At 40.0% G+C, this 70326-nt stretch overlaps 4 protein-coding genes across 9 annotated transcripts in view; 1 reads left to right on the top strand and 3 right to left on the bottom strand.

The window, feature by feature from the left end:
• The window catches only part of LARP1B (La ribonucleoprotein 1B), a 25938-nt gene extending 2372 nt beyond the window's left edge, over window positions 1–23566 (bottom strand). The window contains exons 1-17 of one of the 6 annotated variants that reach the window (XR_009274663.1): window positions 23279–23566; window positions 16136–16197; window positions 15372–15431; window positions 13782–13950; window positions 12239–12382; window positions 10042–10188; window positions 9769–9937; window positions 5904–6048; window positions 5523–5697; window positions 4574–4746; window positions 4034–4405; window positions 3041–3161; window positions 2305–2510; window positions 1808–1914; window positions 1190–1347; window positions 755–899; window positions 264–464 (exon numbers count right to left, since the gene is read on the bottom strand). Coding sequence is in view for 5 of the 6 variants with exons in the window: in XM_058803704.1 (XP_058659687.1) it covers window positions 154–263; window positions 755–899; window positions 1190–1347; window positions 1808–1914; window positions 2305–2510; window positions 3041–3161; window positions 4034–4405; window positions 4574–4746; window positions 5523–5697; window positions 5904–6048; window positions 9769–9937; window positions 10042–10188; window positions 12239–12382; window positions 13782–13950; window positions 15372–15431; window positions 16136–16197; window positions 23279–23501 (2686 nt within the window). In the remaining variant the exon portion in view is untranslated. Of the gene's footprint in view, window positions 1–153; window positions 465–754; window positions 900–1189; window positions 1348–1807; window positions 1915–2304; window positions 2511–3040; window positions 3162–4033; window positions 4406–4573; window positions 4979–5522; window positions 5698–5903; window positions 6049–8787; window positions 9035–9768; window positions 9938–10041; window positions 10189–12238; window positions 12383–13781; window positions 13951–15371; window positions 15432–16135; window positions 16198–23278 lie in introns of those variants that run through there. The other 5 variants (XM_058803704.1, XM_058803705.1, XM_058803706.1 and 2 more) reach the window with 5 other exon arrangements.
• A 3998-nt stretch (window positions 23567–27564) lies between these two features.
• Window positions 27565–45236, bottom strand: ABHD18 (abhydrolase domain containing 18). Its single transcript, XM_058803656.1, has 14 exons — window positions 45152–45236; window positions 42994–43143; window positions 42529–42637; window positions 39907–39991; window positions 39326–39426; window positions 37565–37643; window positions 37390–37474; window positions 36897–36924; window positions 34994–35132; window positions 33141–33230; window positions 32751–32852; window positions 31490–31868; window positions 29369–29531; window positions 27565–28726 (listed from the first exon to the last, which is right to left on the bottom strand). Exons 3-14 carry the CDS (start codon window positions 42618–42620, stop codon window positions 28675–28677), a joined length of 1395 nt encoding a protein of 464 aa, XP_058659639.1. The 5' UTR covers window positions 42621–42637; window positions 42994–43143; window positions 45152–45236; the 3' UTR covers window positions 27565–28674.
• A 124-nt stretch (window positions 45237–45360) lies between these two features.
• On the top strand, window positions 45361–56886 carry MFSD8 (major facilitator superfamily domain containing 8). Its single transcript, XM_058803009.1, has 12 exons — window positions 45361–45476; window positions 46491–46576; window positions 47470–47513; window positions 48783–49023; window positions 49693–49806; window positions 50406–50550; window positions 51134–51192; window positions 51787–51895; window positions 52937–53071; window positions 53432–53535; window positions 53624–53883; window positions 54993–56886. Exons 1-12 carry the CDS (start codon window positions 45373–45375, stop codon window positions 55206–55208), a joined length of 1617 nt encoding a protein of 538 aa, XP_058658992.1. The 5' UTR covers window positions 45361–45372; the 3' UTR covers window positions 55209–56886.
• PLK4 (polo like kinase 4) lies at window positions 56546–68708 on the bottom strand. The gene is made up of 16 exons (XM_058803008.1): window positions 68647–68708; window positions 68098–68193; window positions 67886–68000; window positions 65911–66943; window positions 64327–64427; window positions 62743–63134; window positions 62206–62310; window positions 61750–61852; window positions 61161–61310; window positions 60710–60840; window positions 60236–60327; window positions 59871–60009; window positions 58880–59020; window positions 57889–57995; window positions 57294–57502; window positions 56546–57089 (listed from the first exon to the last, which is right to left on the bottom strand). The coding sequence occupies exons 1-15, from the start codon at window positions 68647–68649 to the stop codon at window positions 57403–57405; spliced, it is 2808 nt and encodes a 935-aa protein (XP_058658991.1). The 5' UTR covers window positions 68650–68708; the 3' UTR covers window positions 56546–57089; window positions 57294–57402.
• Between the last annotated feature and the right edge of the window lie 1618 nt (window positions 68709–70326).

Below are 70326 nucleotides of genomic sequence, written 5' to 3'. Positions count from 1 at the left end.
TTCACTGGTAACTATATTTTTAAGAGAACTGAAGATAAAAAGAATATGAATAAAAGCTGTTCTTGGTTAGTTAACAGGTCAGTGCCAAGGAATTGGGATTATCCTCAACTAATGTTACCACATTGTGAGCAGTGACAGGCCTGTGATAATTACCAGCTTCATAGTCCCTCTTTGTTTCTTGTTGGAAATCCTCAAATATTTCTTTCCTGAATTTCTTTTCCAGGCCATAGCTGTAAAATCTGAACAAGCATTCCAAGCCGTACCTGGAACAGAACAGAGAGGTACAAGAATCCACCTTGTCTCTTTGCCTCAGAGTAACAGAGGTGGGGAACTGGGTGCAAGGAAGGGAATTCCATCCAAGAGCTAAAGGGCAGTGACAATTTCCTTTGTGGTCATTTTCCTGGTATTTTTGTGAGGCAAGAACCAGTTTGAACAAGTAAAATGAGGTTTAAGAGTATCTTCACCTACAGAAGGAAGAATGTGAGGAGTGTTAGTACAGAACTGACTCGTCATGGTCAACATGTTACAGGATTTTGTAGAATTCAGAACTGATTACAGATCAGGAAATGCTGCACAGCCAGCTATTCATCTGCACAGCACAATTCTATACTGATTTTTGCTATTAAAATAATTTATACATACTGCTATGTTAAAGAATTACAAAAAGTCAGGTGCAGTACTAAAAAGGTTCACTGCAGATGTATGTAAACTTCACAGTCATTGAAAGGAATGGTAAGGCCTCAGGAAAAAATACCTGTAGTGTTCTTTTGCATCCTCTAGAGCAAGCTGTTTGAATTCTTCATACATCTTCTTGTTGAAGTGATCTCTCAGAAAAAAGGACCAGAAACGAAAAAGTGTGTTCATTTCTTGGGACTGGCCAATTCCCAACCGTTTCCTCTCTGGAAGAAAAAAAAGAAAGGGAAGAACAAAAGCACTATTTTAATTTTTCAACAGAATATTTTAAAGTGTCTTGTCTTTAGTAAAAAAAAAAACACACCAGATTTTCTGGTAACTTCAGATTTGAGGGTGAATTTTTTTGTCAGGGAATGTAAAGTTAAATGGAAAGCAGGGTTCCTAAAACAGAGGCACCAAATAAATTTTGCTTGCCTTTCCCAAGGATGAGGAACAATGGGAAGAAAACTGGTTTTAGACAACACCTGGAAGCTTCTAAAAGTTTTAGGAAGCTTACCTGTTAAACACCTCCGCCGGTATTTGTGGTACACCTGCTGAGTAAAGCCATTTTCCTTTAACAGTTCGTGAGATGGGTGCTGGAATTTGGGAAGAGAATTTGGAGTACAGCCATATCCTGCCAGTGGAGCTCCTTCTGAAGGTGAGGCATTGGAACTGCTGGAGGAAAAACCCAACATATTTGTGGCCTTTTCTGCAGAGTCAGTTCTCACCCACCCTGACCCACACAAGAGCTGCAGTACGGTCACCTGGGGACGGCTGCACTGCACCTGGGTTTGAGTGCCCCTCAAGAAAATCAGATTTTGTGCCAATATGGCAAAAATAAAACAGCTTTGGACAATAATTAAACATTACTCTCCTGCTTGATTTTAAATGACCGCTGAAGTGAACATCAGTGCCTCTAGTAACATTACTGCTGCTGTATCATGGATCAGACAACACTGTGAACACCAATCTGCCTAGCTTGTTTCCAGACAGCTCTGCATTCCATGTTTTTGTCTTTCTTGATCATTCTTTTCTTGCTTCCATTGTATTTATAAATTGCCTTTTATAGCCTGCTTCTCCATTAGCAGTGACAACTACCTGCAAATAAATTTTGAGTAACAGCAACAGCATTTACCTCACGGAGGAAGTTCTTGGCCTGTGGTCTCTGGAATCCATCACCCAACCAACATGGCATTCCAAGGGAGGATTTGTACTGTGGCGAGTTTTTCTTTTTCTTGGAGCCTAAGAAAGTAAATGAAGGATTTATTTCCCTAATTTGACTCCATTCATTGCCTCCCTTTTAAAACAGACATCTAATCGTTTTCTATTCTGTTATCTAACAAGTTACAAAGTCACAAGACCACAGTTTCATAACCTGAAGATTAGTCTTATGTAACTAATCAAAAGTCTGAAGCACTACACTTCTTTCAGTAAGGAGTTTCAAGGAAGAAGACTCAAAAAGCATTTAATAGAAATAAATGAGTGAGTATAATAAATATTTTGGAGTTAAGCAATAGGAGTAGAAGGATTTAACTTTTTGCCTTTTAATTTTTGTTAAACTGTACATACAAACATGAGTTTTATAGGCTTTTGCTGTTTTGGTTTTACTTTTAAATATGTTTTTCCATTTACCTTTACATCAAAGGATCTTGCTTCTTTAACCACAGGGTAGAACCTGGGTGTTTTGTTGGGATCCTGGAGCCTTGGGGTGCGAGGTGTTCGTGGGATGAAGCCGGGGTGGAAACGGGGGGAATCTGGGACTGCTGTTGGCAGTGATCGAGCCATTCCTGCTGTGGGAAGTGCTTCAGCACTTGGGAAATTGCAGGCCAGCTCCTCTGCTAAATATGGAGGCAGGGAGGAGAAAGTGAGGTGGTTTTACTGAGCTCCTTTACAGATGCTATTAGCATGTAACCCAGTAAATGTTAATAGTATCACAGTATCAGAAATACCACCAGAGATAAGATTTGGATGTTGTGACTGCTCAGTAATGGTATGACACAAGTAGTAAATTCTTCTAATCTCATTTCCTTCCATCCCTGTATCCCACAAAAAAAAAAAATACTGGTTTCTATAAAATGTTTCACAGCTTCGGTTTAACTTTACACATTGTAAATTCCAAGTCAAACAAAGAGCACCTGGTGCTGGTAGAGAGTGACAACAAAGCAGAACGAGCACCAGCTTCTTGTCATTCAACTGAAGCCACACTACCCGTGAACAGTTGGCAATTTGAAAAATTAGCAAAGAAAAAGCCCCCTCAGACTGCAGACTGAACCAAAATTAAAATACTGCACAGGCAGAAAGAGCCAAAACTCCTACAGAGTTGTTCTTTATTACAGAGATACTGAAAAACAAATACTTCCATACTTACCTTTCTGTAACCCTGGAGGTCTTGGAGGAACTTCTTGGGTTAGATCAGCAGTTTCTGGTGCAAGACTAACAAATTCATCCTTATTAATGAGGTTCAGCTTCTTAAAGTTCTCAATCTCTTGCTGAATTAGAGAAAGCAAATTGTAAATGCAAAGCAGGGCAATAGATACCATTCTGAGAGACAGATGCATTTCATGAAGAGAAAATAAGCCAGAACTGATACACAAGTACCCACACACCTGTCTCAGGTGGGGCATGCCCATGGTGCGTGTGAAAAATCTCATTAAATCATTGTTAAGTTTGTACCAACAACAAAAAAGGAAAAATTCTCCCTTACAGCTTGCTATTTCTCACTGCCCTCTTCATGTTTGCTGGTTTTCTTGGCGCATTCTAATCTGTATTCTAAATTCTATTTATTCTAAATTCCATCCACTTTATTTCTTGCTCTTATTCTCAACAAGCTATTCCACCTTTCTCATCTTGCTTTTGTGCAGACATGCTCCATTTGTCCATGCAGCTGCTTCCCCCTCTTTGTGCACAGATGAAGCCCCTTTCCCTCACCACTCAGTGTTTAGATAAACTTCATCCTAACTATTGTTCTAACAAACCACAAGGCCAACAGAACCTTAATATAAAACTATTTTAAAATTACTCCTCCTCATCATCTCATCTCTCTCATGTACCCCCCTTCCCCTCTGGGTAAGGGTTTGCAGTTGTTATGAAATAAACTCACAGAACAAGAAAACATTGGAAAACTTGAACCATCTCCAAAATGTTACAAAAAAATATTCATTCAGTGGTTTTGGTCAAGTCTGGTTTTTTTGCAAGTCTGGCAAAACTTAGGTTTGCTTTCAACTGTAAAGACAATTCAGCAGACCTGCAAATTACTGTCACTTTGCTGTAGCATTTTACAACTACACAGCAGAAGGCTGAAATTAATGTGGAAACTGTTTGGACAGGCACGATTTTCTAGTCAAAAATTGAAGAGAATTACCTTCATCATGGCATCATTTTCACTCTGATCCATCCACAAATCCTGTTCATAGTAGTACAAGCCATCATTAATGACTTTAGCAAGTTCTGATGTAATTTTTGCACGGCACGCACGGTTGCCTGCACGGTCTCCACAAGGATGTTTTTTCACAAATGGTGGTGTCTGTGTTACAATTAAAATCTTGTTTACATCCTGATCATCAATTTCATAATCAGAATCACTATCTGACCAATCAGTAAATTTATTTTTCCGACACTGATTTTGTTCCATCTCTTCATCAAACAAAAATTCAAGTTCTTCCTGTTCTTGTTCCTCCTGAGGTGGGGGTGGCTGGTGTTGATCTGGTTTTTGATCAGGTACAGGAACAGTCTCCTAAGTTGGAAAAGGTTTTACATTTGAATTGGATAATGATTTTCCAAACTTTATTGCATTCTCAAGCATCACATATGTTAAGATGTTTAAACCTTGGTTTATAGTGTAACCTCAAAGTTGGTTTTGCATTTGTTTATTTAAACATAACATAAAGGTTTTGGATTTTACCTTCAGCTTGACAGTGGATGCACGATGCCTCTTCTTCACTTCTATCCAAGGTTCAGAGTCCAAATCAGGCAAACTTGTGGACAGTCCTTTAGACATTGTCTGAAAATTACTTGATTCAGCGTTTTCCTTTGCACTCAGAGGGCTCCCCACTCTTGGAGAACTTGGTGCAGACTCTAGCAGTAGAAAACAGTAGTTCAGTTCCTGTTGTGGACTGCTTTGCTTCTATTTTGTTTGTTTTTCAATTGTTTCACTGGTCTTTCTTTTAACCACAGCTACCATTTTCCTACCTCTCTGGATAAACACAAGAATTTTTCATTTTTAAGAGACAGCTTTTCACAGTTCACTCAGCATTTCAGAACAAAATCAATTCTAAGAATTTATTTCCACAGAAAATTTCTTCATAGCCTGTGAGACATTACGTGTTGTTGAGGAGAAAAAAAAGAGCAGCATCATTAGGATCATTAGGATCTTGTTTTCTCTGTGTCTTTCTCTAGCTCTGTGGATGGCTGCCTAACTTCATTCTTCCCATTTAATTTCAGCCAACATTTTAGGAAAAGATTCCCTTGCCAAGGGTTGTCAGCAAACAAATGCATCTCCCTATTAAAAATGTGAATGAGTTTCCCATCCAAAACAAGGATGCCCCAATAAAGAGTGAACTTCCACAAAAATGAAGCAGAGTTTAGGACTAGTTTAAGATTACTATTACTAATTCCACTGTAGCCCACCATTCTATATCCTGGAGAATGGTCACAGCCATAACACACAAGAGACATTTTTATCTACTTCACATCAGCCATGTGACTTGGCAAGTGCAAGGCTGGCAGGCAGAGCAGCTGAATAAACCATTACCAAAAGTACAACTTCTATTATGAAATCAGTATCATGAGGCAAATTTCCTAAGCTAGACAGACAGCCCTAAACTTATGTTTCTGTAAAATAAATCCTTTACCAGTATGAGAGCCAAAAGTTTGGCCTGGTATGAATTCTGGACAATTGATGAGCTGGGAAAAGTCAGTTGGAGGCAGGTTGCATGGAGGAGGACCTGGAATTGGCCACTTTTCTGGATCAACCCTTTTTCTTAGTTTCTGATCCACAGTTTCAACTTCTGTACTGTCCTTTAGGGCCTGTGTGACAAGCATATAATATCATTAAAATTATCAAAAAAGGAAAAAAAAATAAACACCAACTTGGCCACTTATAGCCTCGTTATAGAATCCTTGTCATTACAAAGAAAAATTTTTCTTAACTGCATAGTTCTCAAGCTATGAAGCTCTGAAAGCACAAAATTAACCAAGGAAATTTTCAAACACATGCTTCTGAATGATTTTACCTCCAAAATGAGTGCAGCATTCGTGGTCAGAGCTTGCATCCGACGGAAACTGGCGATCAGTGACACAGGCAGAAATCCTTGTTGGTCCATCTTCCTCCTCAGGAAGAAATCTCTCTCCAAATTTTCTGTGCTGAAATAATACTCACTGCAGAACAAAACACACAAACCTGAGCTTACTCCATGGTTAAAGAAAATCCTAAAGCAGCAACCTAGATTCCTTGTTAAAGGCTTCCATTAAAAAACCAGAGTATTTTGACATCAACAAAATCATTCTTCAGCGGAAGACCCAGAGAGCAGCAAGGTTAAGACAGATTTATGACTCAGTACAGCACAGAGGGATAAAAACCAAAACCTTGTGACATTTGCACAACCAAAAACTACTCTCCAGTTTTCCTTCACCCACCCCCTCTCTCATTACTTACATGGACAGAAGGGAACAACACTGTCTTGGCCCCCATAGAGATGAAGGACAAGAACTGCAGTCCCACACAGCAATACCAGTTCATCCTGAACTGAACAACCTTTTACTGTCCCAGTTTCCAGTGCATTGGAAGGCTTAAGTATCCTATCTGAGTGCTGAGGCACAGATAGATACCCTGAACCATCAAGAATGCTTGTGGGAAGATGAGAAAACAAAATCATGTTGGATTTGGCATGAAACTGTACCAAAAAAAGGCACAAGTTCATGGAGGAAAAAAGCCTTAAAGAATGGATGATGTTGAAGGACAAGGACATTTCTGGAGTCTGGTAATACCACAGAGATGAGGGACAAACAGCAGAAAGACAAATTTTCAACAATGAAGCCGCTCTAGGAAATAATCCGGGTGTCAAAGATGTTTTATACTTAGTGAAGACAAAAAGCAAAGAATTCAAATCATGATCTGTCACACAGAGCAAGGGAATGAGAAAAGGTCCTATGGAAAAGAATGGAAAACCCCCTCAATTGACATGGCAGCTGAAATCTAGGCCTTTCATAGAGCTTACACACCACAGCATGATTTTGCACAGTACATCCAAGGAAGACTAACTCCTCATCACATTCAGGAAAACACAGGTAGGGAAAGACTTAATGGAAAGCAGTTCAAATTGTATGACAAAAATAGAGGGAGCACACAAAAGAAAATGAGAGGGTATTAAAATGCTGAGGAAAAGAGCTGCACATGCAAATGGAAATAAAGATCATTCTACTTTCAAAAAAGAATAAAACAAGTCTCTCCACTGAAGCTGGGATCAAGGCCAAAAAGTCTCCAAGAGCAGGGCACTCTGATGCCATCACTGACCCCAGCAGCACCTTGATACCATTTCTTTCTCTAATTTTTTGTCCTGAAGAAATGTGAAGGAAAAGCTGGCTCTATGAAACACACAGATCACACAGAGAATATTCTGAGCTGGAAGGACCCACAAGGATCCTTGAACCCTGCTCCCAAGTGAAAGGCCCATGCAGGGATGGACCCTGAGACCTTGGCAGTATCAGCACCGTGCTCTGACCAACACTCAGCTCCAAGGCAGAATGAATTTAGTCTCAATGCTGGACAAGACAGGACAAATGGAAACACTGCAATTAAATCAAAGCAAACAGAGAAGAGAACAAGGCTTTTGGAGAATTAAGCTCTAACTCAGAGCCAAGTATGATCAGTGAAGCAACTGGGCACAAAGAGATAGTTTCTTTCAAGAATATCCTGTCTACTGTTCTGAGCTGCAACGATATTTTTCCCCTCCCTAGAAGATAAGCAAGCACAAATGCCATAAACCAACATTTTACTGGTGTTACCTTTACAATCATACAGTAAAGGTAAAATCCTGTAACGATTCACCTAGTTAAAAATTCCACAAGCAGAAATGGACAATGACTGAACTTGACTCAAACTGCCTCACTTGATGTCCATCACTCTAGAAAAAGGAATGTGAAAGACGATTAATGATAAATGAAGACAATGCATAAGTTTGCTCCAAGTAGAGGGACAAACCTAAACACACACACTCCCCTCCCAGCTTTTCTCTTCTGCCTTTTCCTCAGAGTCCCTTTCCTTATTCTTGAATTGATGCTTGAACTTTGATTTGTTTATTTTCTAAAGAAAGAGGACTTTTTAAATGAAGTTCTGCTGCATGCTGCAGAACGAGGAGCTGCTAAGCACTGAAACTTTTCAGGCTGACAACTTCAGCCTCTGGTTAAAAACATAGAAGATATTTTTGGGTGCAATCCAAACTTTACTCTCTTGTACATGTAGTTGGTTCTTGGGACAAGCACAAATTGCTTGATAGCAATGTGTTTCTTCCTGTAATTACACATCAACTCAGTTGGACAGTGTCTAATATTTTTCCTCTATTAAGCAGGTAAACTTTTAAAATTTATTCATCCAATAGGATTCAATCTCACTTCTTTAATATATCCTGATTTATCTTGGACTGCAATAGGATCTCTGAGACATAATGATTTTGTTTATCTTTATTCTGTATATACTTCCTTCTTTGGCATAGTCACTTTCATATTTTGTAACTAAATTATGAAAAGCAGACAAAGCCACCCCAATCTCGAGGCTAATAACAGATAACTGAAGAATAAAGTCTGTTTCCCATCATTATTAATGTGATAAAAGAAGGGAATAAATAAAAAACACTTTTTTTTTTTTAATCTAGGGAGAATAAAGTAGTGAAGTTCTGTTCTAAATCTGCTCAGGAATCTCCCTCTCATGGAAAGCAAACTCCATAACCAAAAGCCTTAGGAGTTCACAGCAGGCAAGCAACCAATGGCCATGCCAAGTCTTCTACCAACACCTGCCAACCTGTCGGTGCCAAAAGGGAATACCAAAATACCCAAAGTCAGGTGTGACCAGTGCTGTAACTGACATTTTTTCTCAGCAGAGGGGACATCATCATGTCCTACCTTAGCAGGTCTGGATTCTACACTGCATGCCCAGAAATCTGGCCAACAGTGGAGTGGCTGTGATCCTCCCCCACTTGTCTGAGCACAGTGAAGGCCGAATATCCTGACATGGGGGTACATGTCCACTGTCAGGTCTCCTAGGGGCCTGGCAGCAAGAGCAAAAAAAGACTGCAATAGAAGTTTTGAAGTTGATAGCCACATGTCAGATACTTTCTGCCCTTTAAAGAGGCTTTTTCTCTTCCTTTTTGCGTCAACTGTAACAAAAGAAGCGAGAATAAAATGAGCAAGTTGCTGCACAGAACACGAGGGCAATCAAAAACCACCACAGAGGCATCCTGAGAAACGCAAGTACAGAGGATGAAATATCTGCCAGTGGTGGAAAGTGTCTCTTTAAAATGAACTAGTGCTTTCCAGGCCCTTTTAGACTTGTCTCCTGGTGATAATCAGTCTTCCAGATGGTTTCTCATTGCCTAATGGTATACACGAGAAAGTAAACATTTCAGATTATTGAAAAATCAAGTTTCATTGCAAAACTACTCTCTCTCTCTCTCGATTACATGTTTCAGGTGAAACACACTGAAAACATCAAACTAACGAGACTTCTCAAAGTGAAATTGAGAGCAAATAGGGGGAAACATCACCCAAGAAGAGCTTTACAGGCAAACAGACCAACAGTACTCAAAAGCACAAGCTCAGAGACATCCATATCTCAATTACATGACAACATAAAGAGGGCTGTGTACCATAAATCAAGCAGTTATACGAGTTAGAGCCAGACTACAGCACAAGATGTAGAAACAGCTTCCTTAAAACTCCTCCCCATTACTCAAGATTTTCCACCCACCAGTCAATAAATTCGAGTTGACACTAGTAATGGTGTCAAAGTTAACCCAAAGTGCCTTAATCTTCAATTTGACATGGATAGAAAGGATTCAACACCATTTGAAATGAAAATATTTATACATTAAGCAATCTACTTACATTTGGTGTTTGATATATTCCTTGAGAAGTGCTTCATCCACAGAATACATCTGCACTCCTGTTCCATCACCATAGTAATAAATCACACCAGGGTTAAGCTCAGGCTGAAACACTTGGTCAATTCCTTCACCATACAGCTCTTGATAACCAAGTGAATAGTCAAAGTTCACTTCAACACAAAAGAGAACACAAAATAACAAGATCAGAAAACTAAAACAACATTAAAACCATAGCTTTGATAGCTTTTGCCAGGTATCTGTTGGATAAGCATACTGCTGGGGTTTCCTCTGCCTCGTCCTCTTCCTCTGCTCCTGCCCCTTCCTCTGCCTCTGGAGAAGCCTCGGCCGCCACCACCGCCATCGCTCCTCACGCTGCACACCTCGTCATGGTCCTCCCTCTTGTCCCTGTCGCGGCGCCAGCCTTCAGGAGAACAACAAAACACCAAATAAATACCTGCAGTCACAAAGAAACAGCCGGGTGGCTCCAAGGCCATGCCAGCCATGGTCCTTCATGGCACCAGAGTTCTCAGCCTGAGCCTCAGCCACGCTGAGGTTTCAGAAATTCTGAAACCTCAGAAGCTGCAGGAGAGGAGCAGGAAAGGTGTGCCAGCCCTGCCAGAGGGCTCAGGAGGTCTCAGCAGCAAGGAGGTAATGGATGGACAGGCAGTCAATCCCAAATGCTTCTGAAGCAGCTGGGTGCCAGGGTACCAGTTGTTTTTTGGGGGTTTGGACTGAAGGCACTTGAGACAATATTTCGTGTTCAGACTTATTATTTCTTATCAGTAAAACAGTCTGAAAACCATGAGTTCAGCAGCTTTTCATTAGAAGGCACAAAACAGCCAACAATCTCTTGTTACAAGGTCTTTTAAGACCAAACTATCCAATGAATAACTGACACCTGGATTATTTTCCCTTTTAACCCAATAACTGATCCCAAAGAGCTGCAATGGGGACTTTTCTGCCCAATTACAAAATGCCACCCAAACCCATGAAGAAGAAGCAAGAAGCAGCATGAAGAAGAAACCCAGGACAACACCCTGTGCCCTCCATCTTGCTTCCATCCACAACACACTAAAAGTCCCAAAACCTCAATTTCTCACTAAGTGATACACCTACACTGCTCTCTATAATCTGTTTCACACTTCTGTGGATTCTAGTCTAACTTGAAGTCTAGGAAACTTTCTCCATGAGTGAGGGTCAAAGTCAGTGCTCCCCTGGGGGTCAGGGCACTCCAGAGCAGACAGAGAAATATTCCCTGGGTTTTCACAGGTGGACACCCTGGTGCCAGCTCAGAGGTCACGGCGCCCATGAGCAGCTCAGGGATGGAAGGAATTATCACAAAAGCTCAGTCTCCTCCTATGGACAACTCCCACCACTACTGGAGCGAGATGGGAATCTCAGAATTGCAGAATGGTTGGGTTGGAAGGACTCTTAAAGACCAAATAGTTCCAGCCACCCCTGCCATGGGCAGGGACTACTTCCACTGGACCAGATTGCTCAGAGTTTCATTCAGCCTTTCCTTGAGCACTTCCAGGGATGGGGCATCCACAGTTTTTCAGGTAACCCTACTGGATCAAACTGAGAGCTGCTAAATTTAACAAAGGACTGGCTAAAGATATGTACTAAAAATTGTATTAAAAATCTTGCTTTAGTGAGCCCTACACATGTGTGCTCATACACTCAAGCCCTGTCAAATAAGGCTCTGAATTTACAGTAATTATATTACAGAGAATATAATCTATATGTGTGTGGCTTTCAGTCATTTGACCATCCTAATAAAAAACTGCTGAAGGAAGTAGTGATAACTGATAAAAATCCTCCCCCCACCTCTATCCATCCTTCAGACATCCAGATCTAACTCTTACATCCACGTTCCTAAAATGACTTCATAAATTCCTTATCAGTAACATCCAGTAATTATTATAATGAGCAAACATTCAAACTGGCAATGTATACTGCAATTTTCAAACTTAAACCAACAAACTTCCACTCAGCCTAAGATTTCTGCCACCTCACCAGCTGTGTTCCCAGCACCTGAGGACCAGAAGCAGCAGCAGTTGTGGTGTTAGTGCAGCTTTTTGTATAGCTGTGCTGAGAAATAGGTCAGGGAGCTGAGGGAATCGGTCCAGCTCAAAGGAAAAAACAACATCAGCAGAACTGCCAAAGCAGAGTTCAAAGTGTAGCTCCACAAGCAGCTGCTCTGGTAGCAACAAGCTGTGGGAATAGCAGCAGAGCAGGACTCAGCAGACGCCTTCTGAGGCTTTTTTCCAAACTTTCTGCATTGTGAAATTGTGGGATGAGATGGTGTAGGGCGCCATGAAGAGGAATATAATATAATAATTCTATTCCTGCTGGTCCCTGGCAAACATAAACATCAGGTTTTACCTAAGTTTTGACACAAACTGCCAGCTCATTGATATTACACTTTATTTGCCACCACCAGCAAGACCCAGAGAGTGAGAAGCACTTACTTCTTGCCTCATTCCTTCTGTTGTTATGAGGTATTAACTTGTTTGCTTCCAGCACAAATCTGGAGCTCGTTCGAGAGCCCGCTCTGTCTTGACTGTCTGACCTCACGTCGTCCAAGTGCAGGGGCACCCATTTCTGCTTGTTACCTTGAAAAGTTAATATATTACTCTTTATTATACTAATACTTGAGGTTTCAGCTCCTGAAAAGACTCCATAGAATTTTCCTTGCAAAACTAGCAACAGTTAAATTTCAAATTATAAAAAGCGGGAGAAACTTAACATGGAAATTTTAATTTCTTACAAATACTAAATCAAAGCAGTAAACAAGAATTTCTGAAACTGAAATGAAACCTTACCTAAACCTCAAATATAAGAAATAAAGGCAAACACTTTATTTAATGGCTTTTCACATGCTCTATGATCAAGGATTTACAGCTATGTCAGTGTTAAATACAGACAGTAAATTCCTTGCTATATAATTTCACAACTTGTATATGAAACTTTGAGATTAAAATAAAACATATAAAATTAACCACCACAATAAAGATTTCAATTACAAATCATACAAATTTTCCTAAGAATTTAGCTGTGGTACTGTACTTGCACCTCAAGATATTCAAAGTTCATTCATATGCATCAAAGCTTTATTTTGTTTCATTAGCAAAGCTTTATTTTGTTGTATTTGCAGGCTGGCCTAAAGTATCCATTAACAATTTATTTAACTAAAATATTGATTGGTATTGTGGGGCCCATTCTTTTGTGGCTAAGAAATATAAGCAAGTACATAAAAAATGTCTTCTCTGCACTGGGTGGGGGGAAAGGAAAACATGTTTTACCTGTGGAATGCTTTGCTTTAGATTTCCACTTAGACTGAAAAAATTTAAAGCAGTATAGGTTTTTAAAATATATATCTATGTATATAGGAAGATTAATAAATCTGAACAGCAAAGGTCTTTAGGATCTGGAAAAACACCAGCAGGGAAGCAAGAAAAAAACAACTGATATTGATACACTTTCTGCTGTTTCTCCAGCCTATTCCAATCTCCTGACCAAAGGAGGTTTGCTTCCCATTCTGAGTGTAACAGATTGGATCAAAAGGAAGCAAATAATGTGGTTTTGTTTTCAAATGATCATGCTAATAGTAGAGCATGAAAATGGAAGTGCTGGTGTATATGCAGTAACACACACACATATATATATATTTTTTTTTTTAAGTTAATTTAACACAGTGCTACCTATCGAGGGGAACAAAGATATCAGAGACAGAAATGGCTTGTACAGCCATGATAAAATCTTCCAGAAATCCTCAGAGCTCCACGGACCATCAGCAGAGCATGAGCTGCTTTTTCCCCAGAAATCTGACTGACCAGAAGGCTCCAAACCCTGAGGGAGGCAGCCTGGCTGAGGCTTCCATGCAGACACCAATATATTCTGTATTCACCCAGCAAATGCACATCATGAGAAGTTTTATTGAGTCACTCAACTGGAATCAATGCAGCTGTATCAACAGTGCCTTACTGCATTATACACAGTGCCTAAACTCACCTTTTTTCCTTTGGTTATTAGTTTGAGCTTCATCTTCACTAGTGTTATCTGCTGGACCATCTGGCTTTGCCTCAGGATTGTCCTTGATTCCATTATTGCTTTTTTGATCAGATTTCTCCTCCTTTTCTCTTCTATTTGTTGGCTTCTTACTATGACTTCCAGTCTTACACTGTAAGAGACACAGGTAATTATTTCTGGCAGTACAGCTGCTGATAGCAGGAACTGCACATTTCCTTCAGCTATTAAAATTCTTTTTTATTCCTGTTCTCAGCCTCTTCAGCAGGGTGAACTTTAAGAATTGCCTTTCTTTGTAAAGTCCCTTTATAAACAGCTTTATTTTCTGCTAACATGGCAACAGCATAAAATGAATTTTTAGATTAAGAAAGTCTTTGGGGATTACAAAAGGGGAACAGACCTTTTAGCAGGGCCTGTAGCAATAGGACAAGGGGGAATGGCTTTAAAATAAAAGAGTTTCAGACAAGGTATAGGAAGAAATTTATCACTACGAGAGTGGTGAAACAGTGGCACAGGTTGCCCAGAGAGGCTGGATGTCCCTGGAACATCCTGGGAAACATTCAAGGCCATGCTGGAGGAAGCTCACTTGATCAAGTGGAAGATGTTCTTTCCACTTGGGTTGAGGGAGCTGGATTAAAGACCTTTAAAGGTCCCTTCCAACCCAAATAATTCTGTGATCAGATATAAATTTTTACCTGCACCATGAGACGTTTTGCAGACATTTCTGCTAAAGAGAAAGAATTTTCCTATGTTGTGGAGACAGCTTTGAACTTGCTGGAATACATACAGTAGATACTGCAGTAGGGTGCTCTAATTAATTTGAGCACAAAGCCTTCCCCTAGACAAATAAACTAAATTTAACTACAAACTGAATGTTATTTTGTTTTAGAGACACTACATGAATTTGGACCCTTTCAGCTATAAAATGCATGTGGTTGAAGCCAGATGTTGTGGTTTTCCTGCCCAAGAACACAGTAAAAGCACCACAGGGATGCTGCTGCAGAGCTACAGCACCGTGAAATGGCACCTCACCACTTGAAATAATCTGTGCTCTCTTCTTCTTTTAAATAGCATCAGAGAGGTCTAAAATACATTATGCACTTATCATTTGAGATAAAGAGAAAGGAGGATAATTTGACAGAATAGATGTTAGCTTAAAACCCAGAAGGGGAAAAATATATCAGAGGAATAAGGTAACTAAGAATAACTAAATTGTGTTCAGACAATGGGCACTAAGCACTCTGAGCCACAAGAAAGGGCAGCGTGTTCACAACTCCAAAGGCCTTTTCATCTGTGCAGAAACAGATGAAAACATCAGAGAAGGTAAATGAAACTTCTTTAACAGTGGAGTTAAAAAATAAGGCACTATTTAATGCACATGTCTGTGGCACACCACTAACAAATTCCAGTACCAGTGCAGACAGTTAGCACACACCAGTATCCTGAATTACTGACAAAACTTCTACTGAAACCCTACAACACCCAAAGCACATTCTGGGATATATAGCATGAAACAGATAAGCCAATATGGTTAAAAAAAAAATAATAATTCTGAGGATTCCAAAGGACACTTACTTCATTGTTTGCTATCTCGCTCGGGGTCGGCCAGCTTGTGATATCGCCCAAATCATCAGCCTGAAAAAGTGACAAACAGTTTATATTCCTTAAAGGCACAGGCATTTTTAACACAGGAAAGATGTCAGTCATGGCTCAGAGAGCCAGACTAACCCCTGGAGCAGAGCTGTCAAAAGTAGCTATTTTTAAAAAAGCAAGTAATACAACAGAAAAAAAGCACACAACTTTTGAAAGAGTTTGAGCTCACATCAGACAATTGTCAGATTAAATGTTGTCCTACACATGTGTGATTAAAAGGTGTCTACTGCTGAAGGCTTTCAGCTTTTGGAAAAACTTGACAGCTATTTACCAGCCTAAAAGGGGTGGCTGTACAAAATTTTAGGAACTTAATGTTTCAATGAAAGGACTTGCTGTCTCCTGTAATGGTAACTTTATGCACATAAAGGACACTCATCACATGAGATGCAAAGAGGATTTCCAAAACCAATCTAGCATCTCTTCTACTCAAGTGATGCACGGTTTTTTGCAGCCCCTTGACATATTTATGGAATCCCAGTGATTATTTAAACAATAATGCCTTTCTTTATCCTTCATCCATACACCAATTTAGCAATGCTCCTAATGTTAATTTCCCTTTTTTTTTATTTCTCTCTGTTTTCTATTACCAAGGCATAACATAACACTTCTGGTTGGAACTCCAAAATATCTTCTACCCTTTTATTAGAGCAGTATCAGCTATTTATCATACAAGCAAAAATACAGACCTTGCTGCTTTTTCTTGACCTGGGTTTTCCCGCTTTTATCACTTTAGTGGAATTTTGTAGTTCTGAAAAGGAAGAAAAACATTTTCAGGTGAAGAATTAGGCTGCACTTCTAAAGAATAAGGCAGGTGTGTGTTAACAACTCTGCCATGCTCTATCATACTACACCAAAGTGTTTCTGAGGGCTTGATATCAAAGCCAATGAACCTTTTTTTTCGTGAATAAAGTCACTAATAGTACATGACAGTGAAAACTCACATTCATAATAAGGGCAAATACTCTTGCAAACCAGGTGTACAAGATGCTGCCTTACTCTGTATTTAAGCTTTTTTTTTTCTACTAATTTTCTACTTTTTTTTTCAACTAAGAAGTTCAAGGCTATGTAAAAATGCTGGTATTTTAACCTAACAAGTGGCTAAGAAAATCCCTGATACACATTTAATAAGTCCTCCTATTAAAAGCTATATTTATAGGGCAGAATTAATAAAATATATAGTTATGCAAGCGAGGGGGAAAAAACCATTAAAACAATTATATGTTCCCAAATTCCTAGTAATTTTCTAAGTAATTACTCAGAAGCCAAATAAAGTTTAGCCATATAGCTCAAAATCAAGCCAAAGTAAAAAACAAACAAACAAACAACAAAGGAAAATATGCAAAGAGGAAAATACTACTTTGTTAAAGCTTAATCATTATAATAATGATCCCATCTGATCTCCTGAGCAAGAGGAAACCATCTCTTAATTTCTTCAATGCTCTCCCAGTGCATGCCTTCCCATACAGAGGGAGTCACAGGCATTCCTGGAAACCTCCCATTGGGTGTTTTATTGAAACGCTGAATGTGTGTGAAATCACAAATGGATTATTTTATACGGGGATAACATCACCTCTTCAGCCCTTATCTCTTTCACATCCAGTGACTAATCTCCCTTATCAGGGCTCCACACTGGGAACCCCACCCTTGTGCCCCAGTGGCTCTGGAAAGCCTCTCTGGCTGCTTCCTGGAATACACAGCGAACGTTACAACACAAACTAATGCTTACTCCACACTCCAGCCTCAATTTTAATATCATTTATAGCCATATCAGTGATGAAGTTCATGGATGTGCTTCCTACAACCTGGACATCTCACCAGACACAAATCCAGTGAATCCTGACCAGCATCTGCCAGCAGGTTTTTGCCTCTCCTACGGATCTGCTCTTTAAAACAAAGACAAAACACACATCTCAATTAACTTCAGACTGAGAGCTTTAAGAAACACACAGTGACCATGTAACCCTAATTTTCACTTGCCACTCAGTAGTAAACTAATTACCCTTCTACAAAACAAGACAAGCAACTGCAGGGGTGGAGCAGCAAACAAATTTGTAATTCTCTCCAAGAGAGCTGCCAATTAGCCATGCAGGTAAACTGAGTGGCTGTAAACACACATCCCTGTCCAATCACCTGACTGAAGCCCTTTTTCCACCTGACAGCACTTTTACTCCAATTGCTGCTGAAGGATTGCTCTGCCAGAGCTGCTGCTCTGTGTGTCAGCAGGGCGTAGCGAGGCACCCACAAGTGCAAGGCTCATTGTTGCTGCACTCTCTTAGTCATGGGATATAATTTATTCCAGGTGGCAGGAAAAGCTGCCTGAATGGAGCAGAATGAGACCCAACTCGTTTGAAGGAATCTCTCTTATCTGAATGGAGTAATCCAAGACTTGGAAGATGTATTTGCAAGCTAAACAAAAAGAAAATATTGGGCAATGCACTGCCTGGTGGATTATGCCCTTTTGGAACTTGAGATCTCATCTCACTCTGTGCTTCCCCTTGTCCTGCTAAAAAAGCCATGCTGAAAACCAAATTTACAACCAAATTTACCAACAGGTCCTTCCTGGGCAGCTTTCTGGGGCTTATCACGTGGGAGCTGGACTTCAGTGTGAAGCATGAAAGGGAAGATAAAGGGGAGGGAAAAACAAGAAGGAGGGTGGGAGAGTAAAAGAACATAACACGTCAACACTGAAAGGTTTTACCCAGCTCACACCTTTTCTGTTGTCATAAACAGGCCTAGAGCCACAAAACACCTGAAAAAATATCTGGACACAGGCAAAGCACCTGTTCAGATAAAAGCCCCCTGCTTAACATCAGCCTGGGGCTTGGTTTCAATATCCCATAGCAGCATTGGGTACCCCAAAATGGCCTTTTTAGTGCAAATAAACTATTTCACTTGTTAATTCCAACACAACTGCATTAAAATAGTTTATCCTGTGTTATGCTACAAGGAACCTGTTAATAAGTGGTGTGCTGTGCTGATGAAAGAATTCACTGCTCTTCAATGATTTTACTCGGTGGTTTCAGAGTTTTGAGGGTGTGAGAGAGAGAAATAAAGTATGAATTTTAATTGCCAATGATCATCTTTCAATCACTGAGCTCCATCCAGTAGGGATGGCATTCAGATGAAAACAGAAATCAGCCTCCAGAGCCACTTTTATTATGGTTCTTCCAAGTTTCCCAACAGACCACATCCTAACAGGAGGCAGCTCCGGCAGAAAGACAAGGCTGTACAAGCATGCCATGAGCAGCATGTCAACACAAACGGAACAACAGCTCTGAAAAATGAAAAAGATGAATTTTGGAACCACCAAAACTGCAGCAATCCTCAGGGACAACAGCAACAGAGAAGGAAAAGCAGAGTGGATGGCCGAGGAGCAAAGTTTGTACATAAGAGCTCTCACCAAACTACCCCTGATCACAACCACAATAGGGTCACAAGACAATAGGATCACCAGTTATGGGACTGCAGAAAGGATGGTTTGAAGCCCTGCAAATAAATAGCCAGCAAGTAATTTTTTCTGATGGAAAGGGAAGATGATACTGCCAATTTCTTCTAAAAGCAAAGTCTATTAATACAGGTGGTATTAATTCTGATTTTTGATACAAACACTGTTGATGCTGTGAGGCTTACTAGACAATGCTCAGGTTTTATTTTTACTTGGACTGTACCTGTGTTCCCTTTTGTGAAGGAACAGCGCCCCATAAATACCAGAAGTGCTTCAGGGAGCAGATAAAATCACCCAGCTCTTCAAAACTTTATTGGAGCCTGTGTGTTGAACTTGTACAATATTTTTCTTTCAATGCTTAGTTTGAAACTAGACAGTATATTCAATTTTTAAACGAGGTAAGCTATGATTATATCTATTGTTTTAACAGATGAATTATTGCAAATGTAACAAAAATTATTCCTTGGAGAATATCATTAATTAAAATCCACAGCATGGATTAGAGCAGAGATTCTGCAAAGCAATAATAAAAAAAATCCTAATTATTATTCTAACATTCTGCCCTGCAGGAGTTCTAGAATTTTATGTCAAAAGCTACATTAGATTGTCAATCTCCACAACATTTGAACAATTAACCAAGGCAGTGAGTTATGACACCTGCATCCTTCCACTTATTTATGCTCAAAACCCATCAATTTTTCAATACAACAAGCAATAGGGGGGGAAATTCCCAATCCATGATTGATTCACCATGATGCTATTTATTTTCTTTAAATTTAATTTCTCAGTTCTTTTTTTTCTTAGCTTCTTCATAGGAAACTGCAACCTGTGACTCAATTTCTACCAAAGTTTTCATGGTTAAATGCAGCACATGCCATAGCACAGGGAGGTGGGTTTCAGTTTCATAACAGGTCTCCAGTTTAGAAACAAAAACCCCAGACAAAAACCAGCCATACAAAATTACACATGCTGTTATGTACAACTAAAATACTGGCAGCAGCTTTGTATTGATAACATTTTTAATCCCTTCGGGGTTGGAAAAATTGTCAAGACTGAAACTTCTAATAATGCTTTGAATAATTTTAGACACTGCTATTAAAACACTCCATGAATTCATAAGAACTAATGAGAACAGCTGACTTAAATACACCCAAAAGAGTTGATAATCAGATAATTTATGAATGTACTCATCTAAGGTTTGCTGTTGATAACAACACAGTGTATCTTCATTAAACTGTACTTTATAACCAGTTTTACTATCAGGCTAAAGCAAATTGATTTACACAACAGCACTACAGTGAAATGGTTCTGCTACCAAAATATCAAACAGATAAAATGTACTCTTTGATACCCCAAAATAAACACAATAAGAACAAAATAAAAGAATAAAGTGTGCACTTCTTTTAATTAACTACATCATTCAAGCACACACAAACCCATTTCAACCACTTCAGCAGCACGAGTATTTTGCTTCACTGAATATTTTCACAAATTTTATGAACAACTTTTGAATAATCATCTAATAACTCATTAGAGACCCACATCAGCTATACAAATCACATAAGGATTTGAGAACTTGTCATTCAGATTCCCTTTTTGCAACCTCACAAAAAGGACAGTGCTGAAGGTTTCATCAGATGAAGAGGTGGCAGAACTTTTGAAATAAAATTATTTCAGCCACTCAATCCTGGGTGATGCTTTTTTATGTGGAGGATGGAAAACTCACAGTTTCAACTAAAGAAGTGAGGACTTACTGCCATACATTGGCTTGGCACTACAAGGGGAGGGAGGACAGGTCAGAAGCACTTTCATCACTTAGCAGCCTCTGTTGAAGCTCACTCCATGCAACCACCATCACCAGGATTAGAACCATGGAATCACCACGCTTGGAAAAGACCTCCAAGATCATCAAGTCCAGCCTTTGACCAAACACCACCTTGTCAACTAAACCCTGGCACTGAGTGATTTCTTGAACCCCTCCAGGGACTGGCACTCCACACCTCCCTGGGCAGTGTGCTTCAAAGCTCAACCACTCTCTCAGGGAAACAATTCTTCCTGAACTAGAGAGAAGCCTATTAATTTCACTAGCAATTTTATACCTGATATGAGTCTTTCCTCACAAATTAAAAGCAGATGGGGATGTAAAAGCAGCTTCTGAAGTTATTCTGCTTAAAAGCAAAGTTTAATGCAACTCTTGGTCAGAAATACTGAACTGTGGTGACAAACACGCCATGAAAAGTTCAGGTATGTTTGCATTGGGTGTTTGGTTTACTGCAATGACTAAAACCCACTATGGTATCTGAGACAAAAATATAATCAGCTCTAGCTACAACACTTGGACCAAATTCTTCAGCCAAAATTTTACATTTTCTTGGTAGCATCAGCTGACATTAACAGTTTGTTTCATAACAAGAGCCAGGTTTGCCTCTATCACAAACCAATCCCATGCTAAATTGAAAGTTCAAAGATGACAGGCTGGAGCCAATTTTCTCAAGTCTGTAACTATCACTGAACATACCATAGGTGCACGTCTCAGGAAACTTTGAACAAATTACACCAGGATCAACAAGTCTAGCAGGATCCAGCCCCTGCTTTGATGTGAGATCCCTGTACATTTTATTATCCTCTTTACGGATAGTTCTACATTCCATCCCAGGAGTATTTCTGCTCATCCACTTATTATTTCACATGACTAATTTCCATACTACAACATTCATCAGGGCCTAGTGTGACAGATTCTGCTTTGCCAAGGTGCAATTAGTTTCTTCAAAATACATCCCTTGTTGCGGGTGGAGGCACATGGCAATTTCTCCCTTCAAACAGCCACCAAGGATCAGCTGCTTTGCCTTTTACAAGGGTAAGAATGGTGGTGGCTTCCTCACGGTGCTTCTGGAGGTGGCCAAACCAAAACACACCCTCTTGGTGCGTGTTCTTCACCAGTGCCCCTGCCAGCAACGCTGACTCCCTTATTTGCTCAGTTACACACCTGGCCGCTGAAAATTATGTTCTAGTACAACTCCTCAGCTTAATTATTAATTCCATAAATGGCAGGCACAACTTCTTGCAGGAGAAAAACAATATAAGGCTCTCCTAAATAATGAAATGAAGCAGACAATGTGCACAGTGTATGAACACGCTGCTTGCTGCCTCCTCCTTCCTTCAACACCTGTTTGTGTGTTTTATCTTTGCTGGGAAAGCAAACTTCACCAAGGTGAAGCACTCAAGGTGCTAACACAACAAAAGCAGCTTTCCCACTGCTTCTGATGCAGCACTGCTGCTATTGCTGCCACAGCAAGGCAAACGAGTGACAAGTCCCCTTTCATGCATGAAGCAGACCACAAGCTTCTGCCCAGCCAGCTGGATTTTGGAAGCTGGGCACAAGCAGGTACTTAGGAGAGCGTCAGTACACCTAAACAAAACAGTGCAGATAATAAAGATGGGTATATAGATGTTGCCAAAAGTTCTGCTCTTCAGCCAAGTAAGAGATTCTGTGGTCTGGAATGTGGGCTCCGTTTGTATGACCTGTATCCTTGAAACTGTAAATTATATATTTCTCTTTGTCAAGGAAGTACGTGTTTAATTCAAGGATAAAAGTGACTGTGAGATCACAAAAAAGGTTTGTCAGGTGCCCTCAGGAGCAAGTGCTGAGATTGAAATTCTGGGGAAGCGCTGGTTGAAGTATTTATTTTGAGGTCAGCAGTTTACTTGCAGCCAAGAACAATACTCCAAGAAGCTCCAAACTTCCAGGAACTCTCTGCTAGCCTAAGCACAAAGCCTGGCAATTTCAAGTTAGGTCCTTGACGACCAGCTTTGTAAAGCCATGTCAGCGTGCTGCCCATAAAGCAGCTTTATCTTCCATGTAGTGATTTAAGGCCAGGAAATTATCCCGTGGCTATGTAAACACACCAAATCCCACCAGCGAGCGCACTGTCTGCCTTGGTCAGTGCTCAGAGCCTCCGCAGCCCCATCCTGCAAGCCAAACCCAGCTAACGGATCCTTCCCAGGGCCTTGCTGCACAAGCAGCCAAAAAGGAGCTGCGGCAAAGCGGCGTTTCTGAAGGAGCCCGAACGAGACGAGTGGGCGAGCAGCGCTCCCTGCGAGCGCCAGGGCCGGCCGGAGGTCACCGCGGGCCCGGGGTGGCCGCTCGCAAGCCGCGGGAGCTGCGGCCAGCCGGGCGCTGCTGTCCCCGGCCGTGTCCCCCGCCCCGAGCGCTGCCTGCCGTGCCCATGTATGTCAAACCCGGCCGCGCCGCGCCGCGCACGGGCCCGGCTCCGCGGCCGCCGGCAGCCACGCGCTTTTCCTTCCGAAAAACGCCAAAAAAACCCCAAACCCAAACCCGCCCCGCCGCCATGGAGGCGCCGCGCTCACGCTGCCGGCCCCGCACCTGGTTCCTGCGCTGAGAGCCGCCCGTCCGGCCCCGCGGGCGGGGAAGCGCTGTCCCGCCGGGCTCTGCGCCGCGTCCACGCGTTCTCCTTGGGCGCCGGGGCTTCCCTGCTCCGGCCGCCCTCGTCCGCCGCCTCCTCGCCGCGGGGCGAGCCGGGCTCGGGCTGCCGGGGCTCCTGGGCCGCCCCCCAGCCCCGCCGCTCCGACACCTGCGCCGCGGACATGCCCGGCCGTGCGCCCGCCGGAGGGGCCGCAGCCGGGGCGGCCGAGGCGAGGAGCCCGCGGCGGGGGAAGGGGAACCCGCCTCCTCCTCCTCCTCCTCCTCCTCTCCTGGCCGCCCCGCCCCGGAGCCGCTGGCAGCGCCCCCCGGGCCGGCCGAGCGCCGCCGGCTCCCTGCTGCCGCGGGGGGCGACGCGCCGAGCGAGGCACAGCGACAGCGACCGCGACCCGCCGGGGCCGCCGCCGCCGCCTGCGGAGGGACGGGCGGCGCTCCGGGCGCGCTGCCCCGGCCCCGCCTGCGCGGGGGAGGGACCCGGGGCTCTCCCGGGCTGCGCCGTGACCTCACGCGGCCGGGAGGCTTCTCCAGGCCCTCTCGGACGTTTCGGCTCCGCAGGCCTCGGCCGCACCTGCACGGCGAGAGAAGGGTCTGGGTAATGCGGGCAGGAGGATGGGAGCGTCTCGTTGGTGAGAAGGGGGCGCAGCCTTGAGAACACGCTCAAGAGGCACAGGACAACGTGCTTGAGGTGCCAGCAGCCAGGGAATCCCGTGTCACTTAAGCATTCCAACAGACAGGTGCCTCTGCCATCACACCATCCTCCTCTGCTAAAAATCGCCCAGAAAATCATCTCACGGTAGCACATACACTCGTTCCACACTCACCCATACTCGGGTCACAGGATGAGGAAAGCCACCACAGCACATTAATCACTCCTTTCCCTCTTTGCCAGCCCCTAGTGCTCCCACAATTCTCCTTGATTACACCCTAAGACACCTGCTCCTCTCCCATTTCCTTCATTCATCTCTCAGCGGTGTTTTACTCCCTTCCTTACAAAATGCCTTCCAAAAAAATAACACTTTTCACTTCCAACACTTCTTTAGTGAACTAAGCAAATTCCCAAGTAGGCTTCTATAAAGCTAGTAAAATATTTTTGAGGTAGTATCACCAAATAAACAAATTTTCTGGGTTTTGCAGCACTAAAATATGTTATGGTTGGGGTAATGCTCTTTTCTGCTCTAATGAGATCATTTGGAGTTTTACCCCTTCATCAGGAAAAAAAAAATCCACCACAAATCAACCAAAACTTCAAGCAACTCCCACCACAGCTGGCACATCAGGCACTGAAACATTTTTAGGATTATTCTGGAACTTTGTGTCCAGTAGTAGCAGATCAGTCCCAGGCCAGCTGGGACTTCAGGAATTCTACAGCTCAGGAACTCAGAGCAGGAAAAAAACCAGGAAATTAATTAGGGGCTAATTACTTGGGGGGTGAAAAAGCACTAAATTTTGATCAGTTACGTGGTACTTGAGAAGTTTTTGACCATACTTGCTTTGCTAGCTCTGTAGGATGGAGCCTCCTGCAGACTTTGTTGGATGGACTGGGACTGCAGAGGACATAAATGCTGTTACAGTTGCTAGGACTCATCCTTCGCATTTTCTCCACTTGTATCATCCTCCTTGTTACTTTCTAGCAGTGTTAGTCAGACTTCCTTGCAAAACTCTCCTTCCTTAGGGAACACGGTACTTAAAATGCTCCTGTTTGGAAAAAGGGCTGATTTACACCAAATGAAACCAGGAAAATAACAATTCTTATTGATGTTTTAATGCTCATGCCTTATCTTATGTGCCTAGCAAGGAACACTGCAAATTCCAGGATTGCATGGAATAGCAGCATTTTACTTGTAGAGGGTGAAAATTCAGGAGGAATTACAGGGTTACAGACCACCCCAAAGCTCCTTTCTGTGCTGTGTAACTTATCATCACTGCCAAGCTGGCAGAGAACCTGACAGTCTGAGATAAACAAACTTCCCTGCCCAACCAACAGCAGCTCAGAACAACATTTCAAAAAAAACCAACACAAGACAGAAACAATTAAATTAAAAAAAAGTACCTGGCTCAAAGTGTCAGCAGCTACCAAGCAGACATAGTATTCTGAGGATCCAAGGATTTTCACTTTTCTGTTTTTTAGAAAGTATCTTAATGAGAAGCATTTGACATTCCAGTAAAAAGTAAGAAAAAGCAGCAAGACTCCATTCCTTCATATAGTGTTTCCTTTCTGGAGTAATAAACCACAAGTGATCTATCCTTGCTATAAAAAAAAAGGAAAAAAATCCTGAGTGGTTCCTTTTGAGTTGTTTGGGGGGGTTAATTTGCCTTGGGGAAAAAACAGATAATGCTTCATCAATTATTAGATGAGTTCTGCACTGGCAAGTGTAAAACTGGAATCACAATGGTATCTTAATTAGCTGATACAAGCTTATTTTCTTTACCAGGTTTCTAGGCATGTAGAAAAACATCAAAGCAGCAGCAGTGTTTGTTGTGAGAAGCTTTTATCATGCCCTGTAGATTACCTGCTCTCCTTGTGCTACAGCCCTAGTAGGGATGGAAAGGATTACAGGATGACAGTGGGATGCATTTTGAACACCTGTTAACAAGAGAGAACAAAACCCCACCCACACCTAAATGTTTTTAGGACTTTTATTGAAAAAATTTAAAACCAAAAAATTACCAAGGCCAGTTTTACAATAAATTTAAGACATACAGAATGGTTTACCTGTTACACAGAAGAAACCTTATTACAATATTTCTCTCATGCAACTCCTGGATTAAAACCATGTTCTCATTTAACATCAAAATGGATTATTTATACTTTCTTAGGATTTAACCTTAAAATATGATTTAAAAAGTCGATTTTCCAAGGGTTAAATACACATACACACCAAGATTCCCCCATTCCCAGACCATCTCCCTATGTCTGATAAGTGGCAGAAATAAACCACTGAGCTCAATTTTCCTTTTTTTTTTTTTTTTGTTATTCTAACCTGAGAAATTCCTTAAATAATGCTTACTGGGCTTTCATATTTGGCAACACAACTTCAGTTACAAAGTGCAATTCCTTATTCTTGTCAGAAACCTGTCTTTCAGTGCTTGTCCCAAAAAACACTGTCAGAACCAGGAGTAGAATTTGTCCCAAAAGACACTGTCAGAACCAGGAGTAGAATTTGTCCCAAAAGACACTCTCACAGCAGGATGGCATTATCCTAAACCTCCCCCTGTGCCCTTTTGGTAGGTTAAACCTTGTTAGTAATAGCACTGGGACATTAACCTCAGGATGCAGAGTTCCCATCAGTTGTGTAATTCCCAGTATTGTGCGCTTTGAAAATATTGACTTTGGCATGTTATACTTTGTAGCAGAGTTGATTTTTTTTTGTGCTTACTCCTGGCCTTTACAAAATCTGTCTTTTCTCTCTTGCATTTATTCAAGTCTTTTCCCTTGCCATCAGTTATCTCCCTTTCTCATAGCTGCAACAGAAGCTGGACACAAAACACACAATTACGTTTAAAAAGTCAGAGCTCCAAAAGCTGCTGAACAGCAGACAGTGCTCTGGTAAAGCACTCTCAGTTGATGAATATGCTTGTAAACCCTGTGAATCTTTTAGTCAAGACTCAATTTTAAATTTGTAAGCTTACTAATATTTAATTTCAAACAAAATTTCAAATGTTTGGTGTTTAAACGTGCTAGTCACTTCACACTTGCTCCCCATATACAAAACCAACACTGTCCAAAGAAATAATGAAAAACCACTTGAAAGAAGCAATTTAACTTCCAGCAGACTAGAATCTCTTCTATATTTTCAGTAAATTTGTATGTTACATCATTTGGGTTATTCAGAATTGTTTCTCTTCAGTTTTATCTGAACACACCTGATTTTCAAATGAACAGTGATTACTAGTCCTATCTACCTGACTAAAATCCAAGAGAATATATAAACTGAGCTTTGTTTGCTCCATACTCTGCCTACCAAAAACCTTTACAGTAACCATGGAGATGAAAAGTGCTTGATTGGAAAGGTGCAGAAGTCACATATCCTGAGAAATGGCTGCATTTTTCTGTTTGTTTCAGAATAATCCTGGTTGTAATTGTTCTAAATACTGAAGTGTTTCAGTTTTCAATTTCTCTGCAGATTGGTTTAAAAAAAAAAAAAAAAAAAGAAAAAAAGATGTGGAGAGATACCCACACAGTTGGTACATGAAAACACATGACAACCTTTTATTCTGCTGTAATTTGTTGGCATTTTTGATCCCAAAAGAGGAAACAACAGAAACAACAGACTTTGGATTTTCTTAAATGTGTTCAAAATCCAAATTTCTTTATTTTCCATCCAATTAAATTAGACAAGTGTTGAAAAATAAGGAGCAAACCTAACTGTTTCAATAACCTTTAGTCTCACATTTCTTTTAAATTATACAGTGCAAGTGTATTTTGCATATCAGCACTGAGTGCACTTTAGAAAGGACATCTGTTGAAGTATTTCCAACAGGTCTTTATAGCACCATATAATCTGCTGTCAATTTAACTGCTTAGAAAGTAAAATGATATTTCTATTTCATCTATCAATCCAAAAAAAGAAAATAAACCTGAAAGCTTATGTTATCCAACTGAATTAATGTAAACAATTAATTACCAGACACTTGATTTTCACTTATTCCAGTTTTTTGTTGATGAATTGCTACATGATCCTTCTGTAATGGCACGGTTTAATTCAGTGGCAGGAAAACTTCACAGATGTATTGAATGAAAACATCTCTCTCTCACTTTGACAATCCAAGGAAAAGTCTCTCTTTGCAAGATGTGGTGCTGAGCCCTCTGCTGAGGCTCATTTTCAATTCATAATTGAAGAGAAAAGCAGTGACAAACACAAGAGGCTGAGTGCTGGCAAAGCCACGGTACAACACAACAGGAACAGCAAGGCCGTGAGGAAGCGAGAGGTAACCGAGGTATCTGGAACAAACCAAAACTGCACCAAACACAAGGGAGCAGCTTAGCCCACAGCACATTTTACATCCTTCCAATACTTAATTGGTTTGTTTTCTATTGACACAGGATTCAGAATTTATTCAGAATTGAAGGAACACACCACCTGATTAGACATGGAGTACATGAACCATCCATGCACTGACAAAAGCTGCTGCTGTTTTTTCACAGGTAACGCTGAAGCAGCTGTGTCAGAATGGCACTGGGCTGTAATGAAAGCAATGCTGGTACTTCACCACTTCTGGTAATTGTTACCTACAACAGTCAGTGACCATCTGCTCAACACTACAAGAGGCTTGTTTTCTAAACATGAGTTCCAGTAAGCTGAATTACAAATGAGATCAGTCTGAATGCATTAGAAAGATCACATGGTGTATTTCTGGAGGAAGCGGTCAAATGCATCGTAAATTGCTTGTCTGGAACAGGAAAAGAGAACAGAATTTGTATGATCTGGGAAAAGGCAGATAGAAGTGGCATTTTTCCATATATTTACAAATATGTCTACAAAGCTATCATCACAACTTCAAAACAGTGTTCAGTAAAAATGTGGTATCAGGTGGTATTTTCTCCTTCCCTTATTTCTAGGATCTCTCACTTCAATCTAGTAATACATTTGTGTTTCAGGAATGAGTGGGACTATTTTCCAACTTCAATGCAACTGGAAATGTAGATGAATTAGGAGTTTTCTACTCAAACACATCATCGACCTGCACAGCTTGAAATTTTTGAGCAACTATCATAAAAGTGAGGCTGAAGTTTTAAATAGCAATAAATGACTGGTTAGCATACATTGACCTGATATAGTGCTATTCTTTTTGTTCTTGCTTAGACTTCCTAAATTATGTGTACAGTTCTTCCTAATCCCTTGTATTTTAAAATTACCAGCACAAGTATTTAACTTTTTGAAAACTACAGAACTGCCCTCATAAAACTGATCTACATAACTGTCTTTAGAAAATCAAAGCTTGACATTGCTAAGGCACAAATTCATGCAAGTACTACTTACTGAATTTTGATTAAATCTAAAATTTCATTTTAACCCTTTCTGTTCACCTCACCTGAAGAGTCCTTGTTTGAAGAGGTAGGCACTGACATGACCTCCATCCAGATACCTGATTTCACAGCCTGGCCAGATCTCCTGCAGGCTGCGCACGCCGGTGCGAGGGATGTACGCATCCTCCTTGGCTTGGACCACTATGATCAAACTTGGGTCAACTGGAACTAAGGGACAGCAAAGCACAACTGAATTCATCTGGGCTAAGAAATAGAAACACAGCTGAGATTTCTGTTGTCTGAATGCTGTTTTCACAAAAAATTCAATTATTTGAAGCTTTAATAAAATTACATGTTATAAAATCTCCATCAGAATTTATCTGGTTTTTGATGTTACAGTGGTGAGGCCATCAGTGGAAAAACAAACTAGCCTTTACCCTTCCCACCCCTAGAGCAGAAATTCCTCCAAGACTTGTGAAGTTGACAGAAGAATTCTCTTTCCTCTTATCAACAAAACTCTAGAGCATTCCTGTCAGTTCTTTGAGATCCCTTTTTATTGGCAAAAAGAACTATGGATTTCAACAGAGTAGAAGTTTCATATATTTTTCCCCTCAAGGAGGAAAAAAGAAAACTTTTCATACAAGAGGTCAGAAAGTACAGCCCATGTTCACTTCCTTTTCTGTTTCCTACATGGTTTACTTGCAATATAAAAATCCCAACATATTGTTATACATATTTATTACTCATAAGCAGAACTGCATCAATCAGATTACTAGCAGGATGATGTTGAGAAAAATAACACTAAAATTATGTTGAACACAGAACATTTCTCCTTCAAAAAGAAAATATGTGATAAGTTAAAGGGTGACCAGCCAAGATGTCTGGCATTGGGGTATCACAAATAATTTAAACCCTTCCTTCTTTCATACTAAATCATATATAGAGAATATGCAAAGCTAAGATAAATTCAAGTCTTCCATTCAATTTTCCATGAAATCGGAGCATTAGGCAGATTTTCTGAAGCTCCAAGGATACCCTGGCAGGGAAAGCAAAGTCTCCCAGAGAATGACAAAACCTGGGAGACTACTGACACAATAGACTCCATCACTGACAAGTGCATCAGGGTCACAGATCCTTTTCAGTTCCCAGAAAGGTCAGTGCTTAGCTAAGTGATACCTGGGCAAGTCTAGATAAACAGGAAAGTCTGCACATGGAATAAAACTTACAGAGCTTTTTCTGTCTACTGAAATAACTTTAAAAGCTTTAAGGAAAGCACTTCTTAAAGTGGTATACCAGTGAATACTACTGGTATTCATCACAAAACATCTCTGGCTAGCAGTGAAAGAATCTACACTGGTGTAGATTCCTTTTATTCTGTGTTTCCTTTTAATTATTTGGAACACTTATTTAAATCTAAACACTTGTACAATGGAGTACAGAACGCCAGGATTAAGAAATGAGGTGGCACAGGGGCTCAGTACCAAGAAAGCTTTGACACTAAAAGACAACTGTGTCTGAAGTGAAAGCACGTTGTAGGAGATGCCCTCAGCATCAGGTTCATGCAGAGCCAAACCACAAAAGGAATTCTGAGCCCCCACTCCAGCAGAACCTTTTAAGGAGGCTGTAGGAGCAATCACTCGTTTGCCTTGCTGCAAAGGGTTTGGCCAAGGAATGCTGGACTACAGCTCCCCCTGTATGCTGTGCCTGTCCTGGGAAACATTCAGCAGCCTGCAGAAGGACCCCCAAAATGTTTTTACTGGCAGTATCATTCAGACTTGAGGTTCAGTTATGCAGGCTGCTTTCTATCCTAATTCAGGGTGAGATTTCTGCTTGAAAAACCTTATTAATTAAAATTTATTACTCCTAGGTATTACTCACATCACACAGGTGTTTTCTTCCTTTAGATAATACAAATTTGCACTAATTCATATCTGAAAAAAGCCACTGCAAGGAAGAGGAGAAAAATGTGCAAAGATACTGAGAGGCGATTTTTTAATTAACTTTCTCATTAGCTGGCCATCAAGAAGGAACAGACAAACAATTAGGAAATGGAGTAGTAAATAGACACTACAGAATGATGCTCACAATATTTCCACATGTCAGCAAAGATGCCATCAGGTAAGAAAATGCCTTCCTCCCCAGTGTATTTTATTCAGCTTTCCACCCTGAAACAAAGAGATACATACCTGGGAAGTTTGCTACGTGGGTACATTCATCCATTACTCCCTTCATGAACATTAAGGATTCTCTCTGTAAAGTGTCACTCCTTCTCCTTGTGTTTATCCTGTGTCCTTGTGGGCTGGTTAAGTTTTTATTGCTACTGCTACTGGTGGAAAAGGTTTGATTTATGCACTGCATTTTAGGAGCATCTTGCATTAAGAGTCCTTCTGAAGAGGCACTTAGAACACTTCTATTTGTGGCAAAGCTGGGAACAGATTCCTTAGATACTGTGTCATTCAAGGACTCAAAGCTGAATATTCTGGAAGTCATGTCCATGTCTGCCAGACTGTCCACACTGTCAGGGAAGTTCTTCACAAAGTCTTGGCCCATCTTGAAAGAATCCGTCTAAACAAAGACAACAGGTAAGGGTTTCTTCCTTAAATCAGTTGGTAATTTTATTTTTAAGATGAGGTCATAATTTAAAAATTTTATTTAAACTTTAAAAAGACACTACTAGCACTCCTCACTTCTATTTTCAGCTTGCAGGTCATTCAATGAAATCCTGATCATCATAACCTCTTGATAATTTCATTCTACATTTCTGTCAGTTTAAAAGAATGCAGGAGGTACTTACATATATAGAAGTTTGTGATATAAACAATTGTTTTTCTTTCTATATTAAACTCTGAATTTGTAATTGCAGTCATTTAAGCTTAAATGACCTAATAATAATAATTATAGAAAAATTAACATATGCAACCAGGTCTAATCTTATGTTTAAGACTGAAAAATTGACAGTCTCTAAATACTAGAGTGACACAAGCTGAACATCTTGAAAAACATTACTTCTTTTCATTTTGTCTTCCCCATCAGTGCATTTGACTTAAAAATGACAAGTGCCCAAGTAACAACTATCTGCTCATCTTCTGCTGCTGTGAGGTATTAGAAAAAGAACTATGACAAAGGCAAGAATCTTAGGAGAAAAAGAAAAAAAAAGGCATTTATCAGAATTTTGATAGAACATATTTTATGTTGCAGATTACACTGTGATCAAAGGAAAAGCTTGTAGCAAGGGCTACACTTTAAATTCATTATACAAGCAAAATATTAGTTTTGTTTTTCAAGTTTTTCCTTCAAAGACTAAATTCATCAAAGCATAAAGAAACAACATGCCAGTATGTTCTAGCTAAGAACTGTCTGCTTTTAGTGGAAGTAAAAAGAAGTTGCATTATTTGCTAGATTTGCACGTGTAAATATTAGCAGCTGGGTAAAATAAACCATACTTACTCCACAGTATTCAAGCATTTGAATGATTTCTTCTTCATACACAGTTTGTGTGAAATACTGTTTCTCCAGCTCTCTCCAGTTCACTGCCTTACTCAGCACACCCTGAGATGAAAAACAGAAGTATTCAAGTAAAGTATTACAGGTAAAACCCAGAGGTCATTCTAAAATAATGATACAGGCAGGAAATTCCCCTGTTCCTGTCCTGATTTTTTCAGTGCAATTCTGTTCCCAGACAGCCCTCAGAACTATTGCAATCAAAGCACAAGCACATGTTATAACACAAGACATGGAATGCCACCTCCCCTGTGGCCAGCCCAAATATTTTAATTTACATTTCTGATTATAATCCAACATATTAACAAAAAATGTATTTTGGAATTTGTTAATTACCGTAGTGAAGACTGCAGAGGCTGTTGACCAGGAAAGACATGGGATCAATGGCAATGGTTTGGGCCAATTTGTCACTGCCAGTGAAGCCATCTAGAATCAAAGGCACTTATTACACATTTTAATATTGAATTCAAAATATGGTAAAAAGAACTCTCTCATCTTCAGTTTCTTTGTTGACATGGTATTAATGAAACATGTGGTGCCAAAGAGTTAAGGACTGTGGCAGCTGGATATACTTTCACCTGTTTAGAAGTTACTATCTACTTCCAATGATATTTTAAAAAATAAATGTTGCTCTGGAAAGGACTCATTTCAAGGCTGAATATCATTTGGTTATAAGAATTCCCAATGGAATATTTACTAAATATTCCATTTATTACAATTAAAATTCAATTAATTATATTTGTAATCCATTAATTACCATTATAACTATAAAAACTAATACAAGCTATTACTTGTTTAAAACCATAAAAAAACTTCTATAAAGCTCTCCACCAAGCTCTTGCAAGTTTATTTCAAGGCAAAACGAAGGCAATCTATGAGAAGGACTATTTAAAATTCTTTACTTTCAAAATCTGTATGCAGGAAACAAAATTTGAAGGAGAAGTAACTCAACATGTTAAGAGCACTCTTTTTATGTCCTTTAAGTTTGAATTATTACTTTTTTTAAATTATTACTTATTATTACTTACTTTTGCATTAGTTCTCAGAACATATTTTTGTGACTATTCTGTTTATCCCAGAAGAAGCCAAAGCAAGTTCAATGCACAAAACTTCCCCATATGATATGTTCTTGACAAATTTTATTTTATTAATATGAAACACCTCGTGTCTGTTCTAGATGTTCCAGTAAGTGGATTTATGCAACTGAGCTCTAATTCTATTCTAATTATTTTTATTAATAAAAAGTTACAAGAACCACACATATCTATTTTCTGATTCTGTCCAGTGGAAGTCTCTTCCCTTTAGTGGAACTGAATCAATGCTTACAACCCTCCATTGTAAAACACACTCTGTAGAGGATCAACATCAAATATCACTTATTTCACAGAATTTTCTGATTCAGCAGGGTGATGTTGAACTAAACCAAAGGTGCTCTGTACATTTATGACATTTACAGTTATAAAACTGTGCTTTAGGGGAATATTTTCCTTTTGGGAAACACTACCATTACCATTATTTACTGAGCTCCTAACAAACAAAGGTAGGTATGTTGTTTTAATCAGCTTTGCCCCTGTGTCTCACAGAGCTGTGAGAATCTGCAGAGACACAAGCAGTAACATTTTAACTGTGCATTATTCTTTCCTTAGTGATTCCACTGCTGGTTTAGTCTGAGCATGCACAGTGTCACACAGAAAATGTTATCCACCTCACCACAGAAATCCCTGATCAGTACCAATGATCACTGACACCAAAAATCACCTCAATTACAACATGCCTACAAAGAGGGGGCATTTCACACAATGCGTTCAAACACAAAGGTTTAAGCAAGAAGAAAGGAGGAAAAGAGGGAGAATTAGCAATCGATCAGTGCAGACTTTCTTTCAGCAAACATTTCTGCCCCCCACCCTTGTGGAAAAAAAAAACAATTATGTGAGAAGTTTATATTCTTATTAAGCCTGCTGGGAGCTGGCTGACAAAGGGCTCTATGATTTGTCAGTACATATTAAGGATTATACTAATTCAGCACCACAGAACAGGAGAATTGCCAACAATTTGTTTCTCATGACTCCAAGCGTTTATTTTAAAGCACTTCTGAGACCAACATTGTAAAACAAATTATTTCCGTATGCTACATGATCAAATGAGAAGTTAAAAGAAAAAATTACTGAACAGGAGATATAAAAGCTTACATGTCCTCCCATGGATATTCCAGTCATCCCTAGGGGTCCATAGCCTTCTCTCTCTAGCCAGTGCAAAAGAGCTGCCGATTCTAGAATTAGAGCTCCTCCCATCACAAACAGGTCCGAGACATTTTTTAAACATGACCGTCTTTTCTCCCCAGAAAAGGAAAAGAGAGGGTTTATTTTCTAAGATTAGACTCTGACAGTTCTTATCATTCTATACAGACTTTTATACACAGCTTCAGCACAATCTCAGAGAATTTTGGAGCTGAACTCCTGTTGATTCAACAGGAGGAAAAAGCAAGCCCAGATTTTCTGACACCTGTAAATTTTGTCTAAATGAGGACTAGAGATAGACACCTGCCTATGCTTTTAATGTAATATCACTGACAGCTTTGTCTTTTGGAAACAATTACCAACATTAGCACCTCACTAGCAGCAGTATTCTGTCCTGTAAAGTTGTAACAGATATTTTAGAAATAGAATCAAAGTGATACAGTCCTAGGCGTACACTAGCTTGTTTGCAGAAACAAGGATTTTTTTTTTTCTTATTTACCTGTTTTACACCATTGAAAAATTGCACACAACATTTGAAGAGCAATCAGAATGTCAGCTTTGGAAGCTCTCATCAGTGTCACTGTAAGACTGAAACTGTAAAGTGGGAAGTTTGTCACGGTATTGAGAATTCTGCAAAGAACTAAAACACAGAAGACACAAAACAAGTAGAAATCTATTTGGCTGAGCCATCAGAGGGACTCTAAAAATAACAGACCTCTAACTTGGGGAGTGGGGCTGAGGATTTTCAGTACCACAGCCAGGTTACAAAGGGCTCCTGGCCTCTCCTGCCAGTATGCCAGCGTCACATTTGCGACACTCTGAAGCACAAGGACAAAGCTCACTGTGAAGTCACACAGAAATGAGCAGAGCTGCTGCAGAGCAGCATTTACAGCCTAATGCAATTCTCTGCTACAGCTCAGTGAGATTCCTCAGCCCTCTGCAGCTGCTGTATTTACTGAGCACTGTCACCTGTTACACTGGGGCTGTGTGACCCTGGATTGGAGAGTGACAATCACCTACTGGGGCATTAGAGTCCCCAATACTGGAAATTAACCTACCAATGGATGTATTCCAGCACAAGCTTCCTCCTGTCATTGTCCCATAATCTTACAAAAAACACCTTCTCTGTGTCTTCTAGTCATGTTAAATGTCTGAATTAGGATTAAAAAGGATTAAAACACCAACTCATGTTTGGACTTTCAGAAATATTGGGAGACAAAGCTTTGCCTCGGACACGCATCCTGCTGAATTCTGATAATAAATCTGTGGTTTGAAAAATGTAAAAACTAAAAAAACCAAGACTGCTAATTGTCAATTCCAATTTAAGAAACTGACTGAAGAAATAAACCCTGTAAAATACTGAATATTGCATAGTGTCCTGACTAACAACCAATCAACACCAGGTTTATATGCCTGCAAATTGCTAAAAGGTCTTGGAAAAGCAAAATCGTAGCAATTATCATTTATTATGTAAATGATAATGGAAATATGCTATGTGAGCAAAGATTATTCAGAGCTGACTGAAATATAACAGCAGCACTTGTACTGCAGTCGTGAGTCAGGAATATAAAATGGCCCTGGCTTTTACTCACACAAGATGTTTGCATCTCACTCATACTGCAAGTGCATCTTGTGCAAACTTCCCTGATCCCTGAGATCTCCTAACACAACACCCAAAGCAGTTTAGCAAAGAGCAGACAATTTCCAATTTCACATAGGCAGGCTACAAGTGGTTTTTGAAATGTTTTTTTCTTAATAAGCCATCAAAGTTTAAACAACTATTGGCTCAAAAGAGAAGAAAAGAAAAGCAGTATTTTAAACACATGGTATCCATAAATGTAACAGGAATACTTACAATTGATCCTTAGGTTTTCTACAGCCATGTAAAGATTCCAGTTAAAGAAAGTAAAAAAGGTTTTAAATAATATGGATAAATAGCATGAATTAATTGAAATTTGGAATTTAAACTCCCATTGTTTAATTGTCACTGCAATAAATTCAATCTATTTCAATGATGCAGTTTGCAACATTTTACTGCTGTCAGATATATGGGTAGGAAAAAAGTGTAACTTGAGATCCTATTTAATGAAACAGAATAATATTGCTATACAAGATGACAGAACAAAACTTGATTGTTTTTTAAAAAAACCCACCTAAATCTGAAGTGGTAACAGCAAGTTTCTCAGAAGTTACCTGAGGCACCATAGAATTGTGCTTCACATAATGGCCATACTTTCCTAGCTTCTAGCCACTGGGTACTAAAAAGTTGATGTTTTATGAGTATGGTAACTCTTCTAGCTTCCAGAGGGGACATTAGAGTAACTGCTGTGTTTTCCACAAAAGGATATAGTAAGGATTTTCTAGCAGCAGGGAAGCCATAGAGGCTTCTTTGATCATTGGCCGTGCCATTAACGTGCGTCTCCTCCAGAAGTGCTGAAGACAAGATGCACAAACAACACAGATAAGGCAAAATTTATCATTTCATTTCTCAATAACAATTAATTTTACATTTTCTACACTCACATGGTCTCCAGTGCCTGCTAAATGAATGCACACAGGTCTGTGCTTGCCATTCCATCTTCTGGGTATGATGAACTGAAATCTGTGAGAAAAAAAACATCTATTTTAGCAGAGTAAGAATATTTATTAACAAGCTGCATCGAGAGAAATTAATTAAAAAGCAAAACCAAAACAACAGAAGTATTTGTAACCCATGCAGGCAAACTGCCAGCAATTCAGCAACATCATTTGTCATGAACACATTCAGCAAACAAAGGAATCTGAAAGTAGGACAGAAGAAAAGCCAAACAAGAAAAGGAGCCAAGATGAAAGATCATGTTCCTAAAAAAGACTACTACCTCATCATCACAATTTAAACTTTGCAGAGTGGAGAAATGCAACTTCAGATAAAGAGCAGCCTAAACAAGCATGTCCAGCTCTCCTAGGCATCATTGCTACTTTTCTCCTGAAGGCACAACAGCTGAAATTGAAGATTAAGATGAGTAATAAATAAAAAAATGATCAAAACCCCAGCATACAAACCATGAAATTATTATATACACTCAATAACAATCAATTAATGTCTTCTGCTGCTACTTATTTACAATTTAAACTACTGGAAAAAAAATCCCTTCTGAGCCACCACTGTTTTCCCCACAAGATGGAGCACTGTTACCTACAAGAGTGTTACACTTCAGGAAATATTCATGAGGGAAATCTGTACATCTTGAAGGAAATTTCAGGGAAATTTGTACATCTTGAGGGAAATTTGTACAACTTTCCAAACTGTCACAATTCTGGTCAAAGTAACAATTATCATAACTTGGCTAAAAAGCACAAGAGAGCAGAGATAAGGAAACAATGAGCATATTGCACTGTCCAGTGCGGCACTAATTAGTTTGGTAATGTTAACAGTTTCTTTCTCTAACTAGTAGAGGTAGAACAGAACTGATTTCTTGAATCAAGATTTTTCTCGCATTCCTTAATGTTCCATGCTTCAGCACACATACAAAAACCAACCAGAATTACTGACAAAATTTCCAATGTCAGTATCAGCTCGATGTTTACATTTAAACTCAACTTTTATGTTTATGTTATGAAACAAACAAAGTCTGGGAAAAAAGATTCATCATGACAGTTCAGCACCAAACTAAAAACAAACAGAAATTCTGCTCCATTTGCAAACCCACTCCTCATCTGCAAAGAAGTGTTAGTGTGAAACCAGCACTGTTAGGGAGCCTCCAGTTTTCTGTAAGAATGCTTTTTTTCACTTTCTTTTGTTTGTATGCCAAGTAAGAAAGGAACTAGATTCTCTGGCTACAATACAATAAGCTTGTTACTTTATCACACATACAAAATTTTTGTATTCAATGGAAATGGAAAGCTGGAAAGGCTCCTTCAAATACAACACAATATGCTTTGATATGAACAGCTTCTCCTGCTACATATAAAACAATAATTACTGTTCCTCATTTCCAGCATCCCCCTCATTTGCAAAACCCAAACCAATAATTCAAAAAACTCAGGGTATTCCACAGCTTTGTGCAATATGATTTCTACACTAAAAAAAACCAACAAAACAACCAAAACCAAACCACCAAAGCAAAAAAGTAATACTTTGCTAGTGGATATATTTTTTTAAATACATAGATTGAACTATCACATGAATAAGATTTATTTTAAAGATTGTTTGCATTGCAATCAATTAGCTGCACAATAAAACTACTTACAGACCATTATTTCCCTGCAGCACTAATTTCAGAAATACCTGCTGGTTTCTCTTACCTTGCTACAAGAGATTCCACTGGCAGGATACCTGGCACACAATGAGCCAAGGGGGAAATGAAGTGCCCCTCAAGGATTTTACAGTCTGATTGCCCCTCAACCTGCAGAAAGAAAGGGACAATAGCAATAAATATTCTGTCAGTCTGTAACTTGCTCTGAAAGCAAATTTCCTAAAGTAGGATTTGTTATAGCATAAAAAACTTGCTTAGAAAACCCCAAAGCTGAGGCCTACTCCTAAAAATTTGTTATCAACAGAGTCAAAACACTTGTTTTCAACTTTGCTTTTATTAAATAACCTTTTACAAGAATCAAACAAAGGTGTAATGCTGCCCCATTTTAAATACATTTGATAACAGACTAAGTTTTGAACACTTTTTGAGTTTTAACATTTGACATCTCACTGCCCAACTATTGTGGGGAAAAAAAGCATCTGTGCAGGCACTGCTTTAGTCCCTATTTCCTTCTACTCTCTTCTAGCAGCCTATAAAAGTAGCCTGGTGTTAAGCTTCAAGTTATTTCACCTCTTATACCCTTAGGAAAATAAATGTAGTTAAATCACATCATCTCTTGCTTTGAAGTACCTTGTCAATGAACACTGGGTAATCTTTGGAAACCAGCTTCTGGCATTTTTCCCTGTTTCCAATAATCTTTCTGAATTCAAATATTCTGTTGAAAGGAAACAAGTAGAGAAGATTCAACTTTTAATCTAAAAAAAAGAAGAGACATATTTATATAAAATTTCAGGAGCTAAAGTAAGCCACAAACAAAGAAAAGTTATGAAGCCAGCATTGTATTTACAGATTAATCAGGCCACCACAGGATGCTTTTAAGTTAAAAAAAGTCTCAGGAACCTTGCTGGGAAACAGAAAACTAAGAGGCAAATCTGATTGCTTTCTTCTGCTGGTTAAATGGGCTGCAGAGCCACACAGAGTAAATAAAACAAAACCCTTCTCAGAGGTACACAGTGAGAGGACGAGATTACTGAAGGACATGAACATTCAAGAGGCAATGGCTGTGTGCTGCAATGTAAGAAATCCCTCCTGGAGCAAAGTGAAAGATTGCTTTCACAGTTAAGCACATGAAAAAATAACCCAGGGAAACTATAAATGATCTTCATCCTCAAGGGATGAAGTGCCAAGAGACTTGAAGAAACAAAGAAACAAAACAGGGATTTTGACTTGATGCTCTCACATTGGCCCCTTCAACCTTAAATACTCCATAACTTGCTCATTCCTATGCTCATAAATACACATTTTACCTGACAATCTGAGTGAAAAGTACAGAGAAATGACCTCTTCACCTCCCCAACACCACAGAAAACCCAAAGAATGGAAAGAAAATCCAGTTTATCAGCACACAAAAAATAGCTCTAGTTTTTAACCTTTGCTTTTCTTATGGAAAACAGCAAGTGCATTAAGTATTCCTGAGCAAGCAAAGGTAAGGATGTAAGATGTGAGTGTGGAGGGTAAGCTAAATGAAGAGATGCTTTGTTTGACAATAAAACTTCTAAAAATACTGCATTTGTTTTTTCTAGAGTTAGGTGCATACTGAAGGCTAAATCTCACCTCTGCTGAGGAATTTCAACCCTTGCTAATGAGTTGAAGACAAAGAGTTTGGATATTACCATTCACCACATCAAGGGTGAGCACACAAAATTTCAGATTAGGCAGAGCAGTCTGTCACTCAGTCTTGGATAAGACTGAATAATGATCACTCACCATCACAGTGATGGGCTAACAAACAAAAATAAAACCCCTCCTCCCACGAGGCAGTGTGAGGAGTCAGGAGAACACAGCATTCCTCCTCCTTCATCCAGGTGAAGCCAGGCTGCTGGGGAACAGCTCATCATCCTCCCAGTCAGGGGCAAAATAGAACAAATCTCTTCCTCTTTTCAGACCAGCTAGCTTGCCTCCTGCTTCCCCCTCACTTTTGATCTGCTGGGAGAGGGGTTTCCCCTGGATGAAGAAGGAACTGTAGCTGATATCACTGCTGCCACCAGCAACACTCCCCTGCTGCTGTTTGGTGTGGGTGTGATCACCCTCCAGAGCCCAGGCAGGCCTTAAACTGGGGAGCAGCAGCATCAGGCAGAGGCTCCCTGGATGGAGACACATTTGGACTGGAGGGAGATGGAGATGGGGCACTGCAACTTGCCTGTGTCTCACCAGGAAGCCCAAGGTCTTTACAAGAGAGGGGTTGATAACATGAAAGCATCCCACTTTGGATACACACATGGAATAGAACACAGAAATGCTGCAACCAAAACAAACCTCACTGGTTTTGGTTATTCCAACCAAAGGCAAGATTCCCATTTTGCAGGAAAGTCTGCTCTTTAAGAGAAATATCAACTGAAGAGACACACAAAGCAATCCAAGTGCCATTTCCACATCAGATCTTGCACATGGACTTAAAAAAAAAACAAGCTCCCATAAAACTCCACTGCTATCCAGTGCACAAAGTTTTATTTCAGTAGTTTTCAAATGTTTCTTTATTGATTTTCGTATACATAAAAGTGAGCTTATTAAATGCAGGTTTATAATTTCTTATCTAAACACTGCACAATGCAGAATATATATACTGTCACTTCATTTTTATACTCAAGAAATACAAATGCTCAACTTTATCTTTATATACTTAAGAAATACAACTTCTTAACTTTATCTTAATAGTAATTAATAAAAATAATCAAATGCTTAAAAAATTAAGATACTTCAATTTTTTCCTTATTTTAAAGACAACTAAAAAGAAAGATTTTGCTGCTTTGGGCTGGGAGAGAAACTTCTGATTAAATCTTACACTTTTAAAACTAATTAGGAAGTTACAGAAAGATAGCAAGAACCACTTTAATGTTAAACAGAAACAATTCTTCTGCAGAAATTTGTCAAGTTTTGCTTTTGGAAAACACTTGCAGAGATGCTGTTTCAAGTATGTCATCAGATAAACACCAGTAAAAACTTAGTTGGACACACAGACATTCTCTCAAGAAGATCCTCATTAAACAGGAAAAAAATTGGAAATCCTTTAAAGGCTTCTTTTAAATCCAGTTACTCCCTTGGTACAGAAACACATGATTTCTGGAACAGAACCAACTTCAACACTTCTGCTATTTTAAATACAGGATAGCAATTACTGTTGCTACTTCAAGGGTTGGGTTATTTTCCTTTAAAGTAACATTTCATTGATGCTGTTACTTTTGAACAAGTCACCTTTTCAGATCCTCTGGCTTTCCCCATCCTCTGATGAACAGTTTAGTGAGGAGAAGCTTTCGGTACAAGACATCTAATTTACTCACACCCATTAGCAGCACACTGTCATCTGGGGAAAAAGCAGAGGTAAAAACAAGGCAGTTAAAATCCACATTATTTTATTCATTGATTGTAAGAAAGAGGAAGGAGGGAAGCAGAAGAAGCTTTCTGCTACAGAGAAAGTTCATTTTTGTAACCTTGCCTTCCTTGGTGCAGTAAACATCCTAATGCTTATTTTATGTGTTCCTTTCCAATTTTGATATTTCTTATCAAACTGATGCTCCTCCCACTCCTTTCTGGGAAGAAATCACACCCTCAAAATCCTTGCCAGGACCATTTCTCTTTCTACAAATACACCAGCTCAAACAGAGCTAAATCTACCAAGATTTTAGGCAAGCTGAGTATTATTTTCAAAGCAATACTTACTGAAGTGAACAGGGAGCCACTGCTGAGCTCTTCCAAGGAAGAAGGAAGAAAAAAAACCAAAACAAATACAACTAAAAAGAAGAATTTAAATCTGGTTTCTTGGTCAGCAGGATACAGGTTACTCAGTTAAAGTCCAGGATCTGTGTGCACCTAAGAAAAGAGCAGATTTAATAATCAAACATTTGGTTACTGAGTTCACTTCAGGCATTTTCTACTATTTCCAGATCTCTCCATACTAAATGTACTCCATAAGCTCATCACACTCCAAAATAGTGAAATTTAATTTCTGGGTTTTTGAAATTTTATTTTCATCCAAAAGCATTTATTCTGCCACACTCCAATATGGTCATTTTTAAAAATAAACTTGTTTGACTACAACAAGTCAAAATTGTGATCAGATTAACAAAAACATTCCTCTGCACTTCTAGAAAGCGAGCATTTAAGAATCAATATACAGCATAAAAAGGAGAACTCTCTAGAGAAAACCTAGAATAAATTACTATTAAGAGAAATTATAGGCACTTGAATTTTAGAACAAGCATGCTAGAAAGCCCCAATGGCTCTAGGATGGTTCAATCACCACAGGATAAAAACAAATACATGAAATGAGCAGAAAGTCACAGTGGGGATGCTTTGTTTTAAAACATGAAGATGTAGATTTTGCTTTGAGTCCGAAGTCTGGTCTGACAAGCTCTCTGCTGCACCAAGGGAGTGCCAAAACAACTTTCTAGGCAAGTGCATTATATTTAAATGTAATATTGATTGAGGCAAAAGCTTTCTCTCATCTTCTCCTCTGCTTCATTGATGGAATGGAGCCTCTGAAGTAACTCTTGATATTTCAATTAATCAGAATCAAGATAAAAGCACTACTGGAAAGAATACAGGAAACACTAAATCGAATTAAAAAAAAATTCCTAGTATGTGTAGTATGCTGCATAGAACTTCTCAGAAATATCAGTGAGATAAAAATTGGGAGGATTGCCCCTACTGTATCTCTGTAACAAAAGGGCAGGACATGCTCCAGTCACTGCCCATCCATGCCTGCATGGCAGGACAACTACAAACAATTTTAGTGCCAGGAAAGGCAAATCCAGCTGCTGGAGGCTGAAGTTTTATAATTTCACATCAACAGGAGTATTTCAGCAGTGAGGATTTGAAATGAATGAGAGAATCAGGAAAGGCTGTTTCAGAATTCAGCTTGATTTCCTCCACTTGGCAGCTCCCATGCCACATCCCGATCCCGCTGTGAGACAGGTCAGCTGGAAGCAGTGACCTGCTAACGATGCTGAGGAGCTGTGTGGCCCTAGAGACACGATCTGTGCCATGAATCTTGAATGAATATACTGTTAACACAGAAAGCTTTACATAACTGCGAGCTGTGAATGGAAACCGCAGCAGATACAAAAGCACGCTAAGAAGAAACATAGAAACAGACACATAAACTCATCCAAAACCCAGCACGTAAAAGGTCAGCTCTTGGTTTTTATCCGTGCAAAGAGCTTCGGTTACAAGAAAATCAGCCCTGCAAAGTACAAGGCCCACAGTGTAGTTTCTATTCTATACATGGATGTGAAAAAGCCACCGAGGCTGTTTTAGAAGGCGGAGCTGCCAACTTCCCTACCCTCCCTCTCTCTATTTAAAAAAATCTCCCTTACAATTAACGCCAGCTCCTTTTCTGATAGAAGAAACGCCTGCTTAGGAATGAAAGAAATCACACAGAAGTCACGCCAAGGCAGACACAAGCCCCACAACAACTCCACAAAACGGGACGGGCACGCAGGAGCCGGAGCATAAACAACGGGGCCTAAAGCAGGGCTGCGAGCAGCTCCCTGCCAGCCTGACCCGAGCACTGCAAGGGGGCAGGTGCGATCTCAAACCTCTGCCATTGCCCGATCTCAAACCTCCGCCATCCCCCCCGATCCCAAACCTCCGCCATCTCCCCCGATCCGCAGCCCCAGCCCCCGCAGGAAGGGGCGGCAGGAGGCAGGACACGGACACGGCCACCGCCACCCCTCCACCCGCCTCAGCTCGCCCCGGGCCGGGCAATGCCGTGAGGGGGAGCGGCTCGGGCAGCTCCCTCCTGCCCGCCCTCCGCGGGAGCCGCTCTGGCATCGCTCCCCCAGCCCGGCCCGGCCCGCGAAGGTCACCCGCTGCTCACCCGAAGCGCTGCCGCTGCTGAGGCACCACATAGGAGGGCGGGAGCGGGAATTGGAGGAAGAAGATGAAGAAGAGGAGGAGGAGGAGGAACAGGGGAGGGCGAAGGGCGGGACGGGGACGGCGCGGACGGGACGCGGCTCACGCGCCCATGGCGCTCGCGTTCCGGCGCCCCCTGGCGGCGTGCGTGAGGCGGCCGCGGGCGGGGCCCGGCGCTGCGGGGCCATGGCGGCCGCGGGCTCCGCTCCGGAGGCGCGTCCCGACGGGCGGGAGCCGCTGCTGGGGTCCGCAGGGATCACGGCGGATGAGGAGGAGGAGGAGGAGAGCAGGTAAGAGCTGGTTCTGCTGTGCAGGGGCGCTGCGGGTGCACCGAGGAGCCGCCCGTGGGTGCCGGGTCCTTCCCCGCCCGTCACGGGCAGCCCGGGCCGGGGGGCGCTGCCCGGCCGGGGTCCCGGCCCAGCCGCCGTCCCCAGCGCTCCGGAGCTCGGAGCCTGTGTCCCGGAGCGCCCCGGGCCCGGCTGTGGGAGCGGGCCGGGGGCTGCTTCCCTCTGCGGGAAAACACAAACGCACTGCCTTGGGAAGTTGCTAAAAAACGCCCAGCGGGATTAATACACGGCAGAAGTCTGGGGATTTAATAGCAGCCTTCGTGTACGGGCAGCTGTTCGGCGTTTGGGGATTTTACCCCCTTCTGACAGCAAAACAAGTATCATGAATTTAAAATCGCAGATTTAAGTCTAGGTACGACTCGCATAAACAGCGTTTGTAAACTATGTTTAGGCATCTATATCTATAACCTGAGTCTGCATCATGTGAATAAACATTACTTTTTAACTTAGTTTGTAACTTCTATTTTAATTTTTTTCAGCCCTTGCAATCTACAGCAGTATCTTTTACACACAGCTTTTACGTTGTATGTTGTTATTTTCTCATCATAAAAACAGACTGGGTGTAGCTTTTAGTCAAATCAAGGGTTGTTCAGGTTTTTGGTTCTTATAAGGTTACAGCTGTGAGGGGTTTAACACCCACTTTTCAAAGGTTTTATACTCCAAAGTGTCTATACAGAGTTTGCAGAACTGAAGACCTGCCTAGATCAAGATCTCTCTGTGTGACATTTGGTGTGTGATAGCATTTCTGTTATTTTGTTTGATTTGTCAATCCAGTATTTTTCCAGCAAAAAATATATTCTTTATAGTCTTTGCTGAGTGGAAATCCACTCCTCCTTAACAAGTTACACAATTGCATTGAGAGACTGGTGAAAAATGTTTGCAGTGCCATGTGGGAGCAACTAGAAGAGGATCTGATAATGATTTCTTTCTCTCTCTTGCTTTTTGTTTGAAAACCAGGGATGTTGTGGAATCACAGGAGCATTATAAGAGCAGGTGGAGATCCATCTGGATCATGTACCTGACAATGTTTCTCAGCAGTGTAGGTGAGTAAATTTGGTGTTACTTGTTTAATTAATATACTTTGGTTTGAAAATAACAGGGTTTGAAAATTCCAGCTAGAGAGCTTCTTTGATGCCACTGTTCTAACCTCAGAAAAGGTGCATTGTTTGATTGTTTAAAAGAGAATGTCTGAATCTTAGCAAATCAAACAGAAAGTTACATCTGGTAAATAATAAAACTGCTTTTACACAAAGAGATGGATTACATAAGCGTGTGGCTTATGACTAGTTTGGTAGTGGCAAAGTAAGGGTATTGCTCAGAACCCAACAAAACAAAGGTTGCACTTTTATCACCCAGAGTGAAACTTCTGGGCAATGAAAACAGAAATAACATGGAGTTCTTAAGTAAGATTTTTATGGGAATGTATGCTGTCTATTTCAAAAACATGTAACAAAACTTGTTTTCTCCTACTGGCCTTTGCATCTCCATTGCAGGACTAAATAACTCCCCCCAGAAACAAGAATTGATTTTTGACCTTTGATGATTTTCTGTGGGCCTAGAAATTATCTTGAAGTTCATAGGATACTTCAGTAACTCTTTTATTTATTATTATTAGCTAAAATCTCTGTGACTAATGAATACAGATATGTCAGTATATCAAGAAATTCTTTTTACTTTGGGGACCTTGTTTTCTTTCCATTGGAAGGACAACATAGGAGGTTTTTTGTTTAGTGTGTATGCACCTATAAAATGAACTTTTGAAGATAATTCCTCCTGATACAAGGAATTAGCACTCCTTAAAAGAAGCAGGAAATGCACAGGTTTATTCTATAGGGGGTATAATACAGAATAATGGACTTGTAATAACTGTTTCAGAAAAGAAAATTATTGATAAAAATGGCAAATAAAATAACTTCATTTTTTTACTGTGTTACAGGTTTCTCTATAGTAATTATGTCTGTGTGGCCCTATCTCCAAAAGGTTTGTAAATATGGGGTGTTTTTTAAAATAATTAAGAACAGAAAACTCCTGCTCAGAAAGTAGATAATAGAAAACCTGGCATTTTATTTAGGAAAAGAAAAAGTGGATGGAGGTGTGTGGCTTTAAGAGACTTTTATTCTGCCATCCACTTAGACAGCTTTTATTATTTCTTGCAAAATTGTTAAAGGTACAATTGGTAAAGGTACATCATAATCCAGAAATGTTTGGTTTTCCAATATCATGATTTTCAACAGAAGTCTTGTTATTAAAACCTAGTAGACAAGACTTGTCTGTGTTTTGGAAAAAAAAAAATAATAAAAGAGGAAACTGAAGGTAGAAGTTGCTCTGTAGATATCACATTGTTGCACAGAGATCTTGGTATTCCTAACAGGGGAAGGCCATGGCTTATTTGGAGGTCTTAGATGTTAAATCTGAGATCTTAGATCTTAAACCTCTTAGATCTTAAAAGCAGCACAGAAGTCCCTAAAACTTCAGTTTAATCTGTGCTAGGATTTCAGTGCCCCTGGAACTGTAGAAGAAACTTTTCAAATGCAAAATTTGGAGAGTATGACCTGGGCAGGGACCTAGAGGTGTCACTGAAGGTGAGGCTGATGCTGAATTCTTGCAGAAAACAAGAAAATGCATTGCCAGCTGTCGCTATAGGATATGAAACAACACAACATGCACACACTGTTGTTTTTAAGGTGAAAAAAGGGAAGTTTATTTTTTGATTTAACACTCACAGATTTTTAAAAGTGACAGTGGATTTGGTGGGTGAAAGTGCCACCTCTCCAATGACACTGGACAAACTAACAGTTTATCAAACTTCTTTTCTTCTAGAAAAGAATGCAAAATAATAAGTTATTTAGAAAAAGTGTGTGAGAAAGTTTGCTACAAGAATGTAAACATCAGAAAATCTTAAAAAATGAGAGTGACAAGCAGTAAATCAGGACAGAATGAGGCATGTGCAGAGACAGTGACTCCTTGCTGCTGGCATGGAAGGTGCTGCCCTGCTGTTCAAGGTCTGTCTCTACCAGAACATCAAAATCTCCTGGAGTTTGCTGCCAGTGAGCCATTCCCAGGAAGCAAAGAGGGTTTTATTGGTTGGGTGCATTGCTGGAGGGAGTGATCAATGCAAGGTTTATTACCCAGAGATAGCATGACAGTGCAGAGTCCTTGGTGTGCCAGGTACTCATTCTCAGAGGGTGTTGCTGGTAATGTCAACACTGCAGTGCTTTCCCCACAGATCTGACTCTTGTGTTCCTGCAGATTGATCCAACAGCAGATGCCAGTTTCCTGGGCTGGATCATAGCTTCATACAGCATTGGCCAAATGGTTGCTTCTCCCCTCTTTGGCCTCTGGTCCAACCACAGGCCCAGGAGAGAACCTCTGGTCATTTCCACTGCTATTTCTGTAGCTGCTAATTGTCTCTATGCCTACATCCACGTGCCCCATGGCCACAACAAGTACTACATGCTGACTGCCCGTGCTCTCGTGGGCTTTGGAGCAGGTAAACACAGCAGGATGTACATTTCTGGAAATTGTTACATTCTGTGTCTCGTGTAGGATGCTTAACATTAAGTTTTAATACCATATTTATCATTATGTGAATGAGAACTCAATAATTAACAAAGCAAAGGGTTGGCCTGTAGTGGTTTGTAACAAAATTGTGTAATTGTGCTGTTGTGTAAAAATACCAGAGGGAGTGCTGGCTTTTATTACCTTGCAAAATCAGAATCCAACCCCTGAAATAAATGTCACTCAACATTTAACAATATGAACTTGATATTTACATGAACACTTGCTTGGTTTTGGGGTTTTTTTGAAGGCAATGTGGCTGTAGTTCAATAGTATATTGCAGGTGCCTATTCTCTGATAGAAAGAATGACTGCCATGGCCAACACCAGTGCCTGCCAAGCAAACCAACCCCTGAAATAAATGTCACTCAACATTTAACAATATGAACTTGATATTTAGATGAACGCTTGCTTGGTTTTGGTTTTGTGAACGCAATGTGGCTGTAGTTCGATCATATATTGCAGGTGCCTATGAATGACTGCCATGGCCAATAGCAGTGCCTGCCAAGCAAACAAACCCCAGAAATAAATGTCACTCAACATTTAACAATATGAACTTGATATTTACATGAACACTTGCTTGGTTTTGGGGTTTTTTGAAGGCAATGTGGCTGTAGTTCGGTCGTATATTGCGGGTGCCACTTCTCTGACGGAAAGAACGAGTGCCATGGCCAACACCAGTGCCTGCCAAGCAGTTGGCTTCATTTTAGGCCCAGGTAAAGCAAAATCTTCTTTCCTCACTTCTCTTACTTGAAATTGGGCATTGGAAGTAGGAATCCTCAGCAGCTGTATGCAGGGGATTTTATGGCATAGTTTTTCAGTGATATTACGATTGAATAAATGGGGTCCACTAATCTATACTTCTCTAAGCCAATATAAATGAAACATTCTTGTCCAATTGCTCTGCACCAATCTAAAATTTAATTTAAACCTCACCCAGTGCATCTTTTCTCTCTAGTTTGCCCTTAGCATGAGGGATAATCCAGTCCCAGGACCAATGTTTTCCATTAAGAGCAAGAAGAAAAAAAAAAAATTGTCTGTCTGCCAAGAAAATTAACTATTGGTACAGTCAGAATTCAGTTCTATAAGTGTCATGATGCTGTTTATACTTTTTATTTTATGTAATCAAGTACTTTCCTGGCTAGCTGAGATCCCACTGGTATCCATTTTGTTTATTTAGAGTATAATTCCCAAAATGTAAAAGGTTTGACAGGTATAATACTTAAATTTTACTTGACAGTTAGAACTTTTATTATGTGTTCTAATGTTTTCTTAATGATTCTCAAGATTTTCACAGTACATTGATGTTTTTAAGTTTTTCAGACATGTTTTACACTTATTGGAGAAGAAGGAGTAACGTGGAAATTCCTGTGTCTTCAGCTGAACATGTACACAACACCTGTGTTATTTGGAGCTCTCTTAGGAGTTATTAATATTATTCTCATCTTTGCCATATTCAGGTAATCAAGTAAAAAAAAAACCTTATAAATACCTTACCTTGTTTTGTGGGTGACTTGGAGCAAATAATAGCTGCTCAGCAGGAGGAGTAATAAACCTGCTAAAACTGTAAGTTTTTATTCATTTTTTAAGTGGTTCTACCTTCTTTAATACTGTATTTTTCTGCTGCTCATAAAGGCATCTTGGTGATGTTATGGCTAGAATGTAAACTGATTTAAAAAGTTAAAGATATTGGACTATTAGGCTTGATATAGTTTAATGTTGGTAGTTGCTGCCCATGTATTTTCTTTAAGGAGAAATTAGGTTGTCTGTAGGGATCTCAGTGTCTGTCTTTCCTTTAAGATTCTCAGGGGACTTTTTTTTCATTATCACACTGGTGTAAATGCATATGGATATATGATATGCTCCCACTAGAATATTTCCTTTCTTGAACAGTGTTCACTGCAGTCAGGTGCCAGCTTTAAAGATGATGTTTAATGGAGCTGCAAATAATTATCCTATAGATGATACCATTTACAATAATTTTAATAGAAACAATAGATCAAATAAATGTGTGTATTAATAAAAAAAGTTTTACATTTCTAGGGAGCATCGAGTGGATGACATGGGACGCCAGTACAAAAGTATCAATTCTAATGGAGAAGGTACCAGTGTTTCCTTGAAAACTTATTCTGTGATTTTAATTTTGAAGTACTCTCTTATTACATAGAAGCATTTAGAAGTATTCTAAAGTTTGATGGACTTGGAAGCTGATGTGGAAAATAGGCTGCATCTCTCCCTAGCTGGTCCAGAAATTGCTTCATTTGTTGTGTTGTGCCCATGGTGCTGTCTGGTAACAAAGAAGGAAAAAAAAAAAAATTGTATGGATCCTTCCATATTTTCATCCTGAGAATCCTGCTATGTAATTTTGACCTGAGAAGAGAACTTTTTGGTTTCCATTGTTCAGATATTTCAAGAAGTTTGCTTATTTTGCTGTCACTCAAGATTCATTGGGAAAACAGACCATGTAACCAGTTTAGAAATCATTTTCTGTAATTGACAGTGGAATTGAAATTTGAACAGCTCCATTTTGATATAAAAACTTTATAATTTGAATGTCAAAGTGTACCTGCCTAGCTGCCCACCAACTTACATGCTAAATACTTGGAAGACCAAAGGAATCATCGCTGTTTGTAATTTTTGATGGTATCAGAAAAAGCTCAGTGTGCAGTTCAGGTAGTTCTTTTGTGTTGCTGCAGGAAGTGATGTTCTGGATCAGAACACAGAAGGAAGCATTGACCACGTTGCTGTGGTAGCACTCAACGTTCTCTTCTTTGTCATCCTGTTTGTGTTTGCTGTCTTTGAAACGTGAGTTTGTCTGTTTTCTCTCAAAATATTCAGACATGTAGAGTAATTAGAGTGGGAGTGCATGTAAAGGCTTTTCTGTTCCACTCATCTTCCTAAGTAGCAGTCCAAAACCACAGGCAGTCAAGCTGATGTGCACTGATAATGTATCAAAGGTCAGTGATAACTGAAGTAACAAATTAAAGGTCAGCAATAACTAAAGATATGTACAGAATAGTACATACCTTTACCATATCTACCATATTTGTGCTAGAGAAATCATTAATGTAAAAGCTTTTCAATGGAGGCAAACTTTTTAACCCACATCCTCAACTTTTTAAGTACTGAAAAAAAAAAAAGCTTAACTTAGGCTGGCTAAAATCTGCAGAGAAAACATGTTTTCCCTTGAGTACCTTGTTCTTTATTTTTTGTTTTAGTTTTGTGTGATTTCTTAGTATGATTCTGATTATCTCCAAAACCTTCAGTGCATCTTTTATTTCAGTAATGATTAAAACAATTTTTTTGATAGAGTTAATACAGTTGTATTCTGAAATACACTGTTTTATATGACTGGGTTTTTTTTAGCTTAAAGATGTATGTTATTTACTCCCAAATTTTCTGTCTGTAAGAAAAGAAGTAAAACATAGCATCATTATCTCAGGCTCAAGTGTGTACTTCATTTTTTTATCTTAGGAAATACTTTGAATATATATGATTTATTCTGCAAGTTTTTTGAGCTCTAATGTAGTTAAAATTTATTCTACAATTTGGCTTTGTCATGAGTTGCATTATTTTTAGAAAACTGAGGTTTCAGAGGCTGGTTGGTTGCTAAAACTTAAACATTATCAAAATTATAATTTTTGTTCTCACAGGGTCTAATTTTTTTTTTTTTTTTTGTGTCTCTATTACTCTTGCTTAGTTTTCACTCCAACATTGTTTCATGAACTATCAAAAAGAGATTAATGATGCTTCAGAGTATATTTGGTGTATACCAGACACTTGCATGGACACTAATGTATGGAAGAAGGTTTTTATGCTTACTGTATTTTTGTTCTGTCATTCCAGTATAGCTACTCCACTGACAATGGATATGTATTCCTGGACCAGGAAAGAAGCTGTTTTTTATAATGGAATAATCCTTAGTGTGATTGGCATTGAATCAGTTATTGTTTTCATGGTGGTTAAAACACTATCCAAAAAGTAAGTTTTTGGGATTTTGTTTCTTATGTTGGCTAAATGTAAAAAGTTTTATGGCAGGGCCAAATCTCTTACTCAAGTCTCTCACTGGTAATGAGTCTGGGTTTGCTATGATAATGAAATACTTCCAATTCTGGCACAGCCTTGCTGTTGTGGTTGTTCTTTATTCTGTTAACATAACCCCCTCTTATTTGACTGTCTGTTCTCCTTGAATCACAAGAAAATTTGGTTGTAAGTTGCTGGGATTTTGTAACTTTTCTTGCCAGTGTTTTGGTCAGATATCATGGGGTGTGTCATTAGCAGCTACCTAAATTTTACATTAAATTATTTGATACATTTAACTGCAATTTGATTGTTTGGCAGGACTGGTGAGCGTGCCATACTCCATGCAGGCTTACTGATTGTCTTGGTTGGATTCTTTATCTTACTGCCTTGGGGCAAGAAACTACCAAATATCCAGTGGCAAGGTATAGTTCAAGTCTTACCAACCACCTTCTTTTGAAAGCCTTTCATTGCACTTTTGTTCCTAATGATATGAATAACTTATTTTTACAGAAATAAAGAACAACTCCATTCCCAGAACAGCCCCCAGTGAAATGTTAGCACCTTTCTGGAGTCTGCCAGAGCTGCAGCTGCCATCCAACCACACAGCAGAACCTGTGGGCTGCCCTGTCACACAGTCCTGGTGCCTCAACACTCCCATGATCTACCTGGCCCAGTACATCAGCTCTGATGTGCTCATAGGCTTGGGCTATCCTGTTTGCAATGTCATGTCCTACACTTTGTACTCCAAAGTCCTGGGACCAAAGCCTCAGGTAAGCACCATCCCTAAAAGCTTTATGTCACTTGCTGTGCACTCTCTTTATTAGAATGAGAGATCTAGTTAAAATTCCTTTTGTCATCAGCCAAATAATAAGCAGGGCAGGACTTTGCAGGGCAGAATAATAAGTGTTCTAAGCAGGGCAGAACTTTGCAGGAACTCCAATCTTTTTCAAAATCCAAGGCAAGTCTCTAGGGGAATTAGAAAGCAAGGCTTGTGCTACTCATGCAAATCTTACAATGTGAAAATTTCATGACTCTTCTGGCAGAGTCCTCTTCCTAAATACCAATTATATATTTGGAATACCAGCATGGAATAATGTCTCTTACTAAGTGTATTATATAAACTAAGTTTATTCTATAGACTACTATAAAGACTACTACTAGACCCCCCCCAGTATGGGCAGTTTTTAGTATACACCTAACTCTAGAAAAAAAGACATAAATGCAGTATTTTTAGAAGTTTTATTGTCAAACAAAACATCTCTTCATTTAGCTTACCCTCCACATTCACATCTCACATCCTTACCCTTGCTTTCTCAGAAATACTTAATGCACTTGCTGTTTTCTTTAAGAAAAGCTAAGGTTAAAAAGTAGAGCTATTTTTTGTGTGCTGATAAACTGGATTTTCTTTCCATTCTTTTGTGGTGTTGGGGAGGTGAAGAGGTCATTTCTCTGTACTTTTCACTCAAAACTGTTCTAGCTTGTCAGGTAAAGTGTGTATTTATGAGCATAGGAATGAGCAAGTTACAGTGAAACAAAATAGCAAACTTACATTATTGCTTAACAAAAAATTTTATCCCCCTTTTGCCCATTTTTTTCCTGTTATATTTTGGTGAAAGAGACTTAATACTTTGAGCCAGAGCACAGCCAGAACTTATTTTTTGTTAGAAAGCAGTAGAGTACCTATGAGTGGAGCCTTGGAATAAAGCTTGGAGAGGCTCAGCAGTACTCTTGGAAACAAAGTAATCAGTGTCTTAATGAGTTAAGACAGATAAGTGGTTGTTTAAATACTTCTACATTTTCCAGTTAGGCTAATGGCTTGGAATTAATGGCAAGCTAAATAATGCCAGTATCACTTACATAAGCTTTTGATCTGCTGCAGGGTGTCTACATGGGATGGCTGACTGCCTCTGGAAGTGGAGCAAGGATCCTTGGGCCTGTGTTTGTGAGCCAAATCTACACTCACCTGGGGCCACGCTGGGCATTCAGCTTGATCTGTGGAGTAGTTGTAGCCTCTCTCTTACTCTTGGAGATAGTGTACAAGAGACTAATTGCATTTTCTGTCAGATATGGGAGGATGCAGGAAGAGAATTGTTAAATATGTATTTTAGAAAAACCCAAACAGTACAACCAAGCAGAAGTAATAGTTTATTACTGCTTTTGAACGAGGAGTACCTAACCACTGACCTTGTTGGCTGTGTGCTAACAACTGTACACCTGTACTTACACATTGACAGAACATTTAACTTGGTCATACCCCAGTACTGGTTACCCCTGCTGCAGCTGGCTTCTGTGTCCTGCTTTTCTGGCAGCAGAGGAAGGAATGTGGCAGGTCAGAGCAATACCATGGCATGTTTGAAGTGTGTACAGTTTATGTGATGTACATGTGCACTGAGTGCAGCTGTGAAGGTCACAGGTTACGTGCATCCTTTCCAGAAAGAAGTAAATGAAACATTATCTTGATTCTGTGAATCAGGATTAGTAACTCTTTTGCAACTACAAGATTAGTTGAGCTGCATGCACTTTGTATGGAGACAGCACTACTTGAGCAAACCTGATGTTGGGTTTGTTGGCTTGTAAGCACTGGTTAATACAGACATCTGGTTCTGGAGCCTGTTACATCTCCCCCAGGTGACAGAAACACAGGAAGGGAGGTGCCCTGTGGGATTTGGGTCTTTCAGTTGACCAAGAGCCATTGAAAATCACTTTCAGCAGCTGTTACTTGAACTCCAGTGAACCAAATGTGCAATTTTTCCTCTACTGTTTTGCTGAATGCCTTTTTGTAGCAAGAAGAAAAACCTGCAGCATTGAAATATGCACAGCTTTTCTTAACTACAAGAAAAAATGTCTAAGCACAATAGTTTACACTTTTGTGCTTGGTGAGAATGAATGCACTGTGCTGAGCAGTGGTGGTTAATTAAGAGGAAGGAGAAAACTGGCTCCTGGGTGTTAACTGCTATTTCTTCTGATATTAGGGTACAAGAAACAGGAATTTACACTGTTTTAGTCACTCAGGCTTTATTTTAAAAAGTGAGATCTAATTTTCCTTCATAATGGGCCTAAGCTCATCTGTATGGGTTTGTTTAGCTCTTTTAATGCTACTGGGGAAAAAACCTCTGGAGTAACTCCAGAAATGAGTTATGCTGTCTAATGTCTCTACTGTTTGAATTTAATAAATATAATTCTTATTCCTATGTACTCAATTGTTCAAACACTAAGAAACTACTGAATTAAAAGATGATTTTTTTCAATACTAACTGAAGAGGATACAGGAGTTTTATTCTTATGGGCTTTCATACTACAGAATCACAAAATGTTGTGAAGGACTTTTTTATAAGCTAATTCATAGCAAGTGCTACTTGTATATTGTTTTGAAACGTTCCTAGTACTAAATTCTTTATTTGCAAGCTATTTCCTTGATTTGGACATGACAAAGCAACCAAAGTTCTGTCTTTTAAACAGCAGCTGAACAAGGAAAACTGGCTTGGAGCAGTTCAGCTGTGCTGTGCTTGCAGCTCCTCTGAAACTCTTCATCAACATCATTTTGGATTTAAGTTCTTTTCCTGCCTGATAAGGAAGTCCTAGAGTATTTAAGTGCAGATACAAGCACCATCAGGAGTGTTAGCACACCTGAAGCCAAATGCTTGGGAGAAAAGCTGCTGTTAATGCTACTTCAGCTGTTTTAAGTATTACTCAATGGTAAAACAAGGTAAAACCACCTAAAGTTATTAACTCTTCTCCTTTAACATTACTTGACCATGAAACAAATAAATAGATCCAGGCAATTACCACTGCATTTATTTTTTTTTTGTATAACATGCTTGTGCAGAGAAGTTTTAAGCTGCTGCTACAAAAAATAAAAACAGACTTATAAAACATATACATATTTACATATATTACTTGTAAGACATAAAAATATAAGTTATTTACAAATACAAATACTTGAACAGCACAGATGCATTTTCCTTGATTGTTGGCACTGAGTAAGCAGTGGAGTAAGAAAAAAAAAATAAAACAGATTCAGATTATTTCCAAAGACTTAACACAGTCAAGAACTAAGTTTCTCAAAGCTTGGCTTGAGTGAGTTTATCCATCACTTTAATGAAAAATATGTTTTGGATGAGACTTCACACACAATTTGCTACACATAAAGAGAGCAACCCTCCCCTTCCTAGATTTTTACCAGATTTTGGAAGAATCTCTGCATAGGCTGAGTAAGATCAGTCACTTGACTGGGAAGCCAATGAGTGAGTTTATTAAGCTCTTGTGCCATGACACCCGGTGTCCTTGAATCAGTGAGGACCAGCAGGATTGGTAAACATTACAAGAATAGAAGACAGACAGTGCAGCTTCTCTTTGATGTATTCTGGCAACTTATCATCTTCTCCATACCTGGAGTGGCAAAGCAGCATAGAAAAATTGAGATGCTTAAATAATTTATTTCATGACAATATAGTTATTTCAAAACATGACTTTGCTCAAGCTCCCTGTTTATAATACTACACATGAATAGTGGCTGTACTCTGGAGACCAAGCAGATTCATTCCCACCTTGTTTTAGTCATTTGTTATCCAGATAACAAATGAATATTTATTTGTTATCAGTTGGCTAGGGGTGCTTCTCTTTATTTAAGGAGCTTACATAAGCTAACCAACTATGAAGTGATGGCAGTGCTAAGATTTAAAATTTACAACCAGAGTCAGGAGCAGCTATGAAGTTGTCTGATGTACAGCAGCTTTGCACTCAGCTGGATGTTTTTGTGGCAGGAACAGACTCACCTGCTTGTCTGGCCCTCTGGAGAAGTGTAAGTGATGGAAGAGACACCTGCTTGGGCTACCAGCTGGGATCCATCATTGAACTGAACCCATACTGCTCCACTGGTCAGCTGAGGAGAGAGGTTACATTGTGGTTTGAGCATACAAAATACAAAATTACAAACCTAGAACTCTTCTAATAATGGAAACTGAAAGCTTTTCAAAATTCCTAAAGGGACTTAGGTATTTTGTCAGTCTTCCAAAGAAAAAGATGGCATGGATTTTACTTTGGAGGAAGTAGTCTCATGCTGACTTCCTCAGGTTTCAGATGCTTGGCTTTAGATATCCTTGTCAATACCAGATAAATGAAGCATTACCTTTAGCTTAACCACTCCTAAAGAAATCTTATGAAGGGCCAAACACTAAAAAGAAGCCCATTTGTGAGAGATCACAGCTATACACAATTTAAACTTTATATATAATCAAGAGAACTTTTTCTGTTAGGAGAGGAAGCTTACTTTATCTGGAAAGCCAAGAATGTTTTAAATTTAAAGCTTATCCAACAGAAAAGCAGAGGGAAGATGGCTTTGCCAGGAAACAGCTTCTCCTGCTGTAGAGGAAAATACATTTCTCTTATATAGATCTGGTCTGTAGCTATTACAAACTCTGTCATGACACCTTTGTATCTGTATTAGTGAACAGAGAAGTGAAACAGTTTCAGTTTTTTACTAGAGTCAAATTTAAATGACAAAGGACACTGAAACAGGCAGTAATAGCCACAGGAAAACTGTGGTAACTGAGATACTGAACTATTATTTTGGTTTCTTCTAGTTATGTAGATCACTATGGTTTTTATCTAAGACACTTATTTAAAAGTATCTTTATGCATACAAATTTTAGACTTAAGCTGTAGTGCACAACTGAATGATTCCTCACAAATCAACTTTCAATAAAAAATAGATATCTCAACCTCATAGGAAAAAGAACAGACATGCCTCCTTTATTAATTTCCCACCTGAGAAGCCCAACCAACATTTTTCACAAAAACAGATTTGACAAGTTGGGCTGAATTTGGGCTGCATTCCGTTGGATGAACAGAGGAGCAGGTCTTTTCAACAGTGTCAGTCAGAAATGTAGGCTTTTCACAGGGCACCACCTAAAAGCCAGAGATGCACAGAATGAACAGAATTAACAACCTTGGCATTAATCCTCCTGAGGGGCTGCAGTGGTCAGTGCCACCTGTTCATGTGTACAGACAGATTCAGCCTCCATGCTTCATTTCACAGCATTACAGTAGAAAAACCCCACAGGGACACAACTTTTTGTCGTCTGTTCACTTCAGGCAGGTGGAAATGTGCAGGATTCTGTACTAGGGACATGAACTACACAATCAAACAGATGCAGATCCTACAAATGTAGATTGATGTATATTCAACAAAGCTCACAATACAAACTCAGTGTGCCAAGGCCCCAGTATGATTCAGTCAGCTGAGGAAGTTTTATCAGGAACCAAAGCTTGGTGGGCCTTTTAAACAAACCAGATGAAATTGCTCACAAAGCCTTATTGGCTACACATATATTCTCACTTACCCTTTTATTATATACACATTAAGACTTGATAATTTCAGAACAACAACATCAAGTGCCAATACCCTTTGTGACACCATTTGTTATACAGCACTGAGGGCACATAAGAGCTTTCAAACTAAAGACTGTTGTCTAACACAAATAAGCAATTTTCAAACTCTGTTCCCAGGGGGAATTTGTAGCAAAGTTTTGGAGTGTTCTGATTTTTCAGATGCTCTTAAATCCAGGTATCAAAATCCACATATTCTAGTCAGTATGCTCACAAATGGCTAATAAAAGCCCATGGCCATACAAATGTAATTCCATTAATTCAAGTAAAACAGCAACATGGGAGACTGGTTGGTACATGTAATTCCATTAATTCAAGTAAAACAGCAACATGGGAGACTGGTCTCCATGGTACATCCTTCTGTACTTACAGGAGCACAGTTTGGAGTCTGAACTGGAGTAGAACTGGCAGCTTGATTTCTATCCAATGCCACAACTTCTTTTGAATAGTTTGTCTTGTCCAACAGTGGAGGTGCTACAGCCAGTGGTGATTCAGTATTACCAGGTTTCCTGGAAAAATAATGAGAAAAACAGGGAAAAGGTCTGTACAAAAGGGATTAAAGAAACAAATGAAGAAACAGCTCTTCCTTCATTTTACCATGGACTGTCCAAAGCACTTGATGGCAGGAGTTTTCTACAGAACTGTTTTTCAGTTCATGTACATAAGTATGCAATAAATATTCAATAAATACATAAATATTCAAATACATCAGTATTTTGAACTGAAAGATATTACCTTCCAACAATTATTGGAAAAAATGGAGCACTTCCACTCCTTTTCTCTTCTTCCAAAACAGCACATTCCAGTGCAAGGCATATACGATGTCCCTGAAATGAGGAGTTTATTCAAGTTTTAAACTGAGACTTGTATAACTATTTCATACACATTTTGTGGCAAGTGAGGCCACCTAAGGAAACTTCAACAGTACTGAATTTTTCAAGTTGTATAAAGCAGCTTCATTTGTAGTGTCTAATCCTTTCACCAGACAGACAAACCTGCTTTACACACTAGTAAGAATTTCCCCTCAGTCTTGCTTGTGAGGGATTGTAACCATTACCTCTACTCTGATATTTGTTCTTCCAGAAACAACACCCTCCCTCTTTAATAGTGTAATGAAAAACATGCAGAGCAACACAGGAGGCACATTTGTGAAAGGGAAGGTGAATTTTCAGGAAGATGCTTGGAAAAGGTCTGTGTAAAACACCTCACCTCATTGGCATGATCCATATAAGCCTGGATTTCCTTCTTCAACCCTGCTTCACTTTCTCCTTTCAAAGTGAAGGATTTCCCTGACTTTTCAATCACACGAGTTACACCAGCTGTCCTATGGATCTTTGCTCCTGCAAGAAAATGTCAACACTTTCAGTTGAGCTGTATAAAATAACAGTTCAACCATGGAAATAAAAGCTCATGAATAAAACCAAAGTATAATTCAATTAACACTTTTGCAACACGTACTTCCTGAAAAAAATATCACTAAGGAATTAAGAATCAACTAAATCTACAAGTGCTAAAATAAAGGCAGGGTGTCCAAAAAGCTGCTTACAGTGCACTATTTTCTTCAAACTGGAGTGGTGGTTATTTAGTGTTAGGTAATATTTTAGTGCAGCCCTAAAGTGATGATTTAGATATTAGCATAACTGCAAAAATGAATACATACCATCATAAAAACAAATTTCAACATCTGCAGGGGGTGAATTTTCCATCAACATGCACTTGGCATATCTTGTATAAAACGTCACTTTGGGGGTTTTTGTTCTCACCAACTGCACAAATTTAGCTGCATACTGGTATTTTTTCCAGTACTTTTCTAAAAAAGAAAATTTAGAATTTAGCAGATTAAACACTCATGCAGCAGCTTGAAGAGAAGTAATTTAAATTATATATTTGATAGCTGAAAGTTGTGAGTAGTATTTAAGTACTTGACAGGCATGTTTAGAGAAACTGACTTATTTCCACCAACAGCTCCTGGTATGAATGAGGAAAACATTAAAAGAGTTTTTATTTTAATACACATTATAAAGGGGAGACTCCTTAAAGCTTCCATATAAAAGGAATCAAAACCTGTGAGTCACACTTCCTTGTGAAGTTTCAAAACATTTTCCAGTTAAATTGTAGTTTAAATCTAATTCTGAAAGGAGTTTTACTTCAGAGTTATCTGAAAAGTAATAGACGAAAGCTATAAAGTCACAAGATTCACTTAAAATATCACATTAATCATGATAATTTTTAAGTAAATTTCAGGTTACCCGGCAAGTTGTCAAAATTATATGTGCAGATGCCTTCAGGAGGAGGAGGAGGTCTGTCATCAAGAAGGAAACCTCTTCCTTCATTTGGATGATAAACTGCAATCTACAAAAAGGGAACAAAAATTGTGCATAGTTGCAACTTACTACAGCACTGTGCACTTTTAACAGGTATGGAAATAACTCACATTTTAATTAAGCTCTATTCCTCTAAGTAATTGTTTAACAGCAGCACTTCTTCACCAATACTTCACCTATTCCAAAAGTCAAGTCCAATTTTTTTCTGAAATAATTGCTTGCTCCTTGTATTTATATGGCTTTACTATGGAGGGGCTGAGTTAACAGCTGTGCATATATAAACAGAGGATTTCAAAAGAAATAATCACTTAAAAAGAAAAAGCCAGCTCTGAATGAACTCCAAGCACTTCATAAAACTGAAGAAATCAAAAATGTACTCACCACATTTCCATCACAAGATATTCTGAGAACTTCTTTCACAAGTTCCTGCGAACGGTGTTCTTTCAGAAACTCCATACACACTTCCCCAGTATCTAGAATGCTCACCTAAAATATATTAAACATAATTTACTTTCTGCAAAAGGTAAGATACCACTTTTTTCCCCCCCACAAATGCTTTAATAAATGCTTTTATTTTTCCTTAAATGCCCTTCAAACAGATAAATGCTTCTTACAGTAATTTTTGTTATTAGTGCTATTTTTTTTAAAAGCAGAGCACTTCGAGATGACTGAAGGGTATCAGCCTGGTAACTGAGGGTGAGGCTTCCTAAAAGCAAACACAGACAGGTCTGCTCTATCATGCTTTAAGTATTCTCTATACAAAAGCTAAGATGCATCTTACTACTATGATTTTAAATGAAATTATCCTAGATTCAGTTTCCTAAAAACATCTATTTCTATTTTACCAAGTGATTTTAAAGAGGCAGTCACACCATACTAAGCATTTCAACTGTTCCCATTTTCAGAACTGATACTTACCACTGCATTTTTGGTTTTCTGCCTGATGGGTTTCAGCCTGTGAGCAGTGAGAGGTGACACAACACTCCTCAGTGTAGGTTTCTGGTGTGCTGATGGTTCTTGGCCACAAGTTTGCTTTTGCTCTGGAGCTGACCAAAGGCCACATGTCACTCTGGAGTTCAGCCAGAGGCCAGGCTGAACTTTCTCATTTTTGCAGACAACTCCAGGGATGCATTGCTTTGGGTTTCTCTGGTTCAAAGAATGTGAGCAGTCCCCAGATGCTCCATGGTTCCTGATGTCTTTTAGGGTGTTCCATGCATTCCTTGGTGCATCCTGCTGCACATCCAGGTGGTACCGAAAGCCTCCCTGTGTGTTACTCTTGGCACTCAGGTCTGCAGGTGGCCCCAGAGCATCTGAAAGCACCACAAAGGACATTGCAGATTCAGAGTCAGAGCCAGAAGGAAAAAACTCTACTATAGCTCAAAAGCTTTTTAAGGGATTGTATAGAAGGCTTATTTAAGGGAAGAATGGGATTTCTTTCATTCTCAGTCCAAATCATCAGGCCTTTTACCAACAGTAGCAAAATTACAGGGCTACTTTAAGCTGCTCCTACATTGCAGTTATGATGGTCTTCAGTTTTTATACATCAAATAATTTTTAAGAATAATTTATAAACAAAATGCAAGGACTTCAAGTAGATTCTTATACAAGAATTAGTTTCATTTGTTGAAAAACAGCTTATTTACCATTCAGATAACCACTAGTAGCAGATTTCATGTAAGTTGCAGTTGATCTAACTAGTGTTTTTACCATCTACCAGAGGTCTTAGTACTCAAAATGTTAAATGCACACTGCAAAACCCTTGTTTTATTTTTAAAACACTTGTATTTATTTATTTTGAACATCTGTTTTTATATTTAATCTTCCCATAACTCCTTCCCTAGTTTTGATATTTAAGCCCTTGATCAACTTTCACCTCACCCACATCATTATTGTGCTCCTTCTGCTGTGTGGCTGAACAGTTGAGAAGGGACCAAAAATTAAATAGGATTATTCAGACCATATGTTCTCTGATTCCAAATCCCTGTAGACAGGAAGGGAAGGAGTCCAGTAATATCAAACCAAAAAAGGCCAGAATGGATTTATGGTTTATTCTTATGATTAAATTACTTGATTTGTAAATGATGTAATATGATGCACAACAAAAAACACCTCCTTCCCTTCTGTGTCTTTGTCCTTTCCTCCACCCATCCTTCTGTAACCTTATTATTTTTCTCATTCATTGACATCCCATCTTCTCTTATTTAATTGTAATTGCACAACTAAATCAACAGGGCTTTCAAGTCACCTGCTAGTATTTTGTCATATATTTACTCTGACATATTTACACAACAGGGTCTAAAATTCTGATTTCCTCTTTGTTGTGGTTTTTTTTTGTTTGTTTATTTTTTGCTAAAATAGTAGTAGAAAACAACAAGCTTGTTTTAGGAAACTATATATTCAAATTCAATGTACAAAGAAATAAAAGAAGAATAGAAAATCTCACTGAAACTAACAGAAGTCTTTAACTTGACTGCAAAAATACAGAAGTGATGAGTAACACACCATTTGTTTGCATGCTTCCAAGCCACTGCTGCATGGTCTCAGCCTGGGACTTCTGCTCTAACAAACCAACCTGGGGCTTCACTGGGCACAGATAATTTGGGCTACAAAATAAAAGTTACACACATAATCAAGTTTGCATCAAAGACACTTGCACATCAAAAATTAAAATGCTACAGCTGCAGAAACCACAACACTTAGAACATTAGGAAATGCAGGTGGCATTTTGTAGCTCTAGGCAGCAAAGAAGGTGCTTCTTTTTATTTTATTTTCAAATAAAATCATTTCCAAATGGAACGAAAAGTGATGATAATGCTGCCAGCAGTAGCTGTTCCTACATCTAGCACTTAATTCACAGCCTTGGAGAAGACCCAGTGATGGCATGCATAACAAACATGCAGCTCAAAGATGCCAATCCTGCCACCCAAAATAATCTGAATTTGTATAAAATACAGCCAAACCCAGAAATTATAATGATTTTTTACCAGTTTTTTAGATGATCACATATATGTAGCCACAGGTGATAGAATGCAAGTGTTGAAGGATAAAGAATACACACAAAACCAGTTACTGCAGTCACTGATCTGTTGTAAATTCACACTAATCTTCTGTGAGTTTTTTTTTACCTCCATAGCCTGAACCTGTTTGCACTTTCTTGAGTGATGATGACTGCTTCACCATTGGCAAGGGCTCATTTATCAGCAAAACCACCCCAAAACCACAGAATATAAATTATCAAATTCAAGTCTTAGGACTTGCATTTAAGATTTTGCTGTGCAAGCTATCTACAGGTGTAAAAGGCTTTCCTATAATCAATTATTATTAAAAAAAAGTTGTAACCATTAAGTTAATCCCACACATTAATATACTCTCATGTTTACATTCAGCATGGCTTTGTGAAGTCATGGGGAACAAAAGTAAGCATTAAGTAACATTTGTATAAACTTTTGATTTATCAAACATTTCTCATACTAGAAAGAATGCACATGCCCACTAAACTTTGCTTGCGTCATACACCTGACAACAGTCAAGAAAAACTTCTTACTCCATTTACTTTTTTTTTCAGTTTCTTGTTTGTCTTTTCCTTGAACTGATTTGCAAAGAGAAAACATAGGAAATTATGCCAGTTCTTCATGTGGAAAGAAATGCAGGAACTAAGATATGGAAGTCCTTATATTAAAACAGAAAATTATTCTTTTGATATTCTGTTCATAGAAAATCTATAGAAAAGGAGCCAGGATTTTCACAGAGAAGTTACAAATAAGTACAGGACTCAATTTCAGATAATTATTTGTGATTGACACCTTCCTTCTGACATATCTCTGTAATCTATTGCCTAATCTTTACTAAATTTTTGTTTTATCCTCTCCAAGCATCAATAAAAATCACCTCAAGAGATGAGCAAGTAAAAATGTTGATAATTGCACTTTGAATGCCTTCTCCCTTCATCTGTCTCTTCTACAAAGAACAATCAGCAAGACTCTCTACTACAATTACTGTGGGGAAAGAAATCATCAACTTGTTGCAAGCGGAAAGAAGACAATAAAGGAGCTCTAAATTTCATCTGAACAGAAAACTGATTCTTACTGTGGTTGATCTTTTACAGGTGGAGATATCTGCTCTTCAAAAGAACCAGAAGTACTAGAAGTCTTCTCCTTAAATATTTCTCCTATATCAGAATAGCTGTTGGCAGGTGAAAAGTACTCTGTGTTCTCCCTTGCTCCTATTTTAGGCTTGGAAAGCACTTCCAAGGAGTGACAGCGATCCATGACGTTGGAGATGCCCTGAGTGTGGCTGTGGGATGTGCCAGACCTGTCTGAGGAGTGGGCTCTTCGGAGGTAGCGCGAATGTGGCCTCTCCTCAGCAGCCTGTGTGCTTCTTCCCCTGCCACTTACTCCAGTTTCCTTTCCCTGAATTCCCCACTGTTGGAAAGAACCACTTCCATCTCCTGATGAATTTGTACTGGAATTCTTGTTTGTAGGGAAAAAAGTGATTTTATTTGGGAGCGGCTGTCCAACTAACAGCTTCTTCTTTTCCTTCAAGCTACCACTGGTACTGATGCTGGAAGAGCCCATGAAGGTCGTAGAGATGGTGGCATTCCCACTGTCCATGGAATCTTCTGAGCTCCCCAGATCTCTGCTCCGTGCAGAGCCACCCCTGGCCATGAAAGGATGATCCAAGACGGAGGAAAGGCTCAAGCGATCGGCGGGGTTTTTGCGCAGTAGCCTGTGGATGAGGTCCTGTGCCTCTCTGGACAGGAAGGCTGGCATCTCATAATCTGCCAGCACCACTTTGTTCAGTGTGTTCCTGACAGTGTCTGTGTCAAAAGGTGGCTTGCCAATGAGCAGGGTGTAAAACATGCAGCCCAGAGACCACACGTCCGACTCCAGCCCGTGCGGGCTCCTCGTGGCGATCTCCGGGGAGATGTAATTGGGAGTCCCACACATGGTGTAATGCTTCTCATGAGGCATCTTCAGCTGAGTGGCCAAGCCAAAATCAGCAATCTTGACGTTCATGCTGCTGGTGAGTAAGATATTGGAGAGGGTGAGGTCCCGGTGCAGGATTCCGTGGGAATGGAGGTACAGCATGCCCGTGATAATCTGGTGCAGGAAGTGTCGCGCTGTCAAAACAGAACCACACGTTGCACTCTTAGATTTGAAATCCTAGCTCTGAAGATAACTCAGCTTTAAGCCTGCTATTTGTCTTGCTTCTATTTTTTCTTAGGTGTCAGACTAGTGAAACTGGAATTACCTTTGTACAACTTTGTTCTTTATTGTAACACAGGAAACGGGACTGGAAATATTTTCAATTGGCCCAAACTTTCTCAAATTAGATTCTTAAGAATCAAAGCCAGATACAAATTAAACTAGTGATGCTTTTATAGCAATACCCCATTAATCCAGTCCTGTGGCCTAGGTCCCAAAAAATCCCTATCTATAGCAGAATCATGGAGTTAAATTAGAAACTGATAGAGAAGCAGGTAAACAGGAAACTTCTTAAGCAGGTAAGAAGTTCTTCTCAGTAGGAAGAACTGAGTGAGAGGTGAGCAGTGAGGTGAGTCTGGAAGCACTAAAGGCAGAAGTTGCCAATTTTCCTGTTCTTTTTTCCTCTTCCAATTTTAACCTACATTTCAAGAGAATTTTAAGTACAAAGGTAAGCTCTACTTTCTCTCTTTATCTGCCTTCTAAGATCACCCTGTTTTTATACTCCATATAGCACAAAAAGAAACAAATGTTCTGTTCTTCTTTCCTCTTCCCAGTCTTGACTCACATTTCAACACAATTCTAAGTACAAAGGTAAGCTCTACTTTCTCTCTGTATCTGCCTTCTAAGATCATCATGTTTTTATACTCCATACAGCACAAAAAGAACCAAATGTATATAGAAATACAGGTGAATACATACACAATAACAATCAATCTTTAGATTATCACTTACCACAAGATTTTAAGGTATAGAAACTGTGATGGCAGGTTTAAACACTCTTCCTCTAGAATTTAATAGTTATTAATATTAATAATTAGTTATGCAGACAGCTCCACAGACCAAAAAAAAAATCTCACCTTCATCTTCTGAAAAGGGTTTCTTTCTGTTCTTTATGTATCTGCTCATTTCGCCATTGTGACATATCTCAAGTATCAAGTACACATAGTTGCTATCTTCAAAATAGTTATAAAGCTGGAAAAAAAAAGACAATGAAAAAATGAAATTCCATTTTGTAGACCCTGCAGCAAGTCACATATACAGCCCTCTCCACAAACCCCAAGGTTCTTACCTCGAGTATAGATGGATGCTTTAGCTGACAATGTATTTTCACCTCATTCTGAACCCTCTGTACCATTCCAACTTTGTGCATGGCTTTTTTGTCTATCTGTAAGTGGATCACAGCATAACTTAAGATGTTCAGTGCATGTTTGCCTGGCAATTTTTAAATATAAAGTTTTCACACAGTTTAACTTAATGTACTCTTTTAATGATCAAGTCTTACAGATAATTGGAGGAACACCACAACTGAAAGCAGTCAAGTGATAACATTATCAACACTAACGCTTATTAATATTTTTTCTGAAATACTTAAGCAGAGAAACCTAAATCTCATTTTGCTACAGAGATAGGCTAAATGTAGCCAACACTAAAAAGCATTTCTATTGGTTATTAAGTCTTTTTCGTTGTGGTGCATCTTTCAGGATCGAGTCACGATCTTAATGTCCGTTATTTACAAACATTCAACCCAAACACCAGTGCCCAACTGCATAACCCCAACCTGTTGCAACTTTGCATTCGGTCTCTAAGGAGACGGATACTTTCTGGCCTCCCGCCTTACCATTTTGATGGCCACTTCCAGGCCGGTTTTCAGGGACACTGCTCTGTAGACCCCCGCGAAGGAGCCCTTGCCCAGGAGGTTCCCCACCTTGAAATCCTGCAAGACCAACAAACCGCGCTCGTTAGCCGGGGCTTTGTCACTCAAACCTCGCAGCTCCCCTCTCGATGCGGAGTCCCCGCACCCCGAGATCCGGCAAACCCGAGGCGAACCGGGGCTACCTGCAGGGAGCTCTCCGGGGCGCGGCGGCGGCGGGGCCCGGCCGGCCCGCACAGCCACCCCCGCCGCATCCTCCTGCCGGCACCGCGCTGCCGCTGCCCGGCCCGGCGCGGCCTTCCCGCCGCCGCTCCCGCCGCGGCTCCCGGGACGCGGGACACCCCCGCCCCCGGCTGCCATGGCAGCGCCGCTCCCCGCCGACACGTGGGGCCGGGGCGAAGGCGCGGGAGGAACGGCGCTCCCACCAACCCGCGCCCCGAGGGGCTGCGCGCCGCACCTCTATCCTCTCGCCGATGCAGGTCGCCATGGCGCCGGCCGTTCTCCCTCGGGTCCCGCTACCGGTCGTGCCGAGAGCCTGGGGCGCGCTTAACCCATCAGGGCGCCCCGGGCCGCCCGCCGCGGCGCAGCCCCGCTCGCTCCCGGGCCCGGGGGCGGCCGCTCCGCGCCCCCCCCGCCGACATTTTGAAAAGTCGCGCCGTTACCCCCCGGCCCCGCCCCGACCCGGGACGAGGCTGCGTCTGACGCAAGCGCGTCACTCCGCGGCCGGGCTGGGAGGAGGAGGAGCCGCCGCGCATGCGCGGGGCGGGGCGTGCGCGGTCAGCCGTTAGAGCGCGTGCGCCGTGAGGGGAGCGCGTGTTCCCTCAGCCCGGGTGGTCCCGCCATGGGGGAGTCCTGGAATATTTTGGGGTTGTCCTGAAGGTCCTCTGGTCACAATCCTCGCTGCCAGGGGCAGGAACACGCCCCCCTAGATCAAGTTTTTGGAATTGGTTTAGGCTGGGGAAAAGATTTTTATTTTTGTTGGTTTCGATTTGCCCCCTGAATTATCCCACCTCATAAACATCTTGTCTCCTGTAGCAGGGGAATGCTCCCGGTGTTATTTTCGCTAGGGATGCACGGAGTGATTTAGCACTTCAGCTTCTCCAGTGTTTGCCAGCTTGTGGCTGTAAACTCAAGCAGTTCCTCCACGACCAGTCAAATGTCATTGTTGAAATAAAATACAGCTAAAATCAAGCTGCACTTTCTCCTTTTTGCACTCCTTCATGGGTGCAAAATGGATTGTGGATAAGCGTTTGTGTCAATCGCCGAGAATCCTTACAGATAAATCAGGAGCTGTGTGAATTAACATCACTGGCTTGTGTAACTAGGGTGGAAGATTAGTAAATGAGACTTAATTTAATCTCAATGCTAGATCATTTCCCTGAAGAGTGATGAAGTTGCACCTCCACTGATTGTCCAGCCCGCAACATGCAGTGAAATGATGGTTCATTAAAAAGGAACTGGAATCACTCTTCTGTTGTTGGGTTGCATTTATGACTGTAGGGGTCAGCATCTGCCGCGAGCAGAGCTTGTGAGACAAACCAACCATGTAATAAATCCTTTGCTAACTCTTTTTATCACAGAGCACAGATACCTCATCTTGTTCTCAGGGCTTAAGCATTGAAAGAAATGCTATGATAAATTCTTCTT

This window comes from Ammospiza caudacuta, chromosome 4, assembly GCF_027887145.1.
Source record: "Ammospiza caudacuta isolate bAmmCau1 chromosome 4, bAmmCau1.pri, whole genome shotgun sequence".
In the NCBI taxonomy this organism is placed as follows: domain Eukaryota; kingdom Metazoa; phylum Chordata; class Aves; order Passeriformes; family Passerellidae; genus Ammospiza; species Ammospiza caudacuta.
This window is presented reverse-complemented; position numbering and strand designations above follow the sequence as displayed.

Excerpts from the sequence above, each read along its gene's own strand:
- ABHD18 (XM_058803656.1), bottom strand. The coding sequence starts at position 42,620 with ATGGGTGTGAGTAAATTAGATGTCTTGTACCGAAAGCTTCTCCTCACT. Across the intron at positions 37,644-39,325 it reads GTGGAATCTCTTGTAGCAAG|ATTTCAGTTCATCATACCCA; the intron begins GTAAGAGAAACC and ends TTTTTCTCACAG. Across the intron at positions 36,925-37,389 it reads GCTGCTAGAAAATCCTTACT|ATGGCTGTAGAAAACCTAAG; the intron begins ATATCCTTTTGT and ends TGGAATCTTTAC.
- MFSD8 (XM_058803009.1), top strand. The coding sequence starts at position 45,373 with ATGGCGGCCGCGGGCTCCGCTCCGGAGGCGCGTCCCGACGGGCGGGAG. Across the intron at positions 45,477-46,490 it reads GAGGAGGAGGAGGAGAGCAG|GGATGTTGTGGAATCACAGG; the intron begins GTAAGAGCTGGT and ends TTTGAAAACCAG. Across the intron at positions 50,551-51,133 it reads CTCATCTTTGCCATATTCAG|GGAGCATCGAGTGGATGACA; the intron begins GTAATCAAGTAA and ends TTACATTTCTAG.
- PLK4 (XM_058803008.1), bottom strand. Across the intron at positions 63,135-64,326 it reads TGGAAGCATGCAAACAAATG|ATGCTCTGGGGCCACCTGCA; the intron begins GTGTGTTACTCA and ends TGGTGCTTTCAG. Across the intron at positions 62,311-62,742 it reads AGAAAACCAAAAATGCAGTG|GTGAGCATTCTAGATACTGG; the intron begins GTAAGTATCAGT and ends AATATATTTTAG.